We start from the raw sequence: 72,089 nt of genomic DNA on the forward strand, positions 1-72,089 counted from the left end.
GGAGATTTTGTAAGAATCGGCGGGCACAAAGTAGTTTTTGATAAAGGTTATATTCCAGATTGATCAGCTGAAATGTTTAAGGTAGTTGAAGTCCAAGAAACAAATCCGAGAAATATATTACACAGGACAACCAGTTGTACAATATTACTGGCTCCTTTTTTGGACATGAATTATAAAAAACAATAACTATCCTCACACCTGACTTGTAGAAGAAGTGATGAGGAAGAAGGGAAATAAGGACATTGTGAAATGGTTAGGGTGCAATAAAAATACAACGGTCAGATAATTGTAACATTAAATCTCCTTTCCTACATTGTCAAATACTGTACCAGTAACAAATGCTGTTCATCTTTTATGTAGGGAATAATGTGGTCATCTCACTACCATCGCCAACAGTAACAATGCTGTAATAACATTCACTGCATGAGGAAACAAGTTAACTTCATTGTCCTTGAGACCCACGACGAGTCCTTTCTCACATCCAAATACGGTAATGCATATTTGTTCAGCGGAAGACGTCGATGGAGGACGTCCGTAGTGCAGAGTCGAAGGGCGGCAGATGCCAATTATCAGACGTCCTCAGACCATTTTGTCTTAGGGAGCCCTTTCACATAGCAATCAGTCCACCATTTCCTTAGTAATTCAGAATTAAGTTGTTGTCATTAAATAATTTTTGCGTATGCCCATTATCATGTGCAGAGCGTGAAGAGACGGATAACCCTTGCCTTCTACCTTTACAATACCGGCAAGAGTTATTTCGCCCATTGTACATTTTCTGCAGCTCTCACCCGCAGTGTAGGCTGAGCGGGCGTCATTGGCTTAATGGCCCGAAGAGCGCTCTCAAACGATACGCTGGCTAAGCCGGTATCAGTCTGATGATTGTTCTTCGTTAACTTCGTAGCTGATGCCACACCAAGCTCAGAAATGGTGTTATGCAATTATTCATGTAGCATATTGACTCGATTACAATTCCGTAACACAACAAATTGTAAGCAATCATCTTGACTATAAAATCACTGCTGTTGGTCTGAAAACTCTGACAGTGCAAGAGGATAGTATACATTGCGACCAGCGTAGTTACTAGACCAAACAGTTTAAAGAACTAAAATGCGTCACAAAATAGCAGTATAAACATGATCCACCCTCACCAGAAATGTTATCATTTGGGTTAATTTTCAAAACTTCTGCCAGAACTTGTGCTAATCGCACCTTAAAGAATAATATCAGCCAACGTGCATGACCTCACAACTGTGGTAAACAATTAACCTGCGCTCTACTTGATAAAGTTTTCTTTCATTAGTAACAAGATTTAGATTTGAAAAAAGAGACAGCATTGGTCGTATATTTTTTACTATTGCAAAATCGATTTTCTGTCACTGAGTGACCATCTTCAGTGCTAGAAGTTAAAAATTTTTTCACATTACGATCAGAGAGTACAACATAGAAAATCACAATTACATTTGCATATGAACATAACACTTGTTAGAAACAAACCTATATTGTATAACTTAAATTTGGATGCACTGTTGTCACTAGGCTTACGGCAATCACATAGACTGAGGTCGCTGTTTACCTGCACTTGTTCAGCAGACCTCGGTGTGACGGGGCTTGACACGCCCTCTATGTGACATGTGTCACGTGAAGACATAGTAGACATAGTGTTATTGGTTTTGGGAATTATTAACACTAAATAACTCTTGTACTTTTGTGAATGGTGTAGTAATTCGAATTTAAAATGTGCGTACAACACATAGCAGACGCAGGAGAATATCTAAAATACATTGGCATATTGTTTTTTATAAACTATAAAACATAAAATAGATCGATGATAAGTTGTTAGAGTGCAGAACATATACAAAGCAAAAGATAATGCCAAGGAATAATAAATGAACAACATAAAAAGAGGCGCAACACAGGTCTTTCTTAAAAAACGTAACACCCACCATCTGGCGTGGGAAGTCAAAAGTACAACGTTCGTCAATTATGTAACAAACGTTAATACCAAGGAGTCAATATATAAAAAATAATAACGTTAATACCAAGGAGTCAAATATATAAAAAATAATCACAGTACGAAACTGTCGTTACTTAATAATTAAAATGCCGTGCAAATGTAAGGTGCGAACAAGTAGTATACATCAATCATCGAGAAACCATCAAGAGGAAGGACAAGTAATAGTGTCACTTATACCAAAATGTACATTGTACTTTAGAGAAATTAAACATAGACTATGCACGATATCCAGCACTTATTCAAATAGCAAAAGAATTGTTAACATACATTAAAAATAATTACGTAAAGTGATAACCGGTTTGTATTACTTTGTGTCAACGCCTACGAGATGTCGACTGTCGTAAAATTATGTTCAGTAGGCGTCCATAAGTTCTGTAAATTACAGAACAAAAAAGAAAGAAGCATCATTTAAAAAACCGAAATTAGTAATGTTATTAAAACAAACTGAAAACATGTGTGTCAATGTGTTGAGATGGTTGAAATAGCGGCCATTATACGTGTTCTCGTAGCGACTATGACTGAGGCGTTGTATATAAGGGATAACAAGCAGAGAATTTATTTCATAGTAAATCGGAGAAGCATTCCCAAAAATGTGTGCTTCTCGATATCGTTTGCTCGTTGAGCAGCGTGATATCTGGAGCTTTATTATGAAAAAAGATCTCCATCTCTTCCATAAGGTCGAGAAGGCGACCTTTTTTACCATTGTGCAACAATTTCAATTGCGATGTCAAATCTGGAGTTGTATGACCAGTTGCTACCAGATGGGCTGCGAAATTCGATTTTTCAGCAATATCTTTCCTCTCAAGTGCAACGTGCTCACGGAACCTTGTTTCTAATTTTCGTCCTGTTTGCCATATGTAACTTGCATTACACGTGGCACACACAAGTTTGTAAACACCTGATTCATGTAAGACTTTGCGTTCATGAATGTTATTCCTTAAAAGCACGCCCAGTCTGTTCGCTGTCGAGAAACCTAAATTAATATTTCTCTTCTTGAATACACTGGCAATTTTATTGCTAATGGGACCATAGGAAGGCAATGTGATAAATTTTTGATTTTTAGTTTCGCTTGTCTCATTCCGCCTTAAATTGTCTTTACTATATTTTTTGGATGTCATCTCATAAATGTTCATGACATATTTCATCGGGTAATTATTATTTCTTGCAATTTGTTTAACTATGTTTAACTCTTTCTCATGGTTTTCCTTAGATAATGGTAATCGGAACATACGATGAAATGCAAAGTGGAAAAACGCTTTTTTGTGTTGGTCTGGGTGTTGTGAACGATAATCTAAGATGATATCTGTGAATGTTGATTTTCTGTAAATGTCAAATGTATGTTTTCCATTTTCCCCTTTCCGTCCCTTTATGGACGCCTACTGAACATAATTTTACGACAGTCGACATCTCGTAGGCGTTGACACAAAGTAATACAAACAGGTTATCACTTTACGTAATTATTTTTAATGTATGTTAACAATTCTTTAGCTATTTGAATAAGTGCTGGATATCGTGCATAGTCTATGTTTAATTTCTCTAAAGTACAATGTACATTTTGGTATAAGTGACACTATTACTTGTCCTTCCTCTTGATGGTTTCTCGATGATTGATGTATACTACTTGTTCGCACCTTACATTTGCACGGCATTTTAATTATTAAGTAACGACAGTTTCGTACTGTGATTATTTTTTATATATTTGACTCCTTGGTATTAACGTTATTATTTTTTATATATTGACTCCTTGGTATTAACGTTTGTTACATAAATGACGAACGTTGTACTTTTGACTTCCCACGCCAGATGGTGGGTGTTACGTTTTTTAAGAAAGACCTGTGTTGCGCCTCTTTTTATGTTGTTCATTTATTATTCTTTGGCATTATCTTTTGCTTTGTATATGTTCTGCACTCTAACAACTTATCATCGATCTATTTTATGTTTTATAGTTTATAAAAAACAATATGCCATTGTATTTTAGATATTCTCCTGCGTCTGCTATGTGTTGTACGCACATTTTAAATTCGAATTACTACACCATTCACAAAAGTACAAGAGTTATTTAGTGTTAATAATTCCCAAAACCAATAACACTATGTCTACTATGTCTTCACGTGACACATGTCACATAGAGGGCGTGTCAAGCCCCGTCACACCGAGGTCTGCTGAACAAGTGCAGGTAAACAGCGACCTCAGTCTATGTGATTGCCGTAAGCCTAGTGACAACAGTGCATCCCAATTTAAGTTATACAATATAGGTTTGTTTCTAACAAGTGTTATGTTCATATGCAGATGTAATTGTGATCTTCTATGTTGTACTCTCTGATCGTAATGTGAAAAAATTTTTAACTTCTAGCACTAAAGATGGTCACTCAGTGACAGAAAATCGATTTTGCAATAGTAAAAAATACACGACCAATGCTGTCTCTTTTTTCAAGTATACCTGTTACCTGGTCGTAGTGCACAAGACAACATGGAGTCGCCAATCAATAAGGTTTAGATTGTTGAGAAATACTACATTTCACAACTCATGCAGATAGCCTAACAAGTATGTTAAACATTTCATCAAAATGTATTACACCGTACTTCGTATTATAACAGATTTACGATTTTGTTCGATTAGAAACAGGCTTTCGGTTGCAGCGAAACGTTATACACTGCCAGAAACAAAAATTACTACACCTGGAAAGACGACGTCGATTTTGATCCGATGACGGCATGTGCCACCTGGACGATAATGCGCTGATAATGGTTTCAACGTCGTCCAACAACAGATAGCCTAGTGACAGAGCTACCAGAGCGCCGTCTGTACCTTCCCTGTAACAGGGAACGCTCACAGCCACAATGATCAGTGTGGTGCAGACATTTGAAGCAAGCAGGCAACCATGCCACGAAGACTCCTGCTTCCTGCAGCCAACTGTGGCCTTCCGACTGGCGCGATGGTTCTTTCGGAGAACTGCCACAAATGTTGGACGTGCTGCGTCAGTTGTGCGACGATGCTGGTATCAGTGGTCACGTGAACATCCTCATACGCGCAGATGAGGTTCTGTACGTCCACGCAGCTCAGACGCCGCAAGGATCGTCGTGTTCTAAGGGCAGCAGTAACATATCGTACAACTACCACAACACAGATAAGAGGTTGGAAGCTGGAGAAGTGAATTAAAATCTGTGCTGAACACGGGTCTTCTTGCTTACTAGGCAGATGTGCTGATCATTACACCACCGCAGCATTATGGTCAACAGAGCTGCACGGACTACCCAAGTCAAATATCCTCCCCAACACAAACTCCAATTCACATCTCTCCTTACATTGTCACTATTACCAGGGCTTACCGACATTGGAATAGCACCCCAGCATTGGACGTAATGGGGAAGTGCTGTACTACAAGTGATCGTATAGATCTTAAATTAAATTTTTCCTCAGACATTTAAGTCTCTAATTTATCTACGATAACGTTGCAAACTGAAGAAGTAAATTAAAATTTGTGCTGCAGCCGGGTCTCGAACCCGGGTCTTCTTGATTACTAGGCAGATATAACACTGGAAGCTGAAGAAGTGAATTAAAATTTGTGCTGCATCCGGGACTCGATCCCGGTCTTCTTGCTTACTAGGCAGATCTACCTAGTAAGCAATAAGACTTCCAACGTTACCGTAGATAAATTAGAGTCTTAAATGTCTCAGGGAAAATTTAATTTAGGATCTATACGATCATAAGTAATACAGCCCTATTACGCCCAATACTGGGGTGCTATTCCAATGTTGGAGAGCCCTGGTAATAGTGACAATACAAGGGGAGATGTGAATTGGAGTTTGTGTTGGGGAGGGTAATTGATTTGGGTAGTTCGTGTAGCTCTGTTGCCCGTCATGCTGTGGTGCTGTACTGGTCAGCATATCTGCCTAGTAAGCAAGCAGGCACGGTAGCTCAGCGTGTTCGGTCAGAGGGCTAGCTGCCCTCTGTAATAAAAAAACTGAGTTAATGGATCAACAACGAACTGAAACGGGTGTCTTTCGACGTCCGCCCAGAGCAAATACAACGAACGAAAACGAACAAAATGAGATTAAAAAAAAAAAAAAGAAAAACATAGGTAAGCCAGAAGACCCGGGTTCGAGTCTCGACTGCAGCCAAAAGTTTAGTTGACTTCTTCAGCTTCCAACGTTAACGTAGATGAATTACAGACTTAAATGTCCCCTGGGAAAATTTAATTTAAGACAGATAAGGGTTTTGTGAGCCCAGACGTGTCAACACGAATTGTAGCAAACTGGTTATTCGCAGTGGGACTACAGGCAAGCACACCATGCCAAAGCATCGACGTGCACAGTTCCAGTGGTGCCGTCAGGAGATGACTTAAGATGACTTGAATGATGGAATGGCGCTCCGTGGTCTTCCGCGATGAACGCAGATTATGCATAACGCAATTGTTAGTGTTTGCGGATACGACATAGACCTGGTGAGCGCTGTCTCGTAGATTGCAGTCGTCCAAGACACACCGGCTCCGCCCCAGGAGTTATGATCTACATCACGATAAGCTACAACGGTGGTTCACCTCTGGTATTTCTGCATGTGCTCTAATCAGCCCTCGGTACGTGCAGAATGTAGTTAGGCCTGTTCCTTTGCCGTTCTTGTAACAGGAGGGTGATGTGTTGTTCCATCACGTTGATGCTCGCCCACACAATACCTGTGAAACTCAACGTGTTCTGTAAGACGTGTAGCAACTTCCCTGGTCAGCACGATCTCCGGACTTGTTTCCAGTCAAGAAGGTGAGGGAACGAAGGCACAAGAAGTGACTCGTGCTAATCGTCAGCCAACAACTCTTATAGAACTACGTGAACAAGTCGAGCAGGGGTGGCATAACGTATCCAAGTATGATCGACCGGATGCCGGAGACAGTACCTGCATTACCGCCCTTGGAGGCTACACCACTTGCTAATATGGGTGTTTCAGCATGGATCGATCCCTGGTCCTCGGAACCGACTGTGCTGTTAATCTGTAAATGTAATCATTTCATGTATTCCATCTGCAATGCTGTAACAACAAATCCTGAGTGAATTGGAAACCTCTAAGGGATCAATTTTTTTTTTTTTTTTTTAACAGCAGTGTAGTTGGTCACCCATACAGATAACCTTACGAGTTCAGCAAACATTTTCCTCTGCGAACAACTCACTAATCAATGTGTGATAACAGTATTTCCATTGATTAGAGCTTGTTTTTTATGACCCTTGCGGACGACCTCACTATAATAAATAGTTTACCCAGTGAAAGTGAAGCAGTACGGTTGTTAACCTACATGTCTAACTTTATAGCGAATGGTTGCAATTAAAGTGCAGCTACTCACAGAGTTTTAGTGTAGGCTGTAATTATTGTATGGCAGCAAGATTTGGTAGATATGCTAAGCAATTGATAGCGGGTACTTGACTCCTCAGAAAAGCTAATATTCTACTTTTAAATAACGCACACACTATGTAGTCAGTAAACATCGGGCTGTATACCAATACGACCTCATCAGCATGTGGAGCGGTCAGACTTTTGCAGACCTCTATGGGAATAAGGCAGGCGGCTAGCATGTGCAGGAAGAAGATATCTGCAGCAGAGGAAGACAAAACTTAAGTACATGCGTTTGTATTTCAGTGAGTGAAGTATTTTGTATTTGACGACAAGGTCCTGAAGTATTTTGTATTTGACGACAGGGGTCCTTCTTCACAGAATTTAAACACCCTTGGGAGTGGAACTAGTCACCAAAAGCCTACCACAATACTATAAGTTCTACCATCAAACTGAAACATTCTGGTGGTTGGAGAAAAAAGGTGAACACATCTAATGACTTAGCAACGCGCGTAAATCTTGAACAGGACGAAATGTTTCTGATATGAGCAATGAAATTTGCAGTGCTTGAATAACATAATATGAAGGTTGCAGGCTTTGAAACCAGAGGTAGTTCATATGAACAACAATAAAAATAACGTGTATGTTGATAACTTCAAGAACGAAAACCAACTGAATTTCACATTTAGCGTAATTAGCAACTATGAAAACGAAGAGATTTACGACAACATATATGTAGACAGTGAACATTGCTTGATATATCAAATACATGTCAACAGCTCTTTTTTTTCTTTTCTTTTTGTCTGAATTGGTCCGGCCCGCCACGAATTCGTCACCTGCGTCAAATTCTTCAACTCAGAGTACCACTTCCATTCTACATCCTACATTATTTGCTATATGTTACCATATCTTTGTCTTCCCTACAGTTTTTACTCTCTACAGCCCCCTGTAGTATCATGGCGGTTATTCGCTAACGCCTTAACACATGCACTATCATCCTATCCCTACGCGCTGCAGTAATGGACTGCGCGGCTGGTCCTGGTGGAGGTTCGAGTTCTCCCTCGGGCATGGTCGTGTGTGTTTGTCCTTAGGATAATTTGGGTTAAGTAGTGTGTAAGCTTAGGGACTGATGACCTTAGCAGTGAAGTCCCATAAGATTTCACACCCTTTTTTTTATCCCTTCGCTTCTCTTTTTTCCCGGTTTTCTCACAGTCTATATTTCACTGGCATACAATGTTGTGATCGAAACGTACATTCTCAGAAATTTCTTTCTCAGATTAAGGTTGATACCAGTAGACTTTTATTGGTCAAGAATGCCCTCTTTGCCTGTGCCAGTCTTGTTTACCACGCCTTGTGTTATTTCCCTCCAATGTAGCAAATTGTTTAAATTCGTCTACTTCGTGACCATCAATTTTGATGTTAAGTTTTTTTCTGCTCTCATTTCTTCTCATTGTCTCTGTCTTACTTCGGTTTACTCTCAATCTGCATTCTGTACTCATTAGACTGTTCATTCCACTCAACATATCCTGTAATTCTTCTTCACATTCACTGAGAATAGCATTGTCATTAGTGAATCTTATCCTTGACATCATTTCATACCGAATTTCATTCCCACTCCTGAACATTTCTGTTATTTCCGTCGTTCTTTCTTCTATGTAGAGATTTAACAATAGCGGCGAAATACTACATCGCTGGCTCACATCCTTTTTAATCCGGGCACTTTGTTCTTGTTCATCGAAACTTACTGTCCCCTTCTATTTTTTATCAGAATTTTGAACGCCTTGCACCGTTCCACACAGTCTAACACTGTTTCTAGATCGACAAATTCTATTAGCGTATCTTGACTTTTCTTCAGTCCTGCTTCCATTACTAAGGGCAGAGTCTCGTGCCTTTACTTTATGAAAGCCAAACTGATCGTCATCTATCAGATCCTCAATTTTCTTTTCCATTCTTCTGTATACAATTCTTGTCAGCAGCTTGCATGCACGTGATATTAAGCTGTGGGATAGTTTCCGCACCTATCTACCTTTGCTGTCTTCGGAATTGTGTGGACGATATTTTTCGGAAAGTTTGAGGGTACATCACCAGTCTCATAAATTCCACACATTTGAATAGTCGTTTGTTTGCCATTTCCCCCGATGATTTTGCAAATTTCGGTAGAATGTTATCTACCCCATCTGCTTTATTTAATCCAGAATTCCTTTAAATTCTGAATGTAATACTCGATCCCCTGTCTCCCTTGTTGACCCCAGTTTCCTTTTTTATGAAATCAGGCCTTCCCCACACACAGGCCTTCAGTATTCTTTTTTCCGTCTACTCGCTCTTTCCTCTGCGTGTAACTATGGATTTCTCATTACACTGGCAATGTTTCCACTCTTGCTTTTTAATTTCGCCCAAGGTTCTTTTGACTTTTCATATGCTGAGTCAGTTCTTTCGATGATCATTTGTTTTTAGATTTCTTCGCATTTTTCCTGCAGCCATTTCGCCTTGTGTGCCCTGTACTACCTGTTTATTTCAATCCTAAGTGATTTATGTTGCTGTACTCTTGCCTTTACGTGAAAATTTTGGCACTTCTTCCTATCGAAAATGAATTTTAATATTTCTTCTGTTACCCAAGGTGTCTCTGGAATTATCTTATTTGTACCTACGTCAAACTGAGCAACATCTGTGATCCGTTAAAATATTCACTCCTTTTCAATTGTGCTGCCTATTGTAATACTCCTTATCGCAATATCCGCTCGTCTCATCTTTCCTCAGTATTTCAGTATCTTACTTCCTTTCACATTAATTCTCTGGTAAGATTTTGTTAAACTTCATTCTACTCTTCAACATTTCTAAATTATGATCTGAGCCTATATCTGCTCCTGGATACACCTTACAATCTAGTAACTGATTTCTGCATCTCTGACTGACAATGACGTAACCTAAGTATAATCTTCCCGGATCTCCCGACCATTTCCAAGTATATCTCCGTCTCTTATCATTCTTGAACAGAGTATTCGCTATTACTAGCCGAAATTTATTGCAGAACTCAATTAGTCTTCCTCCTCTCTCATTCCTGCCATCAAGCCCATAGTCCCCCGTAATCCTCTCTTCTACACCTTCCCCTACAATCGCACTCCAGTCGCCCATGACTATTAGATTTTCGTCTGTTTTTACGCACTGAATTACCAGTTCAGTACCCTCATATGCTTTCTCTATCTATTCATTTTTTACTTGCAACGTTGGCATGTATAGCTGAACTACGTTATCGGTGTTGATTATCGTCGATTGTGATGAGAACAACCCTATCATTGCGCTATTCACAGTAGCTCACTCCCTGCCCTACCGTCATCTTCATAAAGAATCCTATTCCCGTTAAACCATTTTCTGTTACTGTTGCTCCTACCCCATAATCGTCTGACCAGAAGTCCTCCTTCCCATTTAACTCCACTTACAAGCAGTGTATTTAGATCGAGCCTTTGCATCCTCCTTTTACGATTTTCCAGCTTTCCTACTTCCTACTTTCTACTTCCTGCTTCTGACATTCCGTGCTCCGATTCGTAGAATGTTTTCCCTTTCTCTCATGTCACCTCCCCCAGTGTGAATATCAGAGAGAACTGTATATATTTAATCTGCACGAAAGTCATGTTCATTATTTCGAAGAGATACTGTATGATTTACAGGTTTGTGATAAAGCCTCACCAGTATGTTGTACCCATATTTTTTCAGCAGCTGACTGTAGTTTTAAAATCTGATTTTCGAAACGGAGGAGTAAGCTAAATTCACTCTAATGTAATTATATACACTAAAGTGGTAAAAATAATGGGATCTCGATACGCACATATTCAGATGGCAATAGTATTGCTTACACAAGGCATAAAATGGCAGGGCATCCGCAGAGCTGTCAATTGCAAATAGGTGATTCATATGAAAAAGTTGACGGCGTGATTATGACCACACGACAGAAATCAACTGACTCTGAATGCGAAATGGTAGTTGGAGCTAAACGCATGTGACATTCCATTTCGTTAGGGAATTCAATATTCCGAGGTCCACAGTGTCAAGAATATGCCGAATATAACAAATTTCAGGCATTACCTTGGTTCAAATGGCTCTGAGCACTATGGGACTTAACATCTGAGGTCATCAGTCGCCTAGAACTTAGAACTACTTAAACCTAACTAGCCTAAGGACATCACACACTTCCATGCCCGACGCAGGATTAGAACCTGCGACCGTAGCAGTCGTGCGGTTCTGGACTGAAGCGCCTAGAGCCGCTCGGCTACCACGGCCGGCTCAGACATTACCTCTCACGACTTAAAAGACAATGGCCTATGGCCTTCACTTACGAACTGAGAGCAGCGGCATTTGCGTAAGGTTGTCAGTGCTAACAAACAAGTAACATTGGGTGAAATAACTGCAGAAATCAACGTTGGACTTACGACGAACGTGTCCATTAGCATTGGAATTTGGCTTCAATGAGTTATAGCAGTGACGACCGACGCTATTGGCCTGGTCATATGAGTCCCGATTTCAGTTGGTATGAGCTAATAGTATGGTTCGAGTGTGAAGCAAACTCAATGAAGCCATGGACCTAAGCTGTCAACAAGGCACTGTGCAGGCTGGTGGTGGCTCCATAATGGTGTGGGCTGTGTTTACACGGAGTCGACTTCATGTTGCCAAACAACGATGGAATTTTTGTGGATAACAGTGCACAATGTCACTGTGCCACAATCGTTCGCGATTGGTATGTAGAACATTCTGAAGAACACCCAACATCACCCGACATAAATCCAATCAAACATTTATGGGACTTAATCGAAATGTCAGTTCGTGCACAAAATCCTGCACTGGCAACGCTTTCACAATTATGGACGGCTTATAGAGGTAACATGGATCAGCACTTCTGCAAGGGACTTCCAACGACTTGTTAGGTCCACGCCAAGTCGAGTTGCTGAACTCGCCGAGCAAAAGGAGGTCCCACACAATATTATTTGGTCACCTCGCCTCTTTCTGGGTGTTGACTGCATTTACGAAAAAGTGATGTAATGGACATATACAAGTTGAGGAAAAGAATAAAATGTGACGATTGTGATATCGAATTAGAGTGGCTGGATAAGCAATCAGCATTCCAAAATAAAAATAATAATATTAAAAGCCCACGAGTATAACTTGAGTGTTGTGTCATCTGTTTAAGACAAATTTTGAAGCAAAGTCTCGATCTCTGAAAATCAGTTGCACACTTGCGTAACAATATTTGATACCAAGGTCTGGTGGCCGGCGGTTGTGGCCGCATCAGGTTCTAGGCGCATCAGTCCGGAACCGCGCTGCTGCTGCGGTCGCAGGTTAGAATCCTGCCTCGGACAGGGATGTGTGTGATGTCCTTAGGTTAGTTAGGTTTAAGTAGTTCTAAGTTTATGGGACTGATGACCTCAGATGTTAAGTCCCATAATGCTCAGAGCCATTTTAAACCAAGTTCTGGTGAGAAATGTGTCTTCCATAATAACTTCAAGAACAAGGGCTGCCACTTTGTAGACGATGTATGTCATTTTGGAAACAATTGCGAAGAAATTTGGAGTACTGAAAATCGAGGTTATGTCCTAGCTCTAAAGGAAACTGTGTGATTTTGTGTAAATCTGAATGAGAGTAAAGGACTTCATGTTGGTAAAAATGACAGACTTGACAGAAAGTTTATTTTGTGCCTGTTTGTGCAAACAAACAACAATTTCGGAAGAATGCCACCCTTTTAGTGTTTCAGACGGATAAGTGAAACACGTATCACTTCATCTCTGTATTAGATTATCGCGTCTAGTAAGGTCGTCACTAACAAAACACAGTTCCCTTCTGTGAAAAAGGTTTGTGATACATTTATAGTGAAGAAAAAGTAAAGATACATTTCGATGTCCAATACATTCCAAGTTGCAAATATTGAAAACAAAATCGTAAAATTTGAAATGTGTAGAAATAAGGAAAAAGATCTATTCGTTATTTATGGGGATTTAGAGTACGTGCTCAAAATGTTGCTACATGTACTCAAATTAACGAGATGTGTCATTCTAAGTCCGTTCATATTCAAATTCATAGTGTTGCAATATCCATTCATTCTACTTATGATCGACATAATTCGTATTTTCACTTGTGTAGAGGGAAAGTTGTAAAAAGTGGTTTGCTGCAAAGTTATTTCAATCTTGTCCCCATACGACAATAGGCGAGGACATGTATTTCGCGAAGGTACACTGTTAAACATGATCGTTTTGGTGGTTAAGATGTTAATGGAGTGGCGAGGCATAATGTTGCACTGGCGTACTGACCTTCAAATCTTAGAACACGGTACACTTTCCGATCAACATCATTGAGACATTGCACTCATTCCCTAGATGCATTCGGTCCTCACTTAATTTTTAATAGATGGCAGTGCGCGACCGCATCGCACGTGCGGGTGGACGAGCTCATGGGTGGAGAGGACATTCAACGACTGAACTGGCCTGCCAGTTCCTCCGACATCAATCCTATCGGGCACACGTGTGGAATGCTTGGGAAGCAGCACGTCCACATTCACCAACGACTGCCCCGCAGTTGTCAGTCGCCCTGGTGGAGGAATGGAAAGCCCTAGCACGAGAACTCCTTACCAACCTTTCGGCGAGCATAGGAGCACGTTGGAGGCCAGGCCATGATGAACATACACCAGATTACGAACCATATCGCGCCTTTTCTAATGTCCAGAGGACCATCACAAATCGCTGTGTATAAGAGTGTCACTTCTACTCGTCTCACTGTGTATTTCTTTCAGCTACCTTCTTTTCTGTACCGCATCAATTATTTCTATATGTGGTCCAAGTTCCATAGAGCTATGTTACGTGCCAGTGGAACATCATGCGAAAGTTACATGCGTCCGTAAGTATTGCACACCACTGTATAACCTGAACATTGCCTGAGAAGGCACTGGCACGTGGTTTGTACAGTATTTTTTTCACATTCTGTTCATGACTTATTTAGCTGCACTTCATTACCTAAGAAGTAGTTTTATTGTGTAACCAGTTACCTATAATGAGGTATCAGCGAAGATAAATTAGAGTAATTATCTTACTTATAGTGAAAGTCGCAGAGTACCTATCGGCCATGAATTTCTGAACCAACAACAAAATGCACAAACTTACAAAAGGCATGCCACTGAACGATTCGGTGGGCGTTGTCGTTACCAATAAACTGGTTCCTGTGTATAAAACTCCCTCAGATTAAAGCTATGTGCCGGACTGGGACAGTTGCCATTAACACAGAATGCTTTACCGTCTCAAAGCCCCGTTACAGCTTAATTTCCACTACTACCTCATCTCCTACTTTCCAAATTTCACAGAAGTTGTCCTGCATGCGATGCGGAACAAGCACTTATGGAAAAAAAGGATATTTCTACTTCCGTGTATTTGTGCGGACGCAACGAGCAAATATTTCATTAAAGATTACAAAAGGCGGTTACAAACAATTGAATCAACAATAATTTATATTAGTGACCCCCCTGATTACTGAACTCACTATCGTCATCGTGGGGAGTAGCGTTCAACGCCAGACAAGACATTCAGATGGAAGATAGGAGACAGGTATCGGGGAATGTGGGGTAAACTGTCATTGGTAAACTGGTATTTTATTATTGCCACTGTACACTTGCCTGGGATTCAACAACAATCTAGTAACTGTAAACTGACTGCACATTCTTTTGTCTTATTCCAGAGGAGAACATTAAAATAAAAACATACATGCGCTATTATGAGTAATTCAGTGTATCTGTGAACGTTCTTGACCTATTGCTTTGCAATTCTGACACAACGTTACAATCTAATATACGTGTGTGTGTGTTTGTGTGTCGATCTGTATCTTTTGATGATTTTTTTCTGTAACAAAGTTTCCCTGTTATTAAATTTAGAAAAAAAAATTACGTACTACATACAGTAAAAATAGATGTATAAAACACACACGTATTCCAAGGAAATGCTGAGTCATTCCGGGTCTTCGTTTAAAAAATTTCGGAGCTCTGCGATTGGGAATATTTACAGTTTCTCTGTAAGTACAAACTTAGATATTAGTCTCTAAATCTCAAATCTCCGAGAGTTCTTCATGGATTGTTTTGAAATTTTGCCACAACGTTGCATTCGAATAGTCTAGTGCTTTTATGTTCCTACGGAAACGCCACCTGGTATATATGTAATAAAAGGGAAAACGTTATAAAAATTAAATGTTGGTTTGTTCAAAATCGTTAATCTCCGCAAGTTCTTGACCTATTGCTTTCAAATTTTGCATTAACATTGAATTCTTATAGAGCGTATTCTTAGGTACCTAGTTCTTTAATGTAAGTAAATTTTTAACACACATACACACACGCACACACACACACACACACACACACACACACACACACAGCTACCGAAAAGCTCAAAATGTATCTTTCCGATTCACTTCAAAATTTTGCGCATTACTGTAATAAACGCTTAGAAACATATAGTCTATACACTTTTCAATATAAAAGCTGTTACCAAACAGGAAAGTTGAATTTAAGGCTTATTGTTTTATGGATATAATACTACTACACAATCTGAATTTTTAACAGCAATAAACAAGGCTCAAGGTCAGAATGAAAGGGAAAGAGGATATGGAGAGAGTGGTTGGAGAAAATGGATACAGAAAACAGGTAGGAGGAGATGATTAGAGAGAGGGTTCAGAAGGTCAAGGGGAGAGAGAGGGGAAGGTGAAAATGGACAGAGAAAGAGGAGCAGGTGATGGACTGAGACAGGGGAGAGAAGGGGATTAGAATGAATATCCAGTTCATAGACGCTCTTGTGAGCCCATATTACTTCATGTTCTCTAACAGGGCCCGTGAAACCCTTGTTACTAGTAACTAGCTCACAGTCAATTTGTTTGGATAGTCGTCGAAGAAGTCAATCTATGTTCCACTCTATGCACCTGTGTCCTTCAAATGAGGGACTGTAGTGCACAGGCAGTCTTAGTGGTAGGCGGTGCGTGGACTGATTAGGAGCTTGGTTGTGGACTAGAAGGGCTCTGAGATACTGATGACAATTGTTTCAGAGCTAAGCAGAAAATGTTAGTCTTGCGGGGTAGTGTTACTGAAAATCACGCATTCCGACTGTGTGAAGACAATAAATGTGATATAATTTCAGTGAGGTTCTAACAGTCGAGGTGCTCGGAATTTTATTGTTCACATCAGTTTAGCCAATGAAGATATCTATAGCACTTAAACCATTTTAATTTATTATAACAGTTCGGCTGCTGTCATCATCAAATGAAAACACAGAATTAGTAAAACAAAGTTCTGTGTTAGCTGCAAAGAGCTAACGCCCTCTCCCCCCTCGTGGTCATCCCACTAGGGATGGCTTCTAATGCAACTGACGATGAAGATTGTTTTATGAGTTCTACATTTCGATATGATGACGGCAGCAGCCGAATTGTAGCAATGACTGAAAACGTATTATGCGATCTAGACGATTTTATTCACAAAATTTATTATTGATCACAGTCTGCCGCGCGGGATTAGCCGAGCGGTCTCAGGTGCTGCAGTCATGGTATGTGCGGCTGGTCCTGGCGCAGGTTCGAGTCCTCCCTCGGGCATGGGTGTGTGTGTTTGTTCTTAGGATGATTTAGGTTAAGTAGTGTGTAAGCTTAGGGACTGATGACCTTAGCAGTTAAGTCCCATAAGGTTTCACACACATTTGAACATTTTTGATCACAGTTTCGATACAGATATTTATTTGCTTCATCAATGAACTTTAGTGTATGAGAGAATTATTTTTTGTATTTTATTTGACAAATTCTTTCAATCAGGTAGAAGTCATCTGTAGATCAGTAAACGTGACAAAAAATGTGCATATAAGCTGAAGCAGTTAAAGTGATTAAAAATATAAGGAATGGCATCTATATCAATGTAAAAAGCCTATGAAATGAGATATGGTTACTATCGCCATAGGTTAACATTCCTGTGTTAATAGAGCTGGTAGAACAATATAATATAACTTGAGTTACCACAGGCAGCGTCAGAAAATATAATAGAAGACAAACTGAAAGACAGTCAGTATACAATCAATTAAAACGAAGAATGAAGTAGCATGTTTTGAAATCGTTTGTCCTTCAATTTTATTATGCATTAAAATTTTTGGGTTTACCATTATTAGCTGAAATTTTGTTCGATTATTTCTAAGATTGTATTGTCACATGTACAGCGTCCGCCAGAAAAATGTATACACTCTTTGTCAGGCTCTATGGGGATATCGATTTTGTCGTTCGATTTGAGTTACAAATGTGTTGTAGTATGGTCTTTGGCTCAACAGATGTTAGTACTTTCATCTCGGTATTGAGAAAACAAGGTGTCTGGAGCAAGCCTGACGTTCGAGCAACGAAAATATATTGTGAAGTGGTTTTTCGAGTTTGATAGTGCCGTTGAAGTTCAACGTCAGTGGAGGCGGGAGTTTGAAACAGAACCGCCAACCCCCCTAACAATTAAACGCATCATTGACAAGTTTGAATTGCATGGAACGATTTGTGGTATTCACAAAGGAAGATCAGCTACAAGTCCTACTTCGTCGGCTCTCATGTTGGAAACGTTTGTTAATTCTCCACAGAAGCAAGCTAAGCAATGTGCACGTGAAGTGGGGGTTAGCTGTACAAGTGTATGAAGAATTCTGAAAACTGCCAAGTGGAAAGTTTACAATCCATGATTACTGCACGTGATTAATAATGACGATCCTGATCGTCGAATTCAATTTTGCGAATGGTATCTGCCAATGGTAACTGATGATGAACAATTTGTGACGAAGGTAGTGTGGAGTGACGAGGCACAATTTAAACTTAATGGAACGGTGAATCGGCATGACGGTGTGTACTGGACACCAGAAAATCCGCATGTTTATGTGGATAAAGCGGTCAATCTAACAGGGGTTCATGTGTGGTGTGGACTATCATCTAGGGGTTTAGTAGGACCCTTTCTCTTTGATGCTACTGTCACTGGAGAAGTGTACCTGGAAATGTTACGCACATCAGTTTTTCCAGGTAGACGTGCACTTTATCGAACTGATTAAGAGGTCTTCTGCCATCAGGACGGGGCGCCACCACACTACCACCTAGCCACACGAGCTTTCCTGAATGACAGTTTTTCAAGGCATTGGATTCGACAAAGAGGGCCCATTGAGTTCCCTCCAAGGTCGCCAGATCTAATACGTATGGACTTTTACTTGCGGGGAACTGTGAAAAATAAGGTCTATCGACATAGGCCACGCACGCTGGAGGAACTTCACCAGGACATTACAGCGACATGTGCAGCGATATCCACTGTAACACTGACTGACGTAGTTGCGGCGATTGCTCGTCGTTCTGTTGATGTGTATAGCCGCCAACGGTGAACATTTTGAACATATAAAGTAACCATGTGCTGAACTGAAGGTTACACAATATGTGTGATCAATTATTAAATGCAAAATAAACACATATGTAATACTTTTCGTTCCTTAAAGTGTGTATACATTTTTCAGGCGGACTCTGTATATTGTTCTACGATGATACTAAGTTAAAAGTTATCTAGTATTTCTCCAAACATGTTGCATTGCTTCTACTTCTGATTATATATTTTAGGTAATGCACACACAAAAACTCTCTACAGGTTGTAAATCTTGAAAATATATCTATTTGGAATCTTAAGTACAATTATTCACTGACTTTCAACGTGGGTTGTACAAAGCTATCTCTATTGACATGTATCCTATTTTGCATCGCATCCCTTATGAACATCCACACCTCTGGTCTTATACTCTGAGTTGTTTATGTAGTATCTGACGGCCTGTTGCAACTGTGCCTTCACATCTCTTACACAACCTTTCTACTTCCTGTTGATTACGGATTGTCTGTTGGGTATCCATTTTTTTGAGTGTACCAGATAATCTGTAATAAGATAAAGTAGAAGAGTCGTATGAAATGGTTGGCTGGGAGATCCCGAAGGACATTTTCAGCCGCCTAAATGAAAAAAAGTTTTTCTGACCTTCGTGCACAATAGTACCCTCCTTTTGCCAAATGTGAGAGTTGAGTGTTTTAAATATGTCTGGTAGGAGTAAGTGACTGTAATGTATGTATGTATGTGTGTGTGTGTGTGTGTGTGTGTGTGTGTGTGTAAAGTGGTACCACGTATGTGTTGCATGATGGTAGTGCCATGTATGTGTTGCATGATGGTAAGAGAAAGGGGAGGGTGGAACCAGGTGCCGACATGCGTACTCCTCTTGAATGGCATTATGTGTGTCGCTGAGCAGAAGTCCTCCTCCGACGGACGGACCACCATTAACCGTTTCATTTGCCCTCACTTCATGAGACAGTGCGGAAGGGTTTGCTTTAAAAGCAGGATATTACCGAGCGAGGTGGCGCAGTGGTTAGCACACTGGACTCGCATTCGGGAGTACGACTCTTCAAATCCATGTCCGGCTATCCTGATTTAGGTTTTCCTTGATTTCCCTAAATCGCTCCAGAAAAATGCCGGGATGGTTCCTTTGAAAGGGCACCGCCGATTTCCTTTCCCATCCTTGACACAATCCGATTCGGTTACACGATAAATCAGTCTAATCTAAAAGCCGTAAATTCAACTAAATACCTAGGTATTATAGTTACGAACAACTTAAATTGAAAAGAACACATAGAAATTGTTGTAGGGAAGGCCAACCAAAGACTGTGTTTTATTGGTAGGTCACTTAGAAAATGTAACAGACCTACTAAGAAGACTGTCTACACTACGCTTGTCCGTCCTCTTTTAGGATACTGCTGTGCGGTGTGGGATCCTTAGCAGATAGGACTGACGGAGTACATCTAAAAAGTTCAAAGTTCAAAGAAAGGCAGCACCTTTTGTATTATCTCGAAATATGGGAGAGAGTGTCACAGAAATGAAACAGGAATTGGGCTGGAAATCATTAAAAGAAAGGCATTTTTCGTGGCGACGGAATCTTCTCACGAAATTCCAGTCACCAAGTTTCTCCTCCGAATGCGAAAATATTTTGTTTACACCGATCTACATGGGAGAAACGATCACCACGATAAAATAAGGGAAATCAGAGCTCCTACGGAAAGATATAGGTGTTCATTCTTTCCGCGCCCTATAAGAGATTGGAATAACAGAGACATGTCCAAAAGAACAGACACCGTATCCATATAAGTGTACAGTTCTGGCAACACCGGCCATGACCTTCTTATTCTGTGTGGATGCACACATATTCCCCGAACTCTTACGGGACTTGGTAAGAATGTATTCCACTAGTAATGAGTGTGTTGGGGTGGAACACTACGAATGTAGTGTGTGGACATATAAGGTGAGATTGTGGTGTCGCAGGAGGAGTGCGCGAGACAGTCCCTGCAATCGCGCGATCCTTTGTGCCCTCGTTGGCTCAGCTGGGTAGAGTGTCTGCCATGTAAGCAGGAGATACCGGTTTCGAGTCCCGGTCGGGGCATACATTTTCACCTGTCCCCGTTGATATATATATCAACGCCCGTTAGCAGCTGAAGGTATTAATATAATTCTAATTGTGAAGATGGTTCGATGAACCCTCTGACAGGCACTTAAATGTGATTTGAAGAGTATCCATGTAGATGTAGATAGAAGTAGGTGGTGTTCCGACTCTAATGGCCTCGATGTCGACCGGACGTTAAATCCAAAAATCCTTCCCTCTTCCTTCCTTCCAGGATACTAGCGCGAAGTCCGGTGATCAGGAACTTTATGTCACAGCTCTTCCTCCCCTTTGCCGGAAATGCAAATGTAAAGCACCCAACAGGGCGTGACGTAACCGCCCTAGTACTGGCCACATCCGACATTGCATAATTTCGCTGATCTGATGAGAACCCGTGTATTTAACGAGCCAAGGCTTTTGGCTTATAATAAGGCACAAACATCTTTCACTCTCTTTGTAAATTAGGTAATAATAATAATAATAAGAAGAAGAAGAAGAATATTGTGGTTTGTCGCTTTCATGTTCCGCTGTTCTGACATGAGATAAAAGGTTGTGTTAATTACTTTACCATGTCGCAGATGTTTGGTTAGTGCTCGTATTAGTTATATACACCGTGGATATGGTTCATAACCGAAACAGATTTAGTAAAGTAAATGTAGGAGACAACGGTCATGCACTTCCTAAAATAAAAGATACAAGAAGATCACAAAAATTAACTTATGTGATTTTGTAGGGAGCACATTGTGCTCGTGTGGGAGCGATCTAGATGGTTGTACAACAATAAACTGGTAGCCAAGATCGTAGGAATTCTTTTTATTCCATGATTACCGGTTTCAGCGAAACTAAAGCCGCCATCATCGGATCTTAGGACACATACAGGTTACAACATCAAGGCAGACAATGGTGATATTAATAGTTGCCTATAACACATAGGCCTTACAAAATTGTCATACGTAGCACATAGGCGTCCAAGAGAGATGACATTATAAATGTTTAAGTGTCTTCATCACACCTACCTTGCGCTTGTGTGTGATGGAGACACTATTTGTAATGTCATCTTTCTTGGACGCCTATTTTCTACGTATGACAATTTTGTAAGGCTTACGTGTTATAGGCAACTATTTAGATCACCATTGTTTGCCTTGTTGTTGTAACCTGTATGTGTCCTAAGATCCGATGATGGCGGCTTTAATTTCGCCGAAACCGGTAATCATGGACTAAAAAGAACTCCTGCGATCTTGGCTACCAGTTTATTCTTGTATAACTTACATGACGCTGACTGCGAGGCCTTACATAGTTATTACGAAACACATTATTTTGAATTCGTCTCTCAGACGTCTGGAGTGGTAACGAATAGATGTCAACAGTGGTACGGCACCTCTTCGGGAATGCAGGAGAATGTTTTCTTTCCTACGAAAGCCCCTCATTTCATCATAACAAATTTGTGTTGCGGAATTGTTGCCTGTGTAATCCTCCCCTGTCGGTTGTGCAACAATTAACACGTCTTGTGCTGCGACGTCAGAGGTTCCCACTAGCCCAGGGCGACGTCGACCTGAGCAGTGTGTGTGTGTGTGTGTGTGTGTGTGTGTGTCTGAGGGAGCACGCCGGCCTCTGGGGACGGCTGTGATGGTGGTCCCCGCCGCTGCTGCCGTCTGCTTGATATGAGAACCACGGGCGACGCCGCTAAACACAGGGGCACGTCTCTGTTAAGCGCTGTCGCTTGCTTCGTTATTAGACTGTCTTGACTTCGACGGCACAGACTGCCACGTTCCCAGTCATCGAAGATTTCCCCAGCAGCTTACATACTTAAAACGTCCACAAGAGTGACAAGAATACACTGATGTGGTCGGATAATAATACAGCATAGGCTCACGGACCTCTTTAAAATTTGTAGAATTTAAAACTCATTGACTGAAAGAAGTTTTATTTTATTCTATGACCTGTTTCGCTCTACAAAGCGTAACAAAAATGTACGGCACAAATTGCAGGTCACATTCCTCACATGTAGATGAAGAAATTATGTTACATGAATATGCTTATGGAAAAGCTCTGTTTCCATGTCACAACTCTTCAAATGGCTCTGAGCACTATGGGACTTAACATCTGTAGTCATCAGTCCCCTAGAACTTAGAAATGCTTAAACGTAACTAACCTAAGAACATCACACACATCCATGCCCGAGGCAGGATTCGAACCTGCGACCGTAGCGGTCACGCAGTTCCAGACTGAAGCGCCTAGAACCGCATGGCCACACCGGCCGGCTTACAACTCTTCCCCCAACTCACTAACCATGGGAAACTCACCAGAATACCGTGTGCAGCTCTTGCAACTCTTTCTCACAGGAGATGTTCAGTACATTGATACATGCGTAAACCCGCCGTCAAATTGAATCTCGGATGCGCTGATGTATCTCTGTAGTATTGCGTATGGTTTCGCAGCCTTAGTTAATACGGGCAAGGAGACTCTCAACATCTTGTACTGTGGTTTCATACACAGGAGCTTTCAAATGACCCCGAAAATAATACTCCTGTTGGTTTAGGTCCATAGAGCGTGAACGTCAGGTAATTAGTCCATCTCTACCTATCCATCTGCCATCGAATTTGTTTTTTTGGAAGCCGACGACACCAACACTAAAATGAGAATGTGCTCCATCGTTCATGAAGTATATGTTTTGTCGCACAGCTAAAGGCACACCTGCTGACAGATCAGGTAGAAAACTCTCAACGACATAATGATAATTTTTTCCGTTTAGCCTGGGTGGAAGAAAGTGTGGTCCCACCAAACAGTCACCAACATTGCCGGTCCAAACATTGGCGGTGCACAAAGTAACCAGATATCATAAAGACTGCATGTTCCCTATGATTCTAATATTCTGTTCTTGGGTGTTTTCCGTAATCAATGAACTGGAGAAAATGACTTGTCACATGGTAACAAAGCGTTTCAAAACCCATCTTCATACAACGTTATTTCTTCTTCTAAGTGTAAGAATTGTGTCCTGCAATTTTGCTGCACATTTTTGTTACACCCCGTATGTACTCTTAAGAGACCAAAATAACGCACATAAATATCAATTGTAGCTCTACATTAATTAAAACTGCACTGGAAATATCATTTTTATTAATTACATCAGGAGCAGCTGAAATCGACTTTACAGTTACAGTGTTTACTGGCTAACATTAATGCAACTTACATCATCAGATCCTTTTATCCAGGAAGAATTACTGTCCACGAGAAAATACAGGAAGTAGAACAAATGACAGTTCAAGCTGAAATTTGTGGTAAGTTCCTATGGGACCAAACTGCTGAGGTCATCAGTCCCAAGGCTTACTAAATCTACACTCATGCTCATAAATTAAGGACAATGCTGATACATGGTGGAACAACGCTCTGAGGGCGCTTTTCGGCTTAAAAGCACCTCGGGGTATGACCATGCGGTGCATTTGACCTGCGGTCGTCGCAAGGTGGCGCTGGCAGCAGTCCACATACGCAGAGGTGTGTTGGTCCATGTCAGAGTACGGTGCAGCGAGTAAGTGTGCAGACGTTTTCAGACGTGCTAATGGTGACTATGTGTTGAAAATGCCTCAAAGAACACATATTGATGACGTTATGAGGGGTAGAATACTAGGGCGACTAGAGGCTGGTCAAACACAGCAGGTCGTAGCACGGGCCCTCCGTGTGCCACAAAGTGTGATCTCAAGATTATGGCAACGATTCCAGCAGACAGGAAACGTGTCCAGGCGCTACAGTACGGGACGTCCACAGTGTACAACACCACAAGATGAACGATATCTCACCATCAGTGCCTGCAGACGGCCACGGAGTACTGCAGGTAGCCTTGCTCCGGACCTAACCGCAGCCACTGGAACAGTTGTCTCCAGACACACAGTCTACGGGCGACTGAACAGACACGGTTTATTCTCCCAGAGACCTACAAGGTGCATTCCACCGACCCCTCGTCACAAGTGAGCCCGTAAAGCCTGGTGTCAAGAACACAGTACATGGTCATTAGAACAGTGGTCCCAGATTATGTTTACGGACGAGTCCAGGTATAGTCTGAACAGTGATTCTCGCAGGATTTTCATCTGGCGTGAACTAGGAACGAGATACAAACCCCTTAATGTCCTTGAAAGGGACCTGTGTGGAGGTCTTGGTTTGATGGTGTGGGGTGGGATTATGATTGGTGCACGTACACCCCTACATGTCTTTGACAGAGGAACTGTATCAGGTCAGGTGTATCGGGACGCCATTTTGCACCAGTATGTAATCCTTTTCGGGGGTGCAGTGGGCCCACCTTCCTCCTGATGGATGATAACGCACGATCCCACCGAGCTGCCGTGGTGGAGGAGTACCTTGAAACAGAAGATATCAGGCGAATGAAGTGGCCTGCCTGTTCTCCAGACCTAAACCCCATCGAGCACGTCTGGGATTCTCTCGGTCGACGTATCGCTGGCCGTCTTCAAACCCCTACGACACTTCCGGATTTCCGACAGGCACTGGTGCAAGATTGGGAGTCTATAACCCAACAGCTGCGCGACCATCTGATCCAGAGTATGTCAACCCGTTGTGCGGCCTGTGTACGTGTGCTTGGTGATCATATCTCATATTGATGTCTGGGTGCATGAGCAGGAAACAGTGGCGTTTTGTAGCACATGTGTTTTGGGACGGTTTTCTCAACTTATCAACTTATCTGAGCACTATGGGACTTAACTTCTGAGGTCATCAGTCCCCTAGAACTTAGAACTACTTGAACCTAACTAACCTAAGGACAGCACACACATCCATGCCCGAGGCAGGATTCGAACCTGTGACCGTAGCGGTCGCGCGGTTCCATCCCGGCCGGGTCAACTTATCACCAGTACCGTGGACTTACAGATCTGTATCGTGTGTGTTCCCTATGTTCCTATGCTATTAGTGCCAATTTTGTGTAGTGCCATGTTGTGTGGCACCACATTCTGCAATTATCCTTAATTTATGAGCATGAATGTAACTTAAACTAACTTACGCTAAGGACAACACACACACCCTGCACGAGGGAGGACTCGAACTTCAGACGGGGTGGAGCAGCACGAAGCGTGGTTACCCCGCGCGACACCGATGAAGTATCAGAAATACACCGTCTAACCCAGAACGCAATGAGTGACATTTGATAATAACATGAGCAAGTTGAGAATGATCCATACGACACAGATCACGGTGGCGAAGATATCCAGAGAAAAAATGTCCCATTCCAACACCTATAGGCGAATGCTCTGACAGAGTAAAATTCTTGCAGCAATACGAAACGACAACGTGGGAAGCGTCCAGCAATTTTCGTAGATGCTCTGGTGGGTAACTTGTGTGGCCGGCGACCACCTGGCGTAGTTCAAAAATGGTTCAAATTGCTCTGAGCACTATGGGACTTAACATCTGAGGTCATCAGTCCCCTAGAACTTAGAACTACTTAAACCTAACCAACCTGACGACATCACACACATCCATGCCCGAGGCAGGATTCGAACCTGCGACCATAGCAGTCGCGCGGGTCTGGACTGAAGCGCCTAGAACCGCTCGGCCACCGTGGCCGGCCCTGGCGTAGTTACTGATGCTTGCTGTGGTGTCGCTAAACCTACAATATCTATGTTATTTGCAATCGGCTGGTCTTCGTTTATCAATAGCTGTGATGTTGGATCCCTCTTCTCCAAAGACGCTGGATAAAGTTGGAAAATACCTCGTTACATTGCAAGTGGCCGACGTTGACTGGGCACTGGACATACTGATATCGGTAACTGTTATGTGCTGTGGTTTCCTATGGTGCTAGTGATTATTCATCTATCGCTGGGAGAGATGTGGTTGCTTGTGCCATTTCCACACAGGGCAGGTAAGAAACTGCCATGGTACCAGAGCTAATAGACTGGCCTACTCCGTAAGGTTGTGATGGAGGTACTGGTTGTTAGCTATTGTTGGCAGTGCTTATGACTTGTCAAGCATGACGACCCTTGGACAGTAAATTTGATCTCTGTGTGGCTGAACCATTCCCGCCTGAGTTTGAATAACGGCCACTGCTGCCATCTGGAACCAAAGTGGTTGCCACAGATACCCACGAAGGAAAAATGGATCTTGTTCATTCAAGGTACACATTCTCGAACATGAAGCACTCTGGTGGGGTTTTACCATTGTTGAGAATAGTGCAGTACGTAGTTGGAAAGGTTGTCAATCCTGTTCTCTACTTCATCTCCTATATGGCCTGGGCTATGTGTGTTTTGAACGTCCACATTACACATACTGCTGGACCATTTGAAGACGGGTGAATGGAAGTGCTGCATGTCATTGAGGCCACCCAAGTTTGGAAACGTCTGGGACCAGAATTTCGACCCATTGTCCTAATGATGAACTTACGGAGCCTTATATTGTAAAAAAAAATGGTTCAAATGGCTCTGAGCACTATGGGACTTAACTTCTGAGGTCATCAGTCCCCTAGAACGTAGAAATAGTTACCCAACTAAACTAAGAACATCACACGCACCCACGCTCGTAGTAGGATTCGAACCTGCGACCGTAGCCGTCGCGCGGTTCTAGACTGTAGCGCCTAGAACCGCTCGGCTACCCGGCCGGCCCTTATGTTGCAAAAATATGGTTTAACTGCCGATTGGTGGTGGCTGCTGAGTCCAAATTTCTACCATACAGGGGAAAAGTGAATAGCCATCTGTTACTAACATCCGATTACGTCGTAGAAATGCTTCCACAAAGTCCATGTAGAGGCAATCGGAGGGACCTTGTGGCTGTGGCCAGTAATGGAACTTGTAAAGTGTTGCTGGCTGAGATTTGGTGCAAACCTAACGGAATGCGAGCATAGTGGTGTTGTCTTGCTTTATAGCAAGCAGATATGTATACTGGCATTCAAGTTGTTTGTTCTGCATACACCCCAAACATCTCCCTTCAAGTCTTCTGCAATAATTACACGGTCGCCTTCTGTGGCACCCTATAACGTGATACACACTTTATGCTGCTGACGATTAAGAACAGTCTATTTGTAGCCTGACGTCTTGGTCGAAGCTCTTGCTTGTGTAATACGGAATACTTCGTTATTTGTGCGGTGGTCTGGTCGGTTGTCTACTTGCCAACAGATCAACAAACCAGAGGGAAGGCATGAAGCGCCTCACCTGGCTCACTGACAACAAGGATAAAGGCTGCATTGACACGGTGAGCTGTGGATCTTTATGTTATCTTTCATTGGCCGTTACTCAAGAACGAGAACTAACGAAACAGGCTTTTTGAAGAAATGCGTCTCTGCGCCATCAGCTGTACAAATAGACCTTTATTCCATATCGGTTTTGGTTAAATAATCATCTTCAAAGGAGGAAAATCTGTACAATGATGAGCCAAATCTTCAAATTAACTCTAGTTATACGTTCATATAACTGCTGCACAAAGATATGGGTTTGGCTGTGTATTCTGCGATATGTTAATCAAAGCAAATATTACCAGCAGCTGTTTGTGGCTGATGACCATCTCGCTCTACCAGGCAGACGATATGCTCGGCTGTTTGCCACACTACACAGTTGCAGCCACTTGCAACACGTGTCTTTTCTGGTGGTGTACAGCTACACGTCTGCAGTAGTCAACTTGATCTACTTGACAACTGCCATTCAGTTGATACTGCATATTGAATCTTGACAGTGACACAATTCAACGCCGAAAAAGTCTCCAGTGAGGCAGTGGAATCAATACCCACCCACTGACCAACTCCGAACATTGCTGCTTAGACAGTGCGGTAAACAGAGTATGGTATGATAGAGAAAGACGCATAGGTCACACTCAAGTTGTCGAGATTTTGAGGTGCCTACGGTGTATCATAAGCACTACCAGGACAATGTCCCCAAACACATAAAAGGCAGCCGAAACAAAAGTTTGACAAACGGGGGTCATGTCGCCTCTGCACTGACCGATACCGTGCGATCGGCGGAATAGTATGAGTAACATCTGAAACGTCCCCTTTGAGCAATTATACATGAATGTCCTTAAACTGACACACAATATTTTTAGCGCAAAGCAATCTGACTTTCAAAAATCCCTACAAAAGAGTGGCCCTAACTAACATTAACCTATACTTTTCACAAATCACTTACCTCACAAGAATCTTCGTTACTCGAACTACTGCAATACAGCGAGCGCCACTACTGCCAGCTAAATAAAAGATTCAAACTACGGAAGGCACTAACTACTGATAGGCATAGTTAGCAAATGAAAGATTTTAATAGAGAATAAACAATGTATTTACCTTAATAGTGTTGAAAAATCATAATATACATAGCAGTTCATGACATCCAGTCTTACAAATTTCAAAACTCCGCCATTTCTCTCCCCATATCCACCACTGCTGGCGGCTCACCTCCAACTGCGCAACGCTACGCGCTGTTAACAGCCAACTGCCCAACGCTACAATGGCAGACAACAATGCAAACTAGCCACAGACTGCACACAGAACAGCCAGTCATTTTTCATACAGAGCGCTACGTGGCGTTACCAATAAGGAAACCTAAACAGCCTACTTACATAGCCCCCATGCTCCCCACAAAAAATTTTACAGATTGTTTTGGGCACTGGCCAATACAGATTTGAAAACTTTTTCATAATTGCCGTAAGAAAGGTATCAAATGCGCACACTTATTAATACAATGTTGGTCAAAAGCTAAAATTTTCTCACAGTCTATAAAGACAGTCCTGATCATTCATCACAGTAAAACTCCCATTTCTTTTCTCAAAGTCTGAGCAGTAAAAGACAATGCACAAGGAAGTAGTGGATTTCCATGCAGTCATGAAGAAGTAGTGTTGTCCTTCCAACAGAAAGACAATGCTGACCCTTGACATGCAGACAGGTAATGGGTCACAACAGAACAAACCCACAGCAGAGTCATTCGAAGTTTTGAAGAATATTGGTAGGTAGGTCATCACAGAGTAGACCCACTGTAGTCCTGGTAGAGATTACGGTATTGGTGGGCCACCAGAGATGCAGACCCACTGCAGTCCTTGTAGAAATAATGGTACTGGTGAGTCAGCAAAGGTGTAGACCCACTGTAGTCCTTGTAGAAATAATTGTATTGGTGGGTCACCAAAGATGCAGACCCACTGTAGTCCTTGTAGAGATGGCCAGCAGCCATCTGTTGTGACTGTGCAGGTGCACAATCACCATTGAAGAGTCTTGCGGATAATATAGCAAGTCTATAACCGCCACTTGTGCACCCACAAAGTTTTTTGGAATTGTCCTTAGAACCAGAAATGCTGTTATCCAGTCCCTTGCTGAATTATTAACACACTTGCTAACACTAACAGTCCCTACTTCTCACATATTGTCCATATACTATGACCAACAGAAACGTGTACAGTGAAATGGAACTTACAAGTTAATAATATGATGAACTGGTGTCAATTACAATTTTATAACATAAGAATACAATTACAAAGGTACAAAATGCATCATTAAAGAACATAACAATACAGATAACTCTGTAGTAGTACAGGCTTTACAAAAGAATAGAAATAAACAGATACATCAGTGTTACAGGAATTATGACATAAGTACATACATAAAGATCAGAATAACTTTTGAAACGTCACCTTCACATATGAGCAACAAAACAGAATAAATAATGTCTAAACATCTTTTCAAAGTAAATAACATATTATCAGAAAAATTCTACAATGTAACTCTCATCAGATAAACACATAAAGACAGGAAGAACACAAATATACAAGAGTACACAAACACATAGCGGAATAACAGAAAAGGAAAGGACAGGGTTTGTTTTACTGCAGTATCTTGCAAACAAAACTTTCTTTACCTCTTGGAGATCTCCCTTCATTCTTCATTATTTCAAAAAGTGCTATCTACACCTGCTTTCTGTACTTTTTTCGTAAAACTTCTCAATGCATTTCTTCCAATTCATCGCAACTCATTCTCTTATATAGTCTACCCCCTCTTAAGCTAACTTAAATCAACTGAGCTCAGATGCTAAACCAAGGGACAAGGCAATGCAGCAGCATAAAACAATTAATACAAACAGCAATGAAAAAAATGGAAATTGTCAAAGCAAGCTGCAATAAATCTAAATTACCAAGCAATGCAACATTACAACTAATATGAGCCAATGTGCAGCAACAAGAAAAATAAATCAGTAGTAAAACTAGCTTAACAGAGTAATATAAAGTGAAATTTAGTAGCACTATGCCTGGTAAACAGCAGCAGAAAATGCAGTAACTTATATCTAAACATGACAAAGCTCAATCAGAAAAAATATTACACTAAAGATGGCCATGCCTAATACCTATGTCACATCTTAATACTAGAGTGATGCATCACGATAAGTTACTGTAGCAGACAAGTTACCAAATCATTTAAAATATTATTTATGCAGTTCCTGTGAAGGGAAATGTCTATTTGTGCTCTCTTTTCTAAGAAAGTACATCATAGATGTATTCTTTCCTGGGTCTGTAGACAGAAAATAGTCATATTAATACATCTACTAAATTTGATAATAACCAATGCTACAGTGCAGCTAGAAACTAGATATTAAACGAAATGAGCAAATATATATAGCCTATATAGAGCAATGCATGAAATGTCATTCACTAAGCAAGTGGCGTCTCCAAAGGCAAAAGAATCTCTCAACTAGAAAGACAATAAATGTAAAATGTTTCTCATCATTTCATTAGGCATTTCAGTAAATATCATAAAATAAGAGCTCCACAGTGTAATCATATGTTTTCAAGTTTGAGTGTGTCGTATTTGCGATGCTTTCTACAAAGAAATGTTAATAGCGAGGATAATGGCTTCCCTTTGTTTTTTTTTTTTACCTGTGCCTCTGAAAAGGCACACACTAATGGCTTTTTCTCCAGGCGTCTGACACAGCTGGCTGCTCAAGACGCATTACGTCAAGGTCACTTGGCTTTCTTACTGAAATATTTATGACACCAGTTTGCACTACTGTGACAGTCTCATATAAAAATTTCACAGTTCGAGAATTTACGTTGCAAATCTGTAGAAACAAAATCCTATAAATATAACAGTGTCCAAAAAATATTTGTCGGCATTGTGATACATTCATGCATCTAGACACATTTCATAACTCTTAAAGTATGATTCTTGGTTTCCAACATACTTTTTCACAAGTCAGAGTCTGTAACCACTACTCATTATTCCTTACCTTATTACACATATACATGTTTGTCGACACTTCTTCAATATTTCATCATAATAAATATGTAGCATAATCAAATTCCTCATATAGCATCAGTTTATTGATCATAAACATACCGCAACAGCGTAATACACATCGTCATCATAACATCATAACACCTCAGCCAAATCTCAAAAAAGGCATAGCTTTCTGCAATAATGTCAAAAAAATAAAAAAAATTCTCTGCTCATTTCAATAGTGTCATCTACCTCCAACATACTTGAAAAATCATGACCTCATACCAAATACATCATTCAAAGCTCTCATAGTATCACAATGGTTCAAAAAAATATGAACAGTTCACAAAGTACAGACAAAAAAAATTTCGTAAGTGTGAGGTTACCCAGCTGTGTAATTGCGCAAAGATGTGTCACTGATGCAGTAAAAAAAATGTTTATCTCTCAGTTAAATGATCAGATAGCTGTGTAATTTGTGTGTTAGAGAAATATGGTACCGATGTGTAAAGTTGTATAAGCAAATACCATACTAGCTATGGCTCCTTGTGCTTGCCAAACACATGGTACACAAAGTAGGCGTGTACCCCCCTGAGGATTAATGCAATTATACCCTCAGGTGTTACAGATTATTGCAATGGAATGAAATGTTATCATGGATAAACTTTGTATCATTGTACTTCAAATATCTTTAACAATAAATGTTTTAAGTATAAAATGAATCACTCAAATACGTGTACTGTAGCGCTAAACTGCGCGTCTTGTTGTAAGATAATCTCTGTGGAAGTGTCGTAGTTATCGTCCTCCGAAAGCTAAGTTCTGCAGAAGTCAATGTACTTACCTCATGATAAACAAAAGTGAAATGCTTTGCGTATAGATATCTTAGTTATTACGCTTATTGCCGTGATGAAGAAAGTACTGTGCTGTGATGTATTGTTCTGCTATGGGAAAGGCAGTCTCATTGTAGCTATACAACAAAAGTTACTACTAAAACATGTTTTACTTTCCAGAATAATTCAGAAAACTGTGCAGATATAAAACAGGTACACCGCAAAACCAACATTGTAAATTGTCACTCATTAGTAGCGTCGTGATAAAATCGTGTAGCTGTCACATAAACTAACCACTGTGTCATCTGGTATCTCACAGAAGGTACTTTAAATCCAGAATGTATTTTCAAGTAAACCAAAATGTTGCATTAAAATCTCATTAGCAGTACCGGTAAATGTTCTAAGTATGTGAGCCTTATAGTCATTACGTAATCGTGCAACTAACAAGCAAAAATGTACACACACAATAACACTGTGTCGTCTGTTCACAATAACAATGCATTCGTAATTTCTGTTTAAATAAGTTCTCTTGGTTCTTGACTGGATATTTAAGTTCAAACATTGTTGCATCTTAACAGATTCTAAGTCTGACAAAGCATACTAGCAATGTAAAGTGAAAACTTATATGGCAAAGACAAAGTTAAAAAGCAGATTATCTTTCAATAAACGGTTTTACATGTGAAATGTGGTGCAATCCTTTACTCTTCCTAGTACGCAGAGTTTCAACTTCAATTCAATTATCATGCGGTATACGTCGGTAAAGAATACTGGAACTTTCTCAATGTTAGCGTCTATGTTATTTCTCTCTGAGCCAGTCGGCGTACGTGGCTGCCTGCGGTGCGAGTCATTGTCTGCTAACTCTTTGTTGGCGTGCGTCGTTATTGGGATTAGGAGACCTAACTTCTACAAATTCACCTTGACGAGAAGGCCCTGCTCTGTTTGAATCCCGCCAGTTCTGATGCAATTCAGCTGCGTCGTTACGATCATATCGTCTGTCGTCACGTCGGTAGATTCCATAGTTTCTTTCTTGTCGGTCACGTGGTGGAGAATTTCTCCCTGAATCGTAACTGTGCGCTGGACCGTTGCGTATAAAGTTATTGTGTCGCCCTTGATAATAATTATTTTGGTTCCCAAATTGTCTGTTTCTCTGATTGTCTCTGTGATAGTCACTACCGCGGAGAGGTGATCTTTCCCTGTAATTATTACTACTCTGCCACAAAATATTTGTGGCTGTTCCGTATTTCTACGTCCCTCTTCCCATATTGGAACGCGAGTGGCCTCCGAAATACGTAATTCTTGTATTACCTGTGTCAGCTGATCTTATACTTCCCGGATTTCTATTTGGTGTTGCATATTAATTTGATTCTGATTTTGTTTGAATTTCCTAATTTGTTCGCACTCTTCTGTGTCATTAAAGACTACCAGTTTTGTTTCATTCAGATTATCATCTACCTTTGTAGATAAATTATTTAGCTGATCCGAAAGTTCAACTACTTTCTCTGATAATGAACTAATCTCCTCCATGTGTCTTTCTACTGTGTCCTTTAAGTTCTCCTGAGTTTTGCAAGTTGCGTAACCGAATCGGTAGATGCAACTGAGTCAATTTTAGCTTGCAAGGTCTCATGATTTTCATGAACAATACTTTGCAGTTCTTTTATGGCTGCTTCGTGATTCTGTAATGCATTTTCATCCCGCGAAATAGGTTGAAAATGCTTACAAATTTGTGTTTTTACGTCATTACAGGCTTTTTGACATTTCGATTCAATGTTCTGTAACTCGGTAGTTAAATCTTCAAATGTTTGTTCAAGCGTGGTGTGAAGATTTTGTTCCATTGCGTCTAACTGTTGCTGTGTTTGTCTCTGATTTTGTTCCATTGTGTCTAACTTTTGAAGCTTTTGCTGTGTTTGTCTCTGATTTTGTTCCATTTGTTGCATTAATTGCAATAAGAATGTATTACTGTCTGGAATGTGTTTCTCTATGCTTTTTGGCAGTGCATTTTCACCGGCAACATTCACGTTTTGACAAGCAGAAAATGTGTCTTGACTCATTTGAGAAAACGGTGAGGACCCAAAACCTGAGTCTACAATATTTGCAATATTGTGTTCTGTCATTTCGGATTCCTGAGGGGAGCTGTTGCTGACCGATCGATCGATAATGCTTGCCTGTTCACTAATTGTTTCACTGTCTACACCATTATTTGCAGCCCGCTCCATTTCCCTATGCACAATTACCAAATTACTACTTTGAACATTAGTTAATTCATTACTCTGCGGCGCTAACACACTGCTTTCGTCTTCACTGTCATTTCTCAGTTTACTTTGGAACCTAGTATTACGTTTTTCACACGCCATAATTGTCACAATATTTCACACGATAACACAGAAAAGCACAATTTGAAGAGCAAAAATAAGAGAACACATTAACATAGCGCTGAAAATAATATCTAGTTAATTGCAAGAGCAGCTGCGAAATACTTGCTGCAAATCTATATGCATGGCACAATTGTTTTACTGTACAAGAATGAAAAACTACACTACAAAGGAAATTCTCTCTACAATTACGTGCTAGCAATAAACAAAACCTACACTAATTACACAAACTACAAGAAAAAATCAGAAGATTCCAGTGAGGTATCTTCGGCTAAGTGTCGACATATGAAACGTCCCCTTAGAACAATTATACATGACTGTGCTTAAACTGACACACAATATTTTTAGCGCAACGCGATTTGACTTTCAATAATCCCTACAAAAGAGTGGCCCTGACTAACATTAATCTATACCTTTCACAAATCACTTACCTCACAAAAATCTTCGTTACTCGAACTACTGCAATGCAGCGAGCGCCACTACTGCCAGCTAAATAAAAGATTCAAACTACGGAAGGCACTAACTACTGATAGGCATAGTTAGCAAATGAAAGATTTTAATAGAGAACAAACAATGTATTTACCTTAATAGTGTTGAAAAATCATAATATACATAGCAGTTCATGACATCCAGTCTTACAAATTTCAAAACTCCGCCATTTCTCTCCCGACATCCACCACTGCTGGCGGCTCACCTCCAACTGCGCAACACTACGCGGTGTTAACAGCCAACTGCCCAACGCTACAATGGCAGACAACAATGCAAACTAGCCACAGACTGCACACAGCACAGCCAGTCATTTTTCATACAGAGCGCTACGTGGCGTTACCAATAAGGAAACCTAAACAGCCTACTTACACATCGCCACCACTGCGCGGAACCCATTTTTACCAGAGTCTACAGAGGCAGATGTACCGCACAGCACTGACACGTGGAATCTATATAAAATTTTAGTTATCACCACGAAAAGATAATGCTATGTGATTAGGTATTAGTTTGTTTGCAGGTGCAAATCTGCAGTCCTGCTGCGCAATGATCTACCCACAATACCGTAGTACGCTGCTAGAGGAGCCAAAACAAAATACCACAGCCCACTAGCGTAATGTAGTACTGTGCGGTAATTCGCTTTCTGCATTTGAGGGGTAATGACGCTGGGGCAATACACACTGAGTTGATGGAAGTGAACGGTTGAATAGATCACAAAAAGCATTTTTATCTGTTTGATATTATGTGTTATCTGGAATTTTATTGTGATGTGAAAGGCAAAACCCTAACCATGAATGTAATTTTTCTTGAAGCGTTTGTTAACGATTCTGTCAACAGTTGTGGTACATATATTGTTCAGCCAGAACATTACGACCACCTACCTGATAGCCGTTATTTCCACCTTCGGCGCGAATAACAGCAGCGACGCGTCGAGGCATGGAACCAGTCAGGCCTTGATAGGTCACTGGAGGTAGTTGGCACCACATTTGCATGCGCAAGTCACGTAATTCCCGTAATTTCCGGGCAGGTGGGGCGAGAGCTCTGGTGCCATGTTAAATCACATCCCATATCTTTCCAATAGGGTTCAGATCTGGCGAGTTGGGGGGGCCAGCACATCAATTGGAACTCGCCACTGCGTTTCGCCAACCACTCCATCACACTCCTGGCCTTGTGACATGGCGCATTATCTTGTTGAAAAATGCCGCTGCCGTCGGGAAATATGAGCGTCCTCAGAGGGTGCACGTGGTCTGCAACCAGTTACTACACTCCTTGGCCGTCATCATGCCTTGCGCGTGCTCCATTGGACTCATGGATGCCCACATGAATGTTCCCCAGAATGTCCCGCAGTACAGGTGTCAAGGAGCTGTTCCCAGGGAGACGACGGAATCGCGCCCTCCTATCGGCATGATGAAGGTATTGGGACTCATCAGACCACGCAACGCCTTGCCACTGTGCCAAAGTCCAGTGCCGATGCTTACGTGCCCATTTCCCGTAGTTGTCGATGTCGTGGTGTTGACGGTGACACATGCATGGGTCGTCGGCGGCGGAAACCCGTTGTTAGGAGTGTTCCGTGCACTATGTGTTCAGACACGGTTGTACTCCGCCCAGCATTAAAGTCTTATGTCAGTTCTGCCACAGTTCGCCGCCTGTCCTGTTTTACCAAACTGCCCAGCCTACGCCGTCCGACGTCTGTAAAGAGAGGGACCGCCCAACCCCGCGACGTCTCGACTTGGTTTCATCGTGGTGTCGCAACATGACACATGACACTCACGACAGCGCATCTCGAACCCTCAACAAGTCGTAGAGTTTTCTAAATGCTCGTGCTAAGCCTCTGGGCCATCACAATCTGCCCTCGGTGAAGCTCGGATAGAATGTGCGCCTTTCCCATTCTACACAGGACAGCACGCTCATTGATACTACATGCACAGTGTGTGTGTGTGACTAGCAGTCATTCCTCGTCAGGTAACGCTGCTGTTGCCTGGACGTGTTTATCCCGATAATAGGTCAGTGGTCATAACGTTCTGGCTGATGATCGTATGTTTGGCGACTGGTTTCGAACCAATCATTTTCAATTCTTGCCTATTGAGGCTGCACTGAAAGCTTCTCGTCTTAATCGATAGGCCAGACTTGAAAATGAGCCAGCGGGTTCGAAAATAATCGCCAAACATACAACTTGCCAACTGTTGACGAATTCGTTAATAAACACTTCATGAAATACTACAGTTTTGAGCATGGCTGTCTTTCAACAAGTGCATATAAGTTTGATCGAAGAAACAACACAGCCAACCCGTTGCAAATAATTTTATAACACACAGACCTACGTTTCGACACGTCTAAAGATGTCAGAATCAGAAGGAAGTTTTAAAAATTAAAAATTTTCCAGTCTTTAGTATATATACCTTGCAACGAACAACATCTGCTGTTGTCATCGCAAGGTATTCGCACCGAAGACTGGAACATTTTTAATTTTTGACTTGAGCTTATCTGCTCGAAACTCTATTGCCTTCTCGCAATGTAAATTTACGGTTGTTAAAATCTCATTTTGATGAAGACATCCATAGCGGTGCCGAAACTTAAGTCAATGCGTTAGTTATTCTTCCATGTTTCACGAAATGTTAAAAATGGTACTGGTTACTGTCAAAAAAATGTTGAAACTAAAAAATGCGTGTGTAACGTTTGTTATGTGTAGCAGTGCATTTATTAAGTGGCACTCCTTTCTGGTATTGGCCTTCTGCAGCTCAGTAAATTTAGTCTTCTGCTGCCCGACCTCTCACTAGTTCGTAGCCTAAAACTCAGATTTACGTTTTTCCGTTCTAGGAAAATCTCAAAAGGAGGAAAGCACTTTTCACATGGTTAAAAAATCACCCAGAACATGGTAAGTGTTGGTCAGTTTTCTTGTTTTGAACAAGACAAGGGTCACCGTCCGCGGGGTACTGCGACTGCTCACGCCCATTTAAAAGGTCCTCCGATCCGAGGCAGCAGCGAAAATTTTACAACTGTCTCTGGTGTACGTAAATTACAAGCCATCAAACGGCTATGAACAAGTGCTGGGTGTGTCACTATGGCCGCGAGATAGAGGAGTAAAGCAAGCAGGGGCAAGTGATGCTGGATCGTAGAAAACTGTGGGAGGAGCGTTTCTGCTCCAAGCCGCCCCACCCCATCTGAACAGGACCAATCGCACATGCTGCTTCGTCGGACTGTCAAATTTCTTATAACATACCGTATTCACCTGTCGTGGCAAACGGAGAGGTACAAATTTTCCTTCCAACTTGCCTGCCCGTATCTCCACCACAACCATTAAAGCAGCTCAACTTTCCGCAACGGTGATACATCGGTACATGTGTACTGAAGCCAACTTGGTTTTCCACAGGTCTGGCAAGTTTCACTGGACCCATTCAACCTGTTGCACATGACAACAGGTGGCGCTATCTGTCCAATGTGACAACATAATATATGTTTGCGTAGGTAGTTTCACTGCACCTCATTTGTCGTTAAGGTGGGGGCAGCAAAATGAACCAAACATAAAGAAGACTGAGGAGAAATTAAGAATTGTGGAATATACAGGGTGAGTCACTAACTATTGAAACCAAGAATAGCTCCGAAATTATGACAGGAGCCGAAAAGTTTGTAGGAGAATTGCATGGGACAACGGGGAACATAACATGACGTTAGTTTTTTTTTGTTGCTAGGCGGGATCTTTTCAGAGATATGAAGGTGAACTTTATTTTTTATATGGGATCCTATAGTTTGGTACTTATTGTCTGATAGCGGCTGTCGAGACGAATCCAATGATGTGTAACAGTAAGGTGAAATGATAATTAAATGGACACCCTAGCTGCAAACAGGCGTTGATGAACTTCATTGGGTACATGTTGAAAATGTGTGCCTCGACCGGAACTCGAACCCGGAACCTCCTGCTTATATGGCAGACGCTCTATCCATCTGAGCCACCGCGGGCTCAGAGGATAGTGCGTCTGCAGGGACTTATCCCTTGCACGCTCCCTGTGAGATCCACATTCCCAACATGTCCACACCACTACATTCGTAGTGCGCCTAATAGATGTTCTTTCGGGAACAGATACTACCGTCATATATAGTTAAAAAATATGGCTCCCCGGCCATTGACCTTCTTGTGCGAACCCACACGCTATGCCCGTACTTGGTAGATTAATCTGCCACGAGTAATGAGTATGATGGGCAAACATCTATTAGGCGCACTACGAATGTAGTGGTGTGGATATGTTGGGAATGTGGATCTCACGAGGAGCGTGCAAGGGATAAGTCCCTGCAGACGCACTATCCTCTGTGCCCGCGGTGGCTCAGATGGATAGAGCGTCTGCCATGTAAGCAGGAGATCCCGGGTACGAGTCCCGGTCGGGGCACACATTTCCAACATGTACCCAATGAAGTCCATCAACGCCTGTTTGCAGCTAGGGTGTCCATTTAATTATCATTTCATTTCTAGCAAAGCTGCATGGACATCCACGGTAACTGTTCTTTCGGGAACAGATACTACCGTCATATACAACAGTAAGGTCATTGGAGGTCAACGAAGGTCACAAAGGTGGCATGAACGTCTATTTATAGAGTTTTCGAAGTGATGACCACTGGTATCAGTGCAGTGCTGCGATCTTCTTACCATGGTATTCCTTATCACATCGGCACTTACTGAAGCACATGCTCTGACAAGTCTCTCTCTCTCTCGCATATCCTAAAGTGTAGTGGGAACGTCTTTATAAAGAATGTCTTTTACGAATTCCCACAAGGAAAAATCCAGAGGCGTCAAGTCTGGTGAGCGAGCCGGCCACGACACTTCTTCTCCGGGTCCAATCTATCGATTTAGGAATTGTCTCTGCAGCTCATTTCTAGCCATCAGTGAAAAATGTGCCGGACACCCATCGTGTTGATACCACATTCTGTTCCTTGTTCCTAAAGTTATTTCTTACAATAACAGACCTAATGTTTCTTGCAGGAATGTGGTGTACTTCATCCCATTAAGATTTCCTTCGATGAAATAAGGGCCTATAATTCTGTCTTCCAAAATCCCACACCATACATTCACCGACCACGGTTTCTCATGTGCAACTGGCCGCAGCCAACATGGATTTTCAGTTGCCCAATAATGCATGGCATGCTAATTAAAATTTCCATGGCTCGCGAATGTAGCCTCGTCGGTAAATAAAATCAGATTAATAAATGTGTCATCCCTCTGAATCTGAAGTTGAGCCCATCGGCAGAATTCAGTGCGACGCATATAATCTGTACCAGTTAACCCTTGGTGGAGACTGATATGGTAAGGATGATACTTATGGTGATGCAGAAAAACACTACTCTGGCTAATGCCAGATTCCATTGCGATTTGACGCTCAACGCAAAGATCTCGAACCACAGTGGCAAGAGTACCAATTTCCGTTTCCTCGTTAGTAACATTCCTTTGCCTTATATATTCCCGATGCGTTAAGGATCCAGTTGTCCTCAATTTATGATACACACATGTACGACGTGCAGGGCCGGCCGCTGTGGCCAAGCTGTTCTAGGCGCTTCAGTCCGGAACCGCGCTACTGCTACGCTCGCAGATACGAATCCTGCCTCGGGCATGGATGCGTGTGATGTCCTTAGGTTGGTTAGGTTTAAGTAATTATAAGTCTAGGGGACTGATGACCTCAGATGTTAAATTCCATAGTGCTTAGAGCCATTTGAATCATTTGAACGACGTGTAGGGTGAATACGTTCAGGATACCTTTCAGCGTAAAAGTCTCTAGCTGTCATTGAATTTCACTAGCGTTCTTCGTAAATGAGAAGCATATCGACTTGTTCTTCGAATGAAAACATCATTCACATTCGCTTGATTCGCGACACTAGTCTTACCGTTCCTATCAGTGTTGTACTGCGAAACCGTCGAATGGTGTTTACACGTCAATGGCACGTTAGATGGATACGCCGTATTCGGCGAATATTTACTATTTACGAGAGACAATCGTCAGAGCATGTGCTTCGATAAGTGCCGATGTGATAAGGAATACCACTCAGTCCATGATAAGAAGATTGCAACACTGCATTGATATCAATGGTCATCACTTGGAACACCTTCTGTAATTGGACGTTCATGCCACCTTTGTGACCTTGGTTGACCTTCAAAGAACTTACTGTTACACATCATTGGATTCGTCTCTATAGCCGCTATCAGAAATTAAGTACCGAACTATAGCATCCCATATAAGAAAACAAAGTTTACCTTCATATCTCTGACGCGACCCCACCTAGCAACAAAAAACAACGTCATATTATGGCCCCCGTTGTCCCATGTAACATTGTCCCACAAACTTTTCGGCTGCTATCATACTTTCTGAGCTATTCTAGGTGGCATTAGTTAGTGACTCACCCTGTATATCAGTTACGAAACAGAGCTCAAGTCCGGCAGCGGAAAAGTTATCTGCGTTTATGAGGCAGCTACAAATAAATACACTCATTCGGAAACCACTAGTATGTTACGAAATGTTTGTAAATTTGGCGAGCAGATTCCTTACTCCACAAATATTTTGAAAGCGGATTAAAACTTAGTGGCTGACAAGTGTGACGAAATGTTTGCTAAGGCCTTGAGGCGGTTTAGCAGTATGTAGCTTTCATAAATTTACACCAAACAATGTAAACAGGAAAAAATATGGCTCAGCGGATACTACAAACCACATACTGGTGGTATGGAACATAGTGCAAAAAAGCTTAGGATGAAAGAAAAGCCTCTTCAGACACGTATTCCTTAGACTGACGTAAAATGAAAAACGAACTTCGTGTTTGGCTTCAAATGGCTCTGAGCACTATGGGACTTAGCTTTTGAGGTCATCAGTCCTCTAGAACTAAGAACTATTTAAACCTAAGTAACCTAAAGACATCACACACATCCATGCCCGAGGCAAGATTCGAACCTGCCACCGTAGTGGTCGCGCAATTCCAGACTGTAGCGCCTAGAACCGCTCGGCCACCCCTGCCGGCGAACTTCGTGTTTGCTAAAATGCATTCGCGGAATTTAGAATGAACGATTTTAGCCACTTAGAATGAAATCAGCGAACCCATAATGCACGACCTGGGAAAAGTGATTAAAATTCGTAAATTCGTATAACTGAGATCATATTTGTCTGGAAAAACACTAAGATTACGGAATTTAGACTTCCGAAACATTGCATTAATTGGCGCTGCAGTGTAATAGACATGTTCCGGTTCTGAGGTGCAAAGGACCTCGACTTTCACTGATGGTTCTCTTTCTTCTTCTTTCGTTTCACCCTCTTTGGGGTACGCTGGATCAGTCATTTCTTTGTGCGTTGTTCTTTTCTTACGGCCCAGTGTTTCTTCATTCTTTCTGATCTTCTTCTCCTCTCTTCTTCCGAGATGAAGGGTTTGGACTTTTGTGTGGATTTGTCTTGGAACCTTATGCTTTCATCTTTAGTAATTAATTTAGCAGTTCGATCAATAACTGAATTTTCTGAAATCTTTAATTCCACTAGGTCTTTCTCAGTTTCTTTAAACCAGTTGGGCTTCGTTTCTCGGTTACGGAAGAAGTCAAAGATTTGTTTAGTTAATGTGTTGGAATTCATTCTGAGAAGATGACTATAAAAATTTATTCTGCTTTTTCACACAGAATCTGAAAGATTTTCAATTTTCTTGTAGAGAGTTTCATTTTTGATGTATATAATCTTATTGTCTTGAAATTTTGGCCCAATGATTTTTCTTAAATTTTTTCTTTCCTTTAGCTCAAGTTTCTCCATTTGGCCTTTGAAATTCATGTTAAGTGTTTCTGCTGCATACAATGCTTCTGGCTTAATCACTGTCTTGTAATGTGTAATTTTGGACCCCCATGAAAGTGATTGTTTGTTGTATGTATTTTTTGTTAGTTGGAAGGCCAATTCAAGTTTATTTTTTCTGGATTCCATTGCTTTGCTTTCCCCAGCATTCCAACTAATCCATTATCCGAGATATTTGAATTCTTTTACTATTTCAATCTTCTGTTATTGAACTTTGAGGTATTTACATGAGTGCTTGATGTTTGTCAATATCTTAGTTTTTTCAAAGGAGATGTGAAAACCAATTTTAGCTGCTTGTTTCTTTAGTTCAAGGATTTGCTCCCGTGCTTCTTCCATTGTTTCAGCAAACAGGGCCATATCATCTGCAAAAGCAATGCAATTTACTTCAAGGTTCTTCTTTTTGCAACCCAGTCTTATACCACTCTTAATATTTGTGTTCCATTCTCTGACTACTTACTCAAGCGCACAATTGAACTGCAACGGTGAGAGCCCATGGCCCTGTTGCACTCCCGTTTTTATTTCAAAGGGTTCCGATAGTTCGCCCATAAATTTAACTTTCGCAAATGTATTTGTAAGGGTCGCTTTTATAATATTAGTTGTTTTCTTATCCAAACCCATTTCTTCCAGGACTGATAATAGAGATTCTCTATTAATCGAATCATATGCTTTTCTGAAATCAATGAAGGAGATTACGTATGTCTTTGCTCTTGATTTTTGGTATGGCATAATGTTTTTGAGGTTTAGTATTTGTTCCGAACATGAGATACCCTTTCTAAAACCTCCCTGATATTTCCCGATTTGCGGATTCAATTGTGCCTCTGCCCTGTTCAAAAGGACTTCAGAAAGAATCTTGTACGTTATATCCAGCAGTGATATTCCTCTGTAATTGTTGGGGTCTGTCTTCAAATCTTTCTTGTGGATAGGGTGGATGAGAGCTGTTCTCCATTCTGCGGGGATCTCTTCTTCTTTTCAGATTTGATCGGAAACACACTTTAGAGATGTAACTGCACTTTTGTCAGCCTTTTTCCATAGTTCGGCCACTATTTGATTTTCTCCGGGCGCCTTGTTGTTTTTAAGTTCTGAAATGACCTTCTGTAGTTCTTCAGTCGTCGGTGGTTCTGAATCCGGTTTCTCACGGTTGTTTGGAACGGATTCAAATTTTTCAAGGATGGGTTCACAATTCAAGAGTTTTTCAAAGTAGCCTGCTAGTATTTTGCAGTTTTCCGTGTTGTTGAGAGCGATGGTCCCATTTACATCTCGAAATTGGAGGGTGGGTGCTTTGTATCTTGACAACCTTTGTTTGAAAGTTCTGTAAAAGCTTCTTGTGTTGTTTTTAGCAAATTCTTCATCAATTTGGAGGAGAGTTTTGTTTTCATGTGTCTTCTTAATCCTTTTTATATTTTTATCTACCAGTTTTCTAACTGTAATGAAATTCGGTCTACTTTCTTCTGTTTTCTGTGATTGTCAATTTTGCCATGCCTGTTTTCTTGTTTCAATGAGGGCATCACATTCCAGCGACCACCAGGCATGTTTTTTACTTTTTTTGTTAGGTGCTATCCGGTCGGTTATAGTAATGTTTTCCTTGATATCCTCCCAGCTTTGTGTCTGAATGGTTTCTGTTGCTTTTGTGAATTCATCTGATTTTAATATCTTTTCTGTGCTATACTTCCGACCCTTAATTTATTTCATGCTGCGTTTCCTGTTTGGGATGACTTTGAACTTAATTTTAGAAAGGTAGTGGTCTGAATCCAAGTTTGCACCCCTGAGTACCTTAACATTCATGATTTCTTTGCTAGAAATCTTCTTGATTGCCACATGATCAAGTTGAAATTTCCCAAGGCTAGGATTTAGGGATACCCATGTCTTTTGTCTTCGTGGTAGTTTCTTGAAAGCTGTGGATTTAAGAATTAAATTGCGTGCTTGGAAAAGTTCTATTAGTCTCACACCATTTCTGTTTGTTCTCTTTTGTGCAGGATAGTTTCCAACTATTTTCTTATATATTTTTTCTTTACCAATCTGTGCACTAAAAACTCCAAGAAGAATGATGATGTTTTTATCTGGAATTTTCTGAATAACGTCATCTAGATGATTCCAAAACGCCTCCACTTCTTCTTTGTTTTTCCTGTTATCCTCGTTTATAGGGGCATGTGCATTGATAATTATGTAGATTTTGTTTGTGCTTGTGGCTGTAAGACTTGAGATTCTTTCTGATTGGGAATCAAAGCCAACTACTGAGTTCAAGATTTGTTTGTTGATTATAAAGGCTGTTCCAAGATGTGGTACATTTTTCATTACTCTCGGTCTCTCTTTACCTTTGTATATCCTAAAACCTTCGGAATCGAAGGTATCTGTATCCATGTATCATGTTTCTTGAATGGCTGTTATGAGTACGTTGTGGTTCTTTAGCGTATCTGTCAGATGTTTTAGTTTTCCGGTTTTCAACAATGAGTTTGCATTGAAAGTTACTAGGTACGATGATTGCCTATGTTGAAATTTGGATGAGATTCCAAGACACTCCGACTTGTCTTTGTGCAATGTTGCAGACTCCCCAGAATCCGAATGTCTGCTGACGTACTGACGTACGGTGGATCGTCCACCTGGGGTAAAATAGTGATGTAAACTATTTTACATCACACACTTCCATGATTGATGAAAGTTATTTTGGGTGTGGCCCAAAGGACACAAAATATTCAACCAAGATTGTGAGTCCTGGAAGTAGTTCTTCTGCTCTCTTCGCCGTTGGGAATCTGAACTTCCTCTTCCGCCTTTGAGACCGTTGACCAGGTTTAACCTAGTAACCCTAGGCAGGGTCCCTTACAGGGTGCTACCATCCGGAGCCAGATGGACCCATGTTTCCCAATGAGGTGTTACTCCTCCCCCTCCTCCTTCCTCATCACTGATGGTTCTCATTACTACAGAAAACATTTCTTACAGGTGATCCGATGACAGTTCGAACTCAAAATAGCCAGTGCCAGTCGAAAGAGATGAAAGTTTCAGAGAAAACCTTTAGTACAAAAAAAAGTAGGTCCGAAGTACGCCGAAAAGGGAAAAAAACTAAATCCACCATTTTCCCATCCAAAATGACCCAAAATGAATATATACTTCTCTGAGCATAGTCTTATGATACTTGGGTATTTTCATCAACTTTTGAACCCTACTAGTGACACTACAATGAAAGAATTGCTGTAACTGCAACATAGCGTATCATAGTTTAGCACAGCAGAAAGCCGGGCAGGCAGGCAAGACTCCTTCAGCCTGCTTGGGTTGGGCACAGCTTGACGTGGATGGAAGTAAAGCAGCCCGCCCGTTCTGCTGATAATGTGCGGCGATTTGCCCGCCTGGCAAACAGGCAAGTATGGGCAGATTAAAAGCGAAATGTGTATACCTTTGGCTGACAGTGACTTCTTTCGGCTGATGAAGAAACCTTTATCAGCAAGCATTTCCAGAATGATGACGAGGTAATTTAAGAGGTGGAACGTTTCCTGAACATCCAAAATGCAGACATACACAACCAAATTATCCGGCACGTCATCCTTAGTTCAGAAAAATGTGACGTATTACATGCGGAGAAAGGCCAACACCAAGTTTCGTCATCAGGGCTTGATGTTTCTGGGGGTGATAATTAAAGCCCTATGACTACCCCTCGTATATCACATAAACCCGAAGCAGAACCGTGGACAGTAGAGGGGTTGCGGTACTGACGGACCATCAGAGAGACATGCTAATATGGGGCCGTGCGGTTTCTTGCGCCGAGCGCATTCCTCCGGCCGCGTCCCGCCCCCGGCAGACAGGATAAGAGCTACCGCCGCGCCGCCTCCAGCTCTGCTCCTGGAGCACCGGCTTCCAGTTGCTAATGGCCGCCGCTGGGAGTTCACGGCAGCCGTCGCGGCAAAAACTGCCTCTTTGCCAGCAGCCACTCGACTCCTCCGCCATCCGCCGGACGCAGAACTGGGCGCAACAGCCACGGCACACGAGTTTTTACCTTGGGCTTTTAGGCTTACACATTAATACGTGTGTCGGCCACCTGATTTGCTACCGTGTCTGACGGGTTTAGGCTACACACTGGCCCAATGCAGACTGCCTCAAGTAGTCCTCTTAACTTTTTGTACTAGTCAAAAGAAAATGTCACTATGAGGTTAGCTTCTTCTTCATCAATTCACGTTTCATGTTTACGATTCCATCACGCATACAAACTTAACCAAAGAGATAGTACAATCGATGATAAGTAATTGCGTTATCGTGTGGGAATATGTAGGGCTCCCCTTGATACGCCAGGGGAGCACTACACAAAGGAAGCAGTTACTCATGTTGCACAGTACTTGTGCATTGCACATGGTGGTCTTAGGCTAGGCGATAGTTTGAGGTTCTCTCAGGAGCACTTGCCAGTCGATATGCATATACAGTAATCAGTTCGCGTTCAAGTAAAGACAGTTCGACTGCAAAAAATTTATTAGTAAATTGTCGCAGTATTCGTAACAAAGTTCCCTAATTTACTGCCCTCCAGGGAAGACCTCAACCACGAATTATTCTTGGGACTGAGAGCTGGCTAAGACCCAAAGTAAAAAGCTCTGGGATCTTTAGCAAGTCTTGGAAAGTTTATCAGAAAGACAGATTAGATGCCGTAGGCGGGGGAGTGTTCACTGCAGTCGAAAAACATATCTACTGAGGTTGAAATTGAGTGTGATAGTGAAGTTATCTGGTCACGCATAACACGTCTAGGTGAAACTAAGATAACTCTACGACGTTTTCACCGACCACCAGACCCCGCTGTGACAGTTCTGGAGTCATTCAAAGAATGTCTGTGGTTAGTTGTACATAAATACCTGATCATGTAATAATAGTTGGTGGTGACTTTAACTTATCGAGTATAGACTGGGACGTGTATGGATTCATTGCAGTGGGTACAGACAGACTGTCTTGTGAAGTACTTTTGAACACGTGTTCCAAAAACTCTTAGGGACTACGAAGATAAGATACAAAAAATTAGGGCATAAAGACAGTCGTTTTTTCCTCTCTCTGTCTGCGTGTGGAACAGGAAAGGAAACGAGTAGTTGTGGCACAGGCTACCCTCCGTCACGCACTGTACGGTGGCCTGCGGTGTTTGTACGCAGATGTAATTCAGAAGCAGTGCAGTGCACGGCTAAAGAATAATGCACACGAGGCGTCAGTGAGACCAATTCTGGATTACTGCTGCGTATTTCAAGATATTCCGCCCATATTGCAACATTAGGGCACCATTTAACTCTATGGAAGAAGCGTGGCCTATGTACAAAACTCCGTGTAAGCGTGGGGAAGCTTGCATCGACCTTTCGATTCGCACACTTCAGGACAGGTGCGCGGAACATTGCCATCTTACGAGCAACAGCAGTAAGAATCGGCGGTAGCAGAACATTGCATAAATAAAGGACACAGAATGAAATTTGACGAGACTGTGCTATTTGGCAACGCTTCTGGTTTTTGGTATATTGGCAACTGAAATTAGGATGGCAGAGAATTTGATTAAAAGAGACAATGGTTTCCTTTTTACAGGGACGTGGAACCCTGTGCTATCCCGCATCAAAACAGAACGTTCTTCGGTGCGGCCAGCCCGCGTGTTTCGAAGTAGTCTTTGAGTGCTCTGCGTGCGACGTATCGTTGCCGATGGTGTTCTGCAAAGGGGGCGCCAACAGTCCAGTATTGGGGAGCAGCAACTGTGATGGGCAGCGCACGCGCCGTGTACGACACGGACGCCATCAGCAATGGAAAACAAGCAAAATCCTACATTTCCTCAAATCCACTGATACCGACTCCTACCGCCCCACCTGCCTCACCTCAGCGTTTAGCAAGGTCTTCGAATAATTCCTCTCCCGGCGCATCCATCAACACTTGAACCAACACTCCTGTCTTCCCGTTAACTGGTGCGGCTTCTGTACCAATTTCTCCTCTAATGACCAGCCCCGGCAACTCACTCCTCTACTACCACCCCCCACCACCACCACCACCCAATTCAACCCGAAAATCCATTATTGTTATGTCCCTTGACTTAGGAAAAGCCTGCTATAGTGTGTGACATTCGGGTCTTCTCTTCAAACTCCAGGCATACGAACTTCCAGCTAACTGATTGCATCCTTCGCATATCTCCCATCCTTTCTTACTATTAACAATAGTAATTTCAGCACATTCCATCCCACTGCAGGAATGCCCCAATGCTCTGTCCCCTCTCCTCTCCTTCATCTCCTCTATCTTGTTGATGGGCCGAAAGCACCCAGCCCGATCGACTTCCTTTAGTATGCTGATGAAACCGCTTTCCGCGCCCTCTACCCTATACTCCAGAAACGGTTCAAATGACTCTAAGCACTATGGGACAACATCTGAGGTCATAAGTCCCCTAGACTTAGAACTACATAAAAATAACTAACCTAAGGACATCACACACATCCACGCCCGAGGCAGGATTCGAACCTGCAACCGTAGCAGCTGCGTGGTTCCGGACTGAAGCGCCTTGAACCACTCGGCCACCGCGGCCGGCATACTCCAGAAACGCCAATGCTCCCTCCAAATCTACCTCATCAGTTTACCTCCTAGTGTAACCAACGGCTCCTCAAGATTAGCCCTTCCAGTACTCGGGCATTAATTATAGGAAGAATGACACGCACCTTTCGCCTAAATGACTCCTACATTACCACTCACTCATGCATTCCATCTCACTTTCTGCATCCGTTTAGCCTTCGCACATGGATGCTCTACCATTTCATCAAATATCCACCCCTTCTCACCCACACCGAACTCCTCCTCGTCTCCAATACTATTCAAAATCTAGATTCCAGTCACCCCACAGTCCTCTCTGATCATCAACCCACGTATGCTGCTGCACCTTCATAAACACATCCCTCTGCCCTATACCTACACACAACCCCCTATTCTATCCCAACGCAACTTGATTAACTCTCTCTCCCACACAATGAGATCCTCCCCGATATTTATCCCTCCTACCAACTTTCCCCCACCTATCCCACCTTACATCACGGTTCCTCCTCCTTTTCCCTCTCCATCAATCCCCATCCCTTTTCTCTTGCAAAAACTGCCCTACCAATACAACACACTACAGATCGCTGTCTTTCCCCCAGTTGCATTTCCCACAGACCACCTCAGCCACTATCTCCCATCTCCATAGTTTTCCTATCTAAAAGACCCCTATGTTTCTGCCCACACCTCTCAACCCTGTGGAACATATTCTCTACTCTGGCAGCATTTCGCATCCTTGAGCACATCTTTCAGATTTTAAGAGAACATGCAATGCTTCATTGTGTTTGTCGGAAGAATTTTACCTTCCTGTGATGTGTTTTTAACCATCCGGCATGTGCGCCTACTGTTGTCACACGAGCAGGCGCACCTTGTAAAATGTACAACATGGTCATTTGCCAGCAAAAACAAACTTGTCTCAAAGAAAGTATTATATTTATTGAAGAAAGCAGTTGATATTCACAATCTTCAGCACTTATAACAAAAGCTTTCGCTCTTTTAGTTCTTTAAATAACAATTTAGCTAGTTTTTCTGACACGTGTTCACTTTCAAAACACCTTTCACAGACAATTTGTTCACGAATTAATTCCGGCAATGTTCAGAAAATGAAAAAGTAGCCAATGGCCATCACCTTGTAATCTTGAAATGGAATATCATTCACATATTTTAGCTACAGCGTCAACTCCACCTTTTGTCATGTTCTACTCAATTATGATTTCAGGTTTGTGTGTTTCTTCATCCACTGTAGCCACGTCATGCACAGCACACAAAAGTATGATAGCAGTTTTTGTAAGGAACATAAGAAACTAAGGTCTTATCCTACTGAAATCCAAATATTGCACTTCCAATTTCTTTTGCTTTGTTTGGGAGAAATTCTGGAAGAATTTCACTTCGTTCTTTGTCATTCTACCAATGCAAGTGACAGTCTTCTGCAGCAAATATTCAGAAAGGAGTTAGCTTGTAGGGTTCCTGTTAGAATTTTCTATAGTCACGACGTATCTTTTCATTATGTCCTCGGGATCATTTGATATCCGATGTTGTGCTTTGGTTGCATGCCGCAATAAACCTCCAGATTACTGCAATAAAATGGTTCTGCATCACACAGAGAAAACATTTTTGTCCCATATTTAGCTGGTTTGCTGGGTATGTACTGAATCCATCTACATCGATCTCTGTAGGGGTGAAGCATTTCGTCTATCGTGGTGAGTTCACCAAGCTGTATAAGAGCATTGACAAAGCAAAAGGATCCAATACTGTACGGATTGCAACCAACTTATCAGATTTTCTCCTGTCGTTCCTCGTTTTCATATCAACAAACCACATACACCTCTGAAAAAACATAAACCAATCGTACTTACTGCACTCCAAAGCAGCAGCATTCTTCCTGTACCGTCTGCTGCCCAGAGTTCCAGTACATTAGCATGATGATATTTTCTTCTTCTTCTTCAAAAAATTCCGAATACAACCATTATTTCGTCACCTTAATATCTCTTTTGCGCAAAAATTGTTGTGTCTCGCTGTTTATTTATATAGATATTAGTATAGTTTACGATTCCATCAATAAAGTCAGGGTCAATTACTTTCAAAAAAACACCAACTTCATCAGTTATACCCATCACCCTTCTCCACGGACCTGGTAGAATGGTTCAAATGGCTCTGAGCACTATGGGACAACATCTGAGGTCATCAGTCTCCTAGAACTTAGAACTACTTAAACCTAACTAACCTAAGGACATCACACACATCCATGCCCGAGGCAGGATTCGAACCTGCGACCGTAGCGGTCGCTCGGTTCCAGACTGAAGCGCCTAGAACAGCTCGGCCACACTGGCCGGCTCTGGTAGAATTGGCACAATCTCTTTTCTGTTTGTTTTTTATATTGTAGCACACTCGCTTTTACACCAACGTGAAACTTCGTCTTTTCAATAAAGAACCGTCGTACATCTGCTGTCTCTTCAGGGTAATCCCCTTTTCACCCCCAAGGTCAGACTGACTGCCATGGTCTATTCAGTGTTTTCATCACTCAAATCTACTTTACTTTCCTCCAAGTCTGAAAAGACTGGATGGACTATATCATCACGTTCTTCGAGCAGTTTGCGAATTTCTTTGTCTGATACACCCTTTGAATTGGAACAAAACATCAAAGAAATGAAATGAATAAGTACATTCAGAAGTCGGTGTGACCAAAGTAGCATTTAACGTGCATCTATAAAAAGTAAAAAGAACAATGAGCAAGTATAGTTAACTTTTTAGTACACTTTCCTCGGGACATTGACTGCTGGAACAAAGCTTGCAACTGTCACACCAGCAGGCACGTATTGAACTTTTTACAACATTCGACATGTCGTTGCTTACAATTCTGAAAACAAAGTGTGAAAGCTAACCAAATGAGCTGAAGCCACTTTAACACTGTCGAGAAAACATCAAGAATGAAATACATGGCAGCAATGGCACAATAGCTCAAGATTAAGGCATCGGTTAGGCACAAAAACTACTGCCGTGCTGTTGTACTTTTTACAATAGTACATCTGCTTGAGGGTTAAAATGTTCTTATTTTTATTTTCTCCCTTTGATTTTTAATTTAAAATAGAAAACTCCTCAAAATTATGTTTCTGTTCCTTTATAAATTTTTAAATTCGCCTGGTTGAAGAGCCTGCCCACTCAAATAAGGGGAGAAGGAGATGATATAACAATAAAGAAAAAAAAGCCTGGGTATCAGTTTTCAGCGGGACTCAGCAGCAGCAGCATTCTCCTGAAAATGGCCGAACTAGTGTGTAAGGTGGCAGAATAAATGAAGGCCAATTTCTCACCTTACATAAGAGTTTTATAGATTGCAACGGAAGATGAGTATGACTTCTAATTTACTTCAGCAGTAATGAGCAGATTTGCCTACAAGTATGTAATGCAAAAGGGATGACACTCATTCGGCGGTACTAACACACCACTCCTATATAATGCATGGCAATGAGCAGGAGGTATAATAAGCAGCGATAGAAAACGTTTTGTGTGGAAGCCAGTGTGGGCAGACGCAGAGGCCACACCCTGGGAGGCACTACAGAAAGCTCTTGAGAGGGTGCGTCCTGCGACAGGTCAGCAACCAGACCAGTGATGCATACTGCAGGACGAGTAACGGGGCCACCAGAAGTAGGACAGAAAGAAGCTTTAGAAAACTGTGCTTCGGAATGCCAAAGGGATATGAACAAAACCAGTGACGCATTCGATCACGTGAAGTGCAAGTGGCACACACGTGATAGACACATGTAACTGGAGCAGGTACAAAAAGTCCGATTGGTGGAAATGCATCGGGAAGAAGTAAAGTGCCAAGATTTCGACGCAATTCAATGGTAGGACCCTTGCAATTGGTAGAGAGAGTTTCCACAAAATAAGAGGAACGCTCCTATTGATCGAAAACAGCCATGACATGGAGAACGAAAGAACCCAAGTGGGGAGACAGTTTGGCTATGAGAAAGACAAGACGGAAATTTTCGGGAACTCTTCTCTGAACTGGCGTCAAGTGCAGAACGGAGCACATCACACTCTGTACGATGCAGAAGAGTAATTAGTGTGAACACTGCGTTCACAGCGGCTGACCTGCAGCTAGAAACTAGCTGTAGCATCGTTGAGCTCCAACTGTGGAGAAACGAACCTGCCAGTAAGTTAATTGTTCTTACAAGAACTGAGAAGGCATTATAATATGCGTGCTGCTCCAGCCACGTGCGTGTATATTGCCATAGTCTGACACTAGGGATGAGTTCACGTTTTCTCACGTATAGAGAGACATAGGAAGAGTTTCTGCTGAAAAATTCAACAAAGGCTTGATAGATTTTATAGGAATTTCAGATGGTGGGAGCAGCCAGGCAGATGCAACCTCATCACAGCTAAGGTAAATACTGCGGGCAGAGGTGTAAACTAGTTCGTTCACCAGCTTTTGTCTACTGTAAACTCGAGTGACCTTGGGTAATCTTTTGCTCGACTTGTCACAAAACTAATCTTTCTCCATAGACTTGACTGTCATCCTAAAAGAACACCTAAATTTGAACTAGAATCAGATAATTTATTATAGTACTGGCCAACATCAAATTGTAATTGTAAGAATAATTTTGTAAAGAAACTCCTAGTACAAATTTAATATTGTAGGATTATTTGAATTTCTGAGAGTTAAAATTTCATACTATTGTGTTTAGGATTAGTTCACTATCAGAGGCTGAGATGCGTCATGTTGACAACTGTCTTAACATTGTCACATTGTAAACAGTGTAAAAGCGTGTATTTCCGTGACAAAATTCCAATACTGAACAATGTCATTACATCTTACACAGTTGTATTCAGTCATAGAATAAGATACCACCTAACCATAACCTTACAAACGGCGACCCTGCCAGGATGGCAATTGGTCTGCCTGGATGACAATTAGTCAGATTACAAAGGGAAATAAAAATTTTTGAATTGAAAATAATGTTTTTCATTTTTGTTTTTGGGAGTTTTTTTTATTAATTTTCGCAAGTGATGTTTGAACTATTGTTCTTCCTTTGTACATATCAGTGCCAACCATGTGCCTCCAGCACTGGTGTTTCTTTAATTGTGACTCTTTCTGCATTTATTTAAAGGCAGTGCTTTCTTAAAAAAATTGCGAGAGTAACGATGCTGAAATTTTTTCTTCCGGCATAAGCAGATGGATTCTTTAGTTTCACGAGCCTCGTTTAGAAGTAAGGCAAAGTATCCGACTGCTTAGCCAAATTTATCGCCCTTAGCCATCAACTGGTAGCTCTGACGTGTATTTTCGTAAGTCTGAACTCGAGATTTGAAGTTGTTTCTCCGTTTCCGGCGTAGGAATCATTGTGCGGCCCAACCACCACTTGTGACCAAAGCAAATGTATGGCGATAACAGACTTCCCTACTGAGTAGAATAAGTGATTCTATGCAGAATGAACACAAATTTGCATAACATTTTACAAACGTAATTGGAGTTATAGAATTTATTAATTTTGTGGGAAGGCTCTGACATCAATTTCAGTCACTCTGTAGCTCAGTCTCTCTCACTTGGGTGGTTCAATAATACTGAAGATAATGGGCGTCCGAGAAGTAAGGACGCATTTGAAATTTTACGCCATTTTGTCATATGACCGTTGGCAGTCGTGGATTTTTCGTGTTTGTTATCAGCGATTCTTCCTATTATGAGCCCGATAGGTTTTGTGTGATGAGCATTGTTGTTTGATGTTTATTTTCGTCATCGAGCAGATGACAACCGAACAACGTATCCAGGTTATTAAAAAAACAGTGAAAGTCCCAGAGCAACTGTTTTTGAACTGCGTGTGACACTGCTCCAACGGAATCATCAGTTCCGAAGTTGATCCGTAAGTTTGAGACCAAGGGCTCTGTTTGAAACGTTAAACAGGACGACAGCTTTCTGTTCGAACACAACATAACATTGCTGTCGTGCGTGGCAATGTGACAGTAAGTCCCAGAACGCGTGAAATCCTTTCAAAAGATCTGAAAATGTATGCGTACAAAATTCAACCTACACATGAGTTGAAACCTGGAGATCATGGAAAGAGACATCGATTTGTTCAATGGGTCTTGGCTCGACAAGCGGAGAACGAGAAATTCACAAAAAGAATAATTTTCTCAGGTGAGGCGCACTTCCACCTCAGTCAGTAATCAGAACTGAAGAATTTGGGATAACGAAAATCCGCGAGTGATTGTGGAAGATGAGATGCATCCACAACTCACGACTGTGTCCTGTGGGTTCTGGGCAGGAGGAGTGATCGGCCGGTACTTTTTTGAAAACGGCAACCATTACCGAAAAATGCATTCTGATTTTCTCACTTATTTATGAAAACGACGAGTTTTGGTTAAAATAAGATGGTGCAACGTGTCATGCATCCCAGGAAACGATTGCTCTGCTGAAGGAAAATTTCCTCAAAATGTTATCTCTTTGGGTGGCAACCAGAAATGACTTGCCAGATCATTCGATCTTACGCCTTGTGACTTTTTTTGTGGGAATTTGTGAAATCAAAATATACGTGAACGAGAAACAGACCACCAACTGAAGGATGAAATTAAAAGGGTTATTAACGGCATCCCACAGATGTCTGTGAACGCGTATTGGAGAACTTGGGGTGAACGCTTTGCTTGTTGCCGTGCGGTCTTGGGTGATCATATGAAGGATATAATTTTTCATACATAAATGGGAGAAGTTACCTAATGTGTTTGTAAAATACCATTACATTTTCAATAAATTTTGTATGTTCTATAGCACTTTACAATTCGTTCCTACTTCTCGGACACCCTCTAGAACTATCTCTTTTAGTCGTTGTTGTGTGTGATTATTCTACCATCAGTACTGGATCCTTCTCGTTTTTATGTGCTCTCCCAGTTTTCATGTCCTCGTATCAGTCTTTTGATATCAGTTCATGTCTTTTATGTGGGTTGTTGATCATCATAAGAAACCACTACATTTAATCAGAGGCGCTTTCCAAATATTCGCTCTCACCACGCAGTCCCACATCCTAATGCTGTTCCGCATAGGGTAAAGACTTGAAGTCCCGCCGGCCGATGTGGCCGTGCGGTTCTAGGCGCGTCAGTCTGGAACCGCGTGACCGCTACGGTCGCAGGTTCGAATCCTGTCTCGGGCATAGATGTGTGTGATGTCCTTAGGTTAGTTAGGTTTAAGTAGTTCTAAGTTCTAGGGAACTGATGACCACAAATGTTGAGTCCCATAGTGCTCAGAGCCATTTGAACCATTTTGAACCTTGAAGTCCCTTCAGATTCAAAGTAATATTTAAACTTATTTCGTGTTTAATGGATGATTATGTGACGTGCACTAAGTCTCCGTTCCATCGGACCGTATCGCATGTGTTGTACCAAAATTATTTGTTTACTCCCTTTATTGCACTGGGGCAAGGATCAAAGTCCATGCCTATACAGCAGCAAGTGTAACGTTGCTACTGGTAAACCTTTCGGAGTATAAGGTCTTCGGCCACGAAACTCCTCTTTTCCTAACATTTCGTCGAGAACTGTGCTGGGCGTCTTCAGAGGGGTGACTCCTCCGCTGAGTCTTGCTACGTCTATGAAGATGTCTAGCGCAGTTCCGGACTAAACGTTAGGAATGAAGTGTTTCGTGGACTGAAGGTTTATCGGCAGCTGTGTCGTCCTGTCGTGAAAGCCTTCATTCTATCGTCAGCACGTGTGACTACTCAGGTATAAAAATACGCAGTCTTCAGGGGTTAATTACCCCTTAGAACGAGGTCCCAGTTAAAGAGAAGTAGTGCACATCGACTGCAGAGTACAAAGCAAATCCCAGATAGATAGAATCTAAACAAAGCTTGAAGTAAGTCGAATTGCCCCATGCCCCGTGAAAGTCCGATGGAAGGGTTTGTGTTTGGCGAATGCGTGGACAACCGCATCTGCCATCATGTGTGGTGCCGACGATTACATGCATAAGTGTTTTTCATACACTCCTGGAAATGGAAAAAAGAACACATTGACACCGGTGTGTCAGGCCCACCATACTTGCTCCGGACACTGCGAGAGGGCTGTACAAGCAATGATCACACGCACGGCACAGCGGACACACCAGGAACCGCGGTGTTGGCCGTCGAATGGCGCTAGCTGCGCAGCATTTGTGCACCGCCGCCGTCAGTGTCAGCCAGTTTGCCGTGGCATACGGAGCTCCATCGCAGTCTTTAACACTGGTAGCATGCCACGACAGCGTGGACGTGAACCGTATGTGCAGTTGACGGACTTTGAGCGAGGGCGTATAGTGGGCATGCGGGAGGCCGGGTGGACGTACCGCCGAATTGCTCAACACGTGGGGCGTGAGGTCTCCACAGTACATCGATGTTGTCGCCAGTGGTCGGCGGAAGGTGCACGTGCCCGTCGACCTGGGACCGGACCGCAGCGACGCACGGATGCACGCCTAGACCGTAGGATCCTACGCAGTGCCGTAGGGGACCGCACCGCCACTTCCCAGCAAATTAGGGACACTGTTGCTCCTGGGGTATCGACGAGGACCATTCGCAACCGTCTCCATGAAGCTGGGCTACGGTCCCGCACACCATTAGGCCGTCTTCCGCTCACGCCCCAACATCGTGCAGCCCGCCTCCAGTGGTGTCGCGACAGGCGTGAATGGAGGGACGAATGGAGACGTGTCGTCTTCAGCGATGAGAGTCGCTTCTGCCTTGGTGGCAATGATGGTCGTATGCGTGTTTGGCGCCGTGCAGGTGAGCGCCACAATCAGGACTGCATACGACCGAGGCACACAGGGCCAACACCCGGCATCATGGTGTGGGGAGCGATCTCTTACACTGGCCGTACACCACTGGTGATCGTCGAGGGGACACTGAATAGTGCACGGTACATCCAAACCGTGGATGAAGCGTCGTCTCACGCGGTCTGCACGTCCAGCACGAACGCTGGTCCAACTGAGGCGCCAGGTGGAAATGGCATGGCAAGCCGTTCCACAGGACTACATCCAGCATCTCTACGATCGTCTCCATGGGAGAATAGCAGCCTGCATTGCTGCGAAAGGTGGATATACACTGTACTAGTGCCGACATTGTGCATGCTCTGTTGCCTGTGTCTATGTGCCTGTGGTTCTGTCAGTGTGATCATGTGATGTATCTGACCCCAGGAATGTGTCAATAAAGTTTCCCCTTCCTGGGACAATGAATTCACGGTGTTCTTATTTCAATTTCCAGGAGTGTAGTTAGGGTATGGTCCGATTATTGCTCTTAAGAAAATGCTACATGTTGAAGATAATGAACAAAGCAGTGTGTACTGCAACCAAGAGACGAATAGCACGACGTTCCATCCGGTCATAAAACAGCTTCTGTGAGGCCATGGTTTGTGGACAGTAGCATTCCTGAAATGGGCTGGTCTGCCTACAGTTTCGATCTGAATACAGCAGAATGCGTTTGGAATGAGTTAGAACGTCAACTTCGCTTCAGACCCAGCCTCTTACGTCACCTTCTCTCTTTTCGGCATTTGAGAAAGAATGGGTTGTCATTCCTCCACAGACATTGTCACCTCACTGAAAGTGTCCCCAGCAAACTCCAAGCAGTGATAAAAGTAGCGGGTGTTCATATCCAATAAAATGACCCCTATGGATGGCCTGAAACTTTTGCTCGGACAGTGTATAACAACCGAGAAGGCACAACAAGAATGGAGGACCATCAACCAAGCGCTCGGATTAAAAATAGTGTCAGACAGGGATGCCGTCTTACTCCGCTGTTGCTGAATCTGTACATCAAAGATGCAGTATCGAAAATAAAAGACAAGTTCGTGAGAGGGATTGAAATTCAAAGTGAAATAACATCAATGATAAGAGCTACTGACGACATTGCTGTCCACACTGAATACGAGGAAGAAATACAGCACCTACAGAGTGGAATGATCAGTCTGCTGAGCACAGAATATGGATTATGAGCAAAGCAAAGAAAGACGGAAAGATTTCGGTGATGTGGATTCTCAGATCTTCACCAGTTAATAGGTGCGCAGAAAAGAAACATTCATATAGTCGTAGATAGTGAAGTGGGACCACACGAGACTTTTCGTACTGTTGATACAGCGTGAACGTTATTGATCGTTCCCGCTGATTTTCTCTGGTGGATGAAGTCTCTCAGTTGAAGACTGACACATGAAGGTCTCTGGATATAAATCCAACAGTGTGATTCTGCAAACGTTTACCCGGCCGGTGAGGCCGAGTGGTTATAGGCGCTTCAGTCTGGAACCGGGCGACCGCTACGGTCGCAGGTTCGAATTCTGCCTCGGGCATGGATGTGTGTGATGTCCTTAGATTAGTTAGGATTAAGTAGTTCTAAGTTCTAGGGGACTGATGACCACAGATGTTAAGTCCCATAGCCCTCGGAGCCATTTGAACCATATTTTTGCAAACGTTTGGTCAGCCTAACGCCCCTCAGCCACCATAAGAACAGTTATTGGGAATAGCAGTAACTGCTGAAATGTATTTTCACACCGCCACATCTCGTCACATAAAACACTGATATGAGTAACGAAAGAGGCCAAGAGCCATTTATTTGCCAATATGTAATATTTAACTACGCATTGTAATGATGTATTTTGACGATTTACAAGGAGAAATTAATCCAGCGTTACTGACGCGCCTAAGAGACTATAGACTAATTCTGAGCGCATGTGAAAACATCGATATTAAAGACAGACTCTGAAGACATTTGAATATTAAAAGAAAAAACAAGTGCGCAACCCATCGTCCACTGCCGGACGATATCACTTTCGTTTTATCTCCTGTATAATACGTATGCACCATTACGTAGGTGCCATTATAAGAGTTGTAATTTGTTTAAATCTATTGATAAATACTGTGTAATATTGCTACATGAATTTGCTATGCTGAAATCGGGTGCTAATAGTAGAATAAAAGCGGGTTAAAAGCTGTGAGCTGTATGGGGAGAAGTTAACCGTGCATTACTGCGCAACTGTTTCACCAGGTAACTAGTCTAGGTTTACCACATTACCAATCAGACTAACATTGATTATAATCTTTTACAGTCATACAACAACCGGTAATATATCTATATATGAAAAGGAGAATTTAAATAAAAAGAAAGAAATCAGTTTATATTTGGAAATTTATTTTAAGATTGTTCATTGAAATTTCAGCATATTATACGTGAGTTATAACTGAGCTGGTGCCTTGTTTAAGGATTGTAAAATTGTGAGATTTTAATCTTACGGAACACATCAAATATGGAGCCAAGATTGGGAGACTGCATACAACCCTGCATTCACAAAACAACACCCAAAGAACATTGAAACATAAGCAAGAAGAAATTAACCACAACCAACAGATTCAGTTTTCACTCAAAGAAATTACGTTCGTAACACAATCTTGTCCGTCATGTAATTACCACACACTGGTATACTAAATTCATATTAACTCTTTGTGAAATCTTCCCAAAAAGAATAGCTGAAGGCTACTTTGATGATTACACCACATGCTCCACGTGGTCAACTTGGTTTACAGAAAGCGTATAACTCCACAGTAATTTTGATAATTAAAATAAATTCGATCGAAAAGCAATTGACAAAAGAAAAACCTTGAACTGGTTACTAACGTCTTACTATTAACCTGATGGGTCAAACAGTTCTATAAGCACGTGGTACTGGCCTCGCAAAGTACACTCCACGTGGGTTGAACATAAAGAAAAGCATAAAGAAAAGTTGCTATATTGTAAAATATTGTCAAGACGAGACGTTATAATCACACAAGCATTCACATTTAAGATTGATGAACTTAGTTAGAGTTACTGATCAACACGTGGTTCCACTTTACTCACAAAGTAATGACAAAGCAACTACCGCAAAATAATCTGAACTTCACATGAGAATTACACTCCGCTGCAATTTAAGATAGCATTAGATATTTTAGAGCTAAATCTGAAATCAAGGTATTAAGTTTTCAGTTAGGCTGAACTTAAGAAATCCATTGTCCTACGGACTTAATAGACACGCGCTTAGCCGGAGATCTTCCCAGACGCTTCAGACGCTCGCCACGGTCCCACAGCAACTGCCTACTGCCGAGCGTGCTTCCTGAGGGTGGCTCACAAAGACAAACGGAAGTGGCCAGAGGGGCAGCTTCCTATACCAACATGACAATGGATGGACAGAACCATACTAAGGATAGAAACCTCTCTGCTTTTAGGAAGCGTAGCTACCTGTTCCGACGTTGGTCCTACTGTTCTCTAGCAGACAGCCTTGTCTGCTACCCTCAAGCATGCAACTACAAACACATTTGATCATTCATCCTCTCACACAGAAGGGAAGGGGGATGACAGTATCTTATCATATACAGTATATAACAGAAAGCGGATGTAGGTTCCGTATGAGACTGTGTGACATGAATTACATATAAACTGTGTTTTAAAGTGTAGTAGTGTGACAGATCGTTCTTGTTTACGTGTAAAGGTAACACGTTCCACTACTCAGTCTCCTCCCAGATAGTCAGAAACGCCACAGTAAATTTAGGAGAGGAATTTACTCCATAAATGACAACAGATTTAAGAAATTAAACATGAAAGGAATCCAACAGAGACCTTTCATAACCCCAATGCTCTGGGAAAAGACTGTGCAGGGAATTTTCTGGCCATGCTAGGACATTCCCAAGCAGGCTTCTCACACCCTACTTAAACCAAAAATGTAAAAACAAAAGGCAAAAGGTCACCAGCTACTTGCTAAAACACAATAATTTCAACACATCTTTATAATCTACCAATTTCAAGGAGGAAACAAAAAAACAATCTGTGACACCTATTTAAAAGATATTGTAGACCTAATTCGGTCAGCAAGTAAAAACAATGGTTCCTGTGTCATTACTATGAAAACAATTTCTGGTTGTTACCCTTATGGAGTTCACCAGTATTTGCTCATTGCAAGAGCCAACTGATCACAGGAAAATTTATGACTGTTTATTAACAAGTAAAATTTATGAAAATAGCAAAGATGCCACAGCAATTAAAAAAGAACATCAAATAACATCGGTATTATAAAGCAGAACATTACAATGCACAATCCGCAAAAGAAAAAAAATGATAAGAGAAAAAACATGTTTTACAAAGTGGTTATCGCAAAAAAAAATTCTATATCGTATAAAACTAGTAATTTGTAGAATTAAAATAACTATGTGGCACAATTTAATCACTCTCCTATATTTCAATTAGCTAGCAAACAATGAGCACTGTGTCATTATACTGAAACTTCAATAATTATATGATTGTTACCCTTAAGGGGTTCCTCACAATAAATATGCCCCATGCAAGGGCTAATCGATCACAGTCCAATGAGAATGAATAGCAATCTGACTGATAAACTATGCAATGCCACATGAATGAATTTACGAAACAAAATAACACAAATCTAATACATCACACAAGAACAAACATTGATCAATAAAACAGTACACTAGTCAACATCTAAAAAAAAACACCAATAAATAAAACACCTTGCAAAATACAAGAGTCAAAGTCTAAAAAGAACAATAAATAGAACACCTGCAAAATACGAGAGTCAAAGTCTAAAAAAAATAATAAATAGAACACCTGCAAAATACAAGAGTCAAAGTCTAAAAAAAAAACAAAAATAGAACACCTGCAAAATACAAGAGTCAGTCTAATAAACACCAATAAATCGAATCCCTGCAAAACACACGAGTCAAAGTTTCTGTGACAGAAACACACGGATATGCATTGAACTAAGAACCGTATAATCACTGTTCACTGATACACTCACTAGTTCCAATGTTCCGAGGCACAGTATAAGGGGTGGGGGAGGGGGTTCGTCGCCGCAGCTGTCAGTAGGGATTTTTGTCCATCTGTTGCGTGCAATCCCGCCGTCTCTGCCCTCTCATGAAGTTTCTCTTGGTGGTCTGTGTCATGTACTTCTCGATTTGGTTCCATGTTTGTGTTGTCAAATTCGTGCGGTATCCTCGATTGACACGCCAGGTGGATATTCCTGGGCAAGGATGACACTTAATGGCTCTTCTTTTGTGCCACCCTTGGCGACCGGAGAACATCGAACCATGATTTACTGTCGCTTGACAGTGGGCATCCGTCAGGAGATGTTGATAGGCGTCGTTGAAGTCTGCCAGTTTCTCTGGACAGTATGTGTCAAAAGGCTCCACGCCCTTTGTCTTGTTACATTCTTGAGTTATCCTCAATTGACTCGCCGGTTTGATATTCCTGGGCAAGGATGACACTTAATGGCTCTTCTTTTGTGCCACCCTTAGCGACCAGAGAACATCGAACCATGATTTACTGTCGCTTGACAGTAGGCATCCGTCAGGAAATGTCGATAGGCGTCGTTGACGTCTACAAGTTTCTCTGGACAGTAGGTGTCAAAAGGCTCCACGCCCCTTGTGTTGTTTCTCCGCGGCCGTCTCGTCACGGTCGCGTGCGTGTGGTGCGTTGCCAGCAGATGGATTTCCGCGCGGTGTACCGCGCGCCCATCTCAGGTCATCGCCTCGAGGAAGGGTCGCCCGGGGCGGTCGCCCATTAGCTCCATGTGCAAGGGAAAGTGTTTGCCGCGTACCTTCTTTTGTTGTCGGCCGCGCTCCCGAAGTGGCCTGGCTGACAGCGTGTCCTGCTGGGAAACCCGCCAGTTTACAACTAGTCCGGCTGCTCCCGCTGTCTCTTAAGAGTTTTGCCGGTTCGCTTTCACGTTCTCAACTGCATTCACAGAAATTTTTCATCATCCTTATGTGATTACACAATGTCATACATAATACCACTTAGTATTGTCTTTCACAATTTTTAAGAACAAAGTGAGACTTAATTTTTTTTTATATAAAAATAATTAGATGAATCGACAATATAAAATAAAATTTAAATGACTTGACAATGTAAAAAAATAAAAGTGAAATGACTTTACAATGTAAAAAAAAATAAAAATTAAATGAACTGACAATATAATATTTAAATCCACATCACTAATGTGGTTCACTTACGTTTTAAAAATCCAATGCTACTTATTAATTCACTAAAATGAATAGGATTATGCCTTGTGCAAGTATAGGTCAGGACAGCATAGGGTTCACATGTTATTTACACACACATACATGCACACCTGTTGTCTATTCTACAAACTAACTACCCATAAACATGCATTACTCAATATTCTACTTCTATCCACTACTAATTAAGCCAATAAGCTACTTCAATGCTATTTCAACACCGTGTATATACCACTACAACATTGTTCTAATTCGTTCTCTTCTTGACGCTCGCGGCATACGTCTTGTCACATGATAAATATGGAGAAACTTTCCTTAAACATACACAGTAAAAAGAACAATGGTTATTTACACACCAAAAACATTTATACCAGTTCGCACACCTGAAAAGAGACTTGCAATTATACATTTATCATACTCATATATTCACACATAAAACAGTAAGAAAATTTCATCTAAAATTACGTTATCACAAGAATTAATCACACAGATGGCTCTGAGAACGGTAAAAATGTCTGCACTATACAGGTTATACTACATTTTCTTACCCATTTTGCTGCGATTTCGTTCCTTCTTTAAGTTACCTCTCGCTTCCAAATCAGTCATTTCGCCTGTGGTGGTTATTCTGGATTCATTTCTCATGAATGGCAAAATTGTGGTCACCTCTATTCTGTAAAACAGTATCATCTTAACATATTGAACTTACAACAGACACAAAAGATCCGAATCCTCCTGCAGTTTAAATGACAAATGTTTTGCTTCATCCTTATTACCTTAAACCAAGCTTTCCTTCGTTCTCATAATCAAAATTATTTAATCATCCTCTACCTTCAAGAGGGAAATTTCCTCAGTACAAATCATATATGCTGCAGTGCATCCCGCACCAGCGAAAACGGTAAGTTGTAATGCTCACAGCATCAGCAAAAATACATAAACGTCGCTTTTCTAGGACAAGTATTAACGCAGAATAATTTTTTAGGCTCTGGCTCAACATCAGTGAAGACTACAAAAAGGATCCACATTTCCGTTCCATTCTCCATTTGCTGGAAAACTGCTCGTATTTGACTGCCACAATAATATTTCAGGGCGACGTAAGTTACACAAACCACAATTCTTCTTTCACCTTGAAGGGAATCAATCTACTTACGAAATCCACAGACAGCACTTTCCGTACTCAGCTATAAAGAACAAAAAAGACATATAGCATCAATATTAACATATCATCGCATATTGGGAAGCCAATGGTTAAACAATCGTATTATCGCATCCTGTTTTCAAGATTCCAAACTTACTCATTCCTTTCTCAGAGTTCTCCTATCTTAAAATATTCATACAGCACGCATACTATAGTAAGAGATCCTCATTTATAATTTATACTGACAGATATAGAATAGTAATAGATAGATAGTAGCACTGAAAGCAGAAAATCGGAAACAAGGCTACTAACAGCTGGGGACCTGGGTTTGCCAGACCCATAATACCCACAGATCGGATATTCCCCTGAGTTTTGCATTAATTCAACACAGATCTTGCTTCTCTCAGGAGCGGCTCTTTTCAATTTACACACACACAAAAAAAAAAGCATTTCAATCGTTCACAAGGAAACCTTTTATCTTTACGTTTGAATCAAACTAAATCCTAATTGCACAAGGAAAGAAAACAAATTAACAACATCACTTCAATCAATCACATAAAAACATCTTTATCATTAATTTTTACCAACATATTATTCAAAATGCATGTCACAAATTTAAACTAATCAATTCATTCTCTTCACCGTCCTCTCTACTTCTCACTGTCGTTTCTACTCATTTGCCATGTCGCTCTTTTGTTCCGATTGGGCGCCTTCTGCGCTGATCGTTTGTCATTGCCGGTTTTGCTCATTTCTATTCGCTGGATTATGTCTAGGGTTAGCCGGCCGAATTTCAACATCATGAGGTGCTCCGCCTACAGTCCTATTCCCACCGTGTTCACCGTGATATCGATTCTGGTTGCCGTAACTGTTCCGTTCACGATTCTGTCCACGTCCTCGATCATTTCTGTTGTTCCACCTGTGTTCGCGACTGTTACCCCAGTTTCTATACGGCCGGTCCCGATTATTGTTTCGTTCGCGTCGCGACGACCAGTCACGCCGTTGATTAGTAATACGGCCACGACTGCGGTCGCGCTGCTGTGCCCCGTAATAACTTTGTGCCTGATTAGGCGGGCATTCTGCTGTATTATATTCCAACTCTTGGAGAAGTGTTTTAAACGTTTCCACATCCTCTTTGCATCGTCCCGCAAGAATGACGTGCCGCAAGTGCATCGGCAATTTAATGATGCATATCCTAATTAGTTCCGCAGGCCCGTATGGGTCGTATAAAAATTGATTTGCCTGCAGCATGTGGTCGAATAGGCGTGCAGGGCTGCCGAAACCAGACTGGTTCAAATTTGGCAGCATAATTATGCCATGTTTGACCCTGTCTTGTGCCGCTTCCGACCAATAGGCGGAGAGAAAGGCTTGTCGAAACTCCCGAGTGGAGTTGCAGTGACGCGCTGCCGACCTCATGCGACTCGCCGGTTCGCCTTCCAAATAGCCACACATATATTCTATCTTATGTGAACTTGACCAGTCGGGGGGAAGACAAAACTCAAATTGCTCGAGCCATGCACGTGGATGTATTCCTTTTTGCGAATTTCGGAATATCTCAAACTTTCTTACTGTAAGGAAATGTTTGAAATAAAATCCCCGCAGTTCCTCCTGGCGAGGCCCTTGAATGTTTCTATGTCTCTCATGTCTGCCCCTTAAATTACATTCTTCCCTGTCGTCAAAATCTCCCTCGTGGCCAGAGTCCCTCTCTGCACTGTTCGTACGGCTATTTTTAGTGCTATTGGCGAGTTCAGAATCACACGCCATGCGGTTTTCCAGATGCGCCACGCGTTCTTGTAATTCGCCTGTTACAGCATTGTTTTGCCTGTTCACTTCGAACTGTCCCTTCTGAAATCTCAGAAGCGAACGCACTTCTTCCGTCTCTGCGGCCGCTACCAGTGTAGTACTGTTCTCGCTTTCCGTCAGCTTCATCTTGCCTACAATGTCCGCTAATGCCGCAATCTTATCATCTATTTGTCTCTTGTCCTCCGCCCCAGTCTGCTTCAATTGTTCTACTTGCTGTTCCAACGCGTGGATCGCTAAACTGTTGTCCGCTATTGTGTTGCTAACGGACGTGGGACAATGGGTTTCCGCCTCTTGGACCCTCGAGAGTACCTGCTGGTGTTCCCTTTGGCATTCTTCCCTCAGCTCTTGGAAATTCCTAAGTAGCCGTTTTTCGCTCTCTTTAGATTCGGCATCGCGACTCCGCTTGCTCTGTTCTAAGGCTTGCAGACGATCATGGATTTGTTCAAATGTACGGCCTAATTCTTTCATAATATCACTTTTTATTTCACTTGCCAGATTGTTTATTCTTTGTGAGATATCATAGGACACTCTCTGCATCGACTTGTCGACTTTATTTGTCTGCTGGATTAGTTTTTCGTCTATTTGTTCGCCTAGCTCGCGGATCGATTTTTCGGATGATTCTTTTTGTTCTCGGAACGATTTTTCTGATTTCTGCGTCATTTGATCTCCTAGCTCTCGGATCGATTTTTCAGATTTCTGCGTCATTTGTTCGCCTAGCTCTCGAATCGATTTTTCAGATTTCTGCGTCATTTGTTCGCCTAGCTCTCGGATCGATTTTTCAGATTTCTGCGTCATTTGTTCCCCTAGCTCGCGGATCGATTTTTCAGATTTCTGTGCGTTTTCTTTATTTTGTTGCAATAAGGCTTTCATGAGTTCTGCCAAACCATTTTGGTTAGTAGGAGACAAATTAATTTGTGGCTCTGATGTGAGCTTGTTTGTGCTGTTCTGCATTTCGTCTGAAGTATTTCCCATTGCATTTTCGGAACCGCCCGACGCATTAACATTCGAAATCAAATTATCCCCTTGGTCCATGTTGCTTAAGTTGTCGGACCGCTTACTTTTAGTTTGGTTACGTGTCTGCATTAGTTCAATTTATACCCAGTATGCAACACACTAATCACAGTAAATGTATCCCCCAAAAATTTCGACACTTACATGAAAGGTACCCAACCTAGTACTCACTTTTTCACATGCAAAACAAATTTTTATCTTTGATCGAAACAGTGGAATTTACAAGCGAGAAAAAAAAACCACACACACATATAAAACACACAAATATAGAAAACAAAACAACAAGACAAACAACACAACGCCGCTCAACAACGCAGTGAATCTTTAGAAAGTCTCCTCAGAAACAACGCAGAAGTTGTTTGAGCGCTGTAGGGAAAAAAAATTAAGATTATACAACGCTTGCAATCTAACGTCTCAGAGATTCCAGAGTCTAGCGGAATCACAGAACAGGGTCGCCATGTGTAATATTGCTACATGAATTTGCTATGCTGAAATCGGGTGCTAATAGTAGAATAAAAGCGGGTTAAAAGCTGTGAGCTGTCTGGGGAGAAGTTAACCGTGCATTACTGCGCAACTGTTTCACCAGGTAACTAGTCTAGGTTTACCACATTACCAATCAGACTAACATTGATTATAATCTTTTACAGTCATACAACAACCGGTAATACATCTATATATGAAAAGGAGAATTTAAATAAAAAGAAAGAAATCAGTTTATATTTGGAAATTTATTTTAAGATTGTTCATTGAAATTTCAGCATATTATACGTGAGTTATAACTGAGCTGGTGCCTTGTTTAAGGATTGTAAAATTGTGAGATTTTAATCTTACGGAACACATCAAATATGGAGCCAAGATTGGGAGACTGCATACAACCCTGCATTCACAAAACAACACCCAAAGAACATTGAAACATAAGCAAGAAGAAATTAACCACAACCAACAGATTCAGTTTTCACTCAAAGAAATTACGTTCGTAACACAATCTTGTCCGTCATGTAATTACCACACACTGGTATACTAAATTCATATTAACTCTTTGTGAAATCTTCCCAAAAAGAATAGCTGAAGGCTACTTTGATGATTACACCACATGCTCCACGTGGTCAACTTGGTTTACAGAAAGCGTATAACTCCACAGTAATTTTGATAATTAAAATAAATTCGATCGAAAAGCAATTGACAAAAGAAAAACCTTGAACTGGTTACTAACGTCTTACTATTAACCTGATGGGTCAAACAGTTCTATAAGCACGTGGTACTGGCCTCGCAAAGTACACTCCACGTGGGTTGAACATAAAGAAAAGCATAAAGAAAAGTTGCTATATTGTAAAATATTGTCAAGACGAGACGTTATAATCACACAAGCATTCACATTTAAGATTGATGAACTTAGTTAGAGTTACTGATCAACACGTGGTTCCACTTTACTCACAAAGTAATGACAAAGCAACTACCGCAAAATAATCTGAACTTCACATGAGAATTACACTCCGCTGCAATTTAAGATAGCATTAGATATTTTAGAGCTAAATCTGAAATCAAGGTATTAAGTTTTCAGTTAGGCTGAACTTAAGAAATCCATTGTCCTACGGACTTAATAGACACGCGCTTAGCCGGAGATCTTCCCAGACGCTTCAGACGCTCGCCACGGTCCCACAGCAACTGCCTACTGCCGAGCGTGCTTCCTGAGGGTGGCTCACAAAGACAAACGGAAGTGGCCAGAGGGGCAGCTTCCTATACCAACATGACAACGGACGGACAGAACCATACTAAGGATAGAAACCTCTCTGCTTTTAGGAAGCGTAGCCACCTGTTCCGACGTTGGTCCTACTGTTCTCTAGCAGACAGCCTTGTCTGCTACCCTCAAGCATGTAACTACAAACACATTTGATCATTCATCCTCTCACACAGAAGGGAAGGGGGATGACAGTATCTTATCATATACAGTATATAACAGAAAGCGGATGTAGGTTCCGTATGAGACTGTGTGACATGAATTACATATAAACTGTGTTTTAAAGTGTAGTAGTGTGACAGATTGTTCTTGTTTACGTGTAAAGGTAACACATTCCACTACTCAGTCTCCTCCCAGATAGTCAGAAACGCCACAGTAAATTTAGGAGAGGAATTTACTCCATAAATGACAACAGATTTAAGAAATTAAACATGAAAGGAATCCAACAGAGACCTTTCAACTGTTATTTTGATGCGTGTGAAACTAGTATGTGTGAAAAACAGAGTGGTTAATGAATGGAAATTTCTACATGATTTATAAACTTTTATGTACATAACAAACCACTCAGGCTCTGTCATTGTTATTGACGAAGTGTTAACATGTTAAATGTGTTTCAAATCCGAGCTCGTAATTATAGTGTCAATTACTGTAAAATTATATTTGCTTTAGTTGTTGGACAACCTTAATCATTTACTTTCTATGTGCCGAGGTTTTTTGACAGAGCCAACAGTGTCCGGCGTGTCATTGTGTGGAAAGAACAGTCGAGGCCGACGTTAACGTACTATTTTTATTTCCCCCCTTTGTAATATTCATCAAACTCTGTTGTAAACTGGCCCTTCGGTACATTTTCAGTGCGAGTGACATCCAGGAATTTCTTAGCAAACTTAACTTCTCAAATCGTACATCGCACGCACAAAGCCTCGCTGTTCCACAATAGTACGCGGCACTTTCTAAACGGGAAATGGAGCCAAGCAAGTATATGTCGCTTCCCCTTCTCAATCTGATGGTTAATAATAATAATAATATTTCCTTACATCAGTCTGCTTGTAAAATTATGAACCAGACCATCGAAAGTCATAGTGGAGCAAGTATATGTGGGGCAGCTAAGGATAATAAACTGCTACATTACTTGATTTGATGTTACGAATGTGATTTTTTTGACTTCTTAACTTTTTTGAAAGATTAATTTTACCTTTCTTTAACATTCTGGCTATATATTTTGCACTCGCCTCTATATTAGGTGACATGTGGTTAAGCGTTACCTTAAAATGTAACCCTTCCGTAAATGTGCTCTCATTTCTTCATTATACTCACTTTTTGAAACTAGCATACATTCACAATAAAATGAAATTGATTGTCCTTAACTTTTTGACACAAATAGAGACTCATAATATCGTGGCACTAACGAGACAGTTGGTTACCACAATTTCCCCAGAAAGAATTATCCACATCGTGAAGCTTTCATTAGTTTATCGTCATAAT

Source organism: Schistocerca serialis, chromosome 8 (genome assembly GCF_023864345.2).
Source record: "Schistocerca serialis cubense isolate TAMUIC-IGC-003099 chromosome 8, iqSchSeri2.2, whole genome shotgun sequence".
In the NCBI taxonomy this organism is placed as follows: Eukaryota; Metazoa; Arthropoda; class Insecta; order Orthoptera; family Acrididae; genus Schistocerca; species Schistocerca serialis.